The sequence below is a fragment of the Dendrobates tinctorius genome, unplaced genomic scaffold (genome assembly GCF_039654945.1).
Source record: "Dendrobates tinctorius isolate UK_male_01 unplaced genomic scaffold, ASM3965494v1 ptg000016l, whole genome shotgun sequence".
Classification (NCBI taxonomy): domain Eukaryota; kingdom Metazoa; phylum Chordata; class Amphibia; order Anura; family Dendrobatidae; genus Dendrobates; species Dendrobates tinctorius.
This window is the reverse complement of record NW_027361684.1, coordinates 23,307,677-23,379,765: the sequence shown is the minus strand read 5'-3', so window position 1 is coordinate 23,379,765 and position 72,089 is coordinate 23,307,677. Positions and strand designations below refer to the sequence as shown.

The window sequence follows — 72,089 nt, the reverse complement described above, 5'->3', positions numbered from 1 at the left end:
ATTGCACGTGATTGCACAAAGGTTAGAAAGGGTACCGTATCCCCGGATATCATGTATGGATAGCGTACACATTCAAAATATATGTCTATACAGCAGGAGGCAGGCTCAGACGGTGTTAGGCCCAGTATGGATTGCACGTGATTGCACAAAGGTTAGAAAGGGTACCGTATCCCCAGATAACATGTATGGATAGCGTACACATTCAAAATATATGTCTATACATCAGGAGGCAGGCTCAGACGGTGTTAGGCCCAGTATGGATTGCACGTGATTGCACAAAGGTTAGAAAGGGTACCGTATCCCCGGATAACATGTATGGATAGCGTACACATTCAAAATATATGTCTATACATCAGGAGGCAGGCTCAGACGGTGTCAGGCACAGTATGGCTTTGACGGCCCAGATTACACAGCGGAGGAGCAGGGAGAGGTAAAGATTGCAATTGCTGGGGCCCTGCCCAAGCAAGGGGGGCCCACTCGTGGGCATCGGTACTGGCACTGGGCCCCTCATAGTACAGCGGTGTGTCTGACGGCGGGTGTGCACCACCACCGTCAGAGACACTTGATTGCACTATGAGGGACCCTGTGCCAGTGCCCGCGCCCAAGAGTTGGCCTACCCACCTGTCCAGAGCAACGGCACTCGCACGGTGTCGTGCGCTAGGTGGTGACCCCGGCCATGGGGGGGAGGCAACACAGTTAGGGAGTTTTAGAAAGTGTCATATGTTGATGTTGGACATTCAGCTGATGCAAAAGGCGAAATAGGTGAAGTCCCAGGAAGAGGTGGACCAAAGCAAGCCATTTTTCTGTCACCCTATGTGTCATCAGGGGAAGGTGGGACAAAATCCTTGGAAACCCATGCATGGTTCATTTTAATGAAGGTTAAATCATCCACATTTTGGGTTGACAGACGGGTCCTTTTTTCTGTCAGGATTGATCCAGCTGCACTGAAGACTCTTTCCGATAGCACACTTGCAGCTGGGCAAGCGAGCTCCTGTAAGGCATATTGGGCCAATTCAGGCCAGGTGTCCAGTTTAGCGGCCCAATAGTCAAATGGGAATGACCTGTGTGGGAGAACATCGATATGGGAGGAAAAGTAGTTTGTAACCATAGTTGACAACTGCTGTCTCCTGTCACTTTCCATCGATGCAGTATTACCAGTTGTGTGAGCGGTATTTGAAAAATCAGTCCACAACATTGTCATGAAACCCCTGTCTCCAATGCCACTTCTGCTGTGTGCACCACGAACACCTCTGCCAAGCTGCAACCCGGCCTGTACGGCTCGTGTGAGAACCATCACCGCTGCTGTGTGCTGGGAATGCCTCAAGCAACCGATTTACCAGAGTTGCTTGTTTATTAGCCAATATTAGGTCAAGGTTCTCCTGTGGCATGATGTTTTGTAATTTGCCTTTATAGCGTGGATCCAGGATGCTGGCCAACCAGTAGTCGTCATCGTTCATCATTTTGGCAATGCGGGGGTCCCTTTTTAGGATCTGCAAGGCATAATCTGACATGTGTGCCAATGTTCCCGGTGTCAATGATGCACTGCGAGTGCTGGTTGGAGGAGCACTTTCTGGCAAATCCACATCCCTCCAGTCATGCACAAACCCTGTACCAGACCTTGCCACGCCAACATTTTCACTTGCCCCACGAGATGCATCCTCCTCCCCTAAGTAATCATCCCCATCATCATCCTCCTCCTCCTCTTCTTCCTCCACCTCGGCCAGGAGAGGTCCCTGAGCAGACAATGGCTGAATATCATCAAGGATTCCCTCCTCCTCTTCCTCCTCATCAACATTGGCTGCAGACGCCTGCTCCTTAAGGTGCGTCAAAGTTTGCATGAGCAGACGCATAAGTGGGATGCTCATGCTTAGGATGGCGTCGTCTGCGCTTACCAGCCGTGTGCATTCCTCAAAACACTGAAGGACTTTACAGAGGTCTTTCAGCTTCGACCACTGCACACCTGTCAACTCCATGTCTGCTCTCAAAGTGCCTGGCCATGTATCCTCCCACAAATGCATTATGGCCTGCCTCTGCTCGCACAGCCGCTCCACCATGTGCAGGGTGGAGTTCCACCTTGTTGCAATGTCGATAATGAGGCGGTGGTTGGGAAGGTGGAGCAATCGCTGCAGCTTCTGCATACGAACGGAGTGTACAGGCGACCGGCGGATGTGCGCGCACAGTCTTCGCACCTTCTGGAGCAGGGCTGTTAACTCCGGATAATTTTTGAGGAAGCACTGCACCACCAGGTTCAAGGTGTGAGCCAAGCAAGGTATGTGGCTGAGTTTTGAAAGGGCTATGGCTGCCACAAAATTACGGCCGTTATCACTAACTACCTTGCCTGCCTCAAGATGTACACTGCCCAGCCATGACTCAGTTTGTCGCTTCAAGTACTCGGCCAGCACCTCGGCGGTGTGTCTGTTGCCCAAACACATCATCTTCAACACAGCCTGCTGACGCTTTCCACTAGCTGCTCGATCGGGGGACACATTGTGTGCAACAGTGGCAGCTGCAGATGGAGTGCTCGTACGACTGCGCTCTGTGGATGAGCGTTCGCTTCTGGAGGAGGAGGAGGAGGAGGGTCGAACGCCTACAGCCAACTGTTTCCTATACCGTGGGCTAGGCAGCACTGTCCCACCACCGCTGTCCCCTGTGGACCCTGCATCCACCACATTAACCCAGTGTGCAGTGATGGACACGTAACGGCCCTGGCCATGCCGACTGGACCATGCATCAGTTGTGAGGTGCACCTTTCCGCTCACTGACTGCTTGAGTGCATGGACAATGCGGTCTTTCACATGATGGTGGAGGGCTGGGATGGCTTTGCGAGAGAAGAAGTGGCAACTGGGTAGGTCATAGCGTGGTACTGCATAGGCCATGAGTTCGCGGAAAGCTGTGCTTTCCACCAACCGAAAGGGCATCATCTCAAACGAGAATAGTTTGGCAATGTGGGCGTTCAAACCCAGTGTACGCGGATGAGAGACTGAGTACTTTCTTGACCTACTCATAGTGTCTGGGAGGGTGAGCTGGACTTGAGAGCTGCATATGGTGGAAGTAGCGGTGGACTGGGCGGACTGAGAGAGGGATGATGATGGTGATGGAGTTGTTGTTCTTTCTGATGGCCTAGAATCAGTCTTTCGTTGATATAACAGTGGGATTCCCTGACTGCTGTGGCCTTGCAACGACACCTCAACATTTGCTGCTGTGCTAACCGGTGGGCTTACAGTGGGGGAAACAATGTAGCATTGCTGACTACTTTCATTGTGATCAGTTGCACATGTGGCACTTGAGGTTTGGTGTTGTGTCCACGCTTACAAGTGCATGCTGGTTAAATGTCTAAGCATGCAACTGGTATTCAAATTTTTCAGATTTTTCCCTCGGCTAAAGGTCTTTGCGCACTTCTTACAGATAACCTTGGCCTGATCATGAGGATTTTGTTCAAAAAAGTGCCACACTGCATTCTTCCTACTTTGGCAGACATTTTGCGGCCTAGCACGCTGTGATCTTTTGACCCTCTGGACAAGCTGTCCAGCAACTATTTTGATGTTTGGAACCTGTCTTTGGAGTGCTCCGGGCCTGCCAGATAACAGCTGTTGCGATGTCGATGTCTGCTGTGGATGCTCCTCATCTGAGCTATTGGAAGCAGCACCCTCTTCCCCCAATGGATGCCAATCTGGGTCAACAACTGGGTCATCCATCACCTCCTCTTCTATGTCATGTGCACCTTCCTCTGTGTCACCGTGTATGGTGGTATAGTGTGCGGGAAGGGGCACCTGAGTCTCATCAGGGTCAGAATCTGGCTCTGTTCACTGCGAGGACAATGTAGTGCTCTGAGTGAATGTACCAGCAGAATCATCCATCAGCGGCTGTGCATCAGTGCACTCCATGTCAGATTCATCTTGGCCTGGGTAATTCACCATTTCACTTGATAATCCAGGCATGGTATGTGAAAACAGCTCCATGGAGTAATCAGTACTATGGCCTGCGTCATCCTTCAATCTTGGTTGGGGTGAAGGACACAAGGAAAGGTGTGGTTCATGAACATGAGCCTCCAATGACGACTCAGTGCTTTTACTTTTTACAACTGAAGAAGAGGAGGCGATAGAGCTGGAGGCTGAGTCAGCAATGTAAGACAAAATTTTTCCTGATGCTCTGGCTTTAAAAGCGGTTTGCCAACTCCTAGAAAACTAAGCGTTCAAGGCCTTATGTAGCCAGACGATGACGCAGGCTCAACACCTCCTGCATTCGGTCCTATTTTGCTCTTGCCACTACCATCAGATCCACCACCAACACCATCATTACCGGCTGCCAACCCCCGCCCAATTCCATGGCCTCTTCCACCAGCCTTCCTCATTTTTGGTAGAAATGTAGACAAAATCCAACAAACTATATAGTAATGTAAAACAAGGTACAAGGTGTCTATAGGACAGGGGAGATTTTTAATTTCTGCACACACTTGTGGACACTGGACACTTATGGATTGTGTGAGGCCCACTGAGTATCTGAGCGCTCTGTCACAGGCTCGATGGCAGAGCTGTGACCAAAGTGACTAGAGGATAAGGGAGATTTTTAATTTCTGCACACACTTGTGGACACTGGACACTTATGGATTGTGTGAGGCCCACTAAGTATCTGAGCGCTCTGTCACAGGCTCGATGGCAGAGCTGTGACCAAAGTGTCTAGAGGATAAGGGAGATTTTTAATTTCTGCACACAATTGTGGACACTGGACACTTATGGATTGTGTGAGGCCCACTGAGTATCTGAGCGCTCTGTCACAGGCTCGATGGCAGAGCTGTGACCAAAGTGACTAGAGGATAAGGGAGATTTTTAATTTCTGCACGCACTGGTGGACACTGGACACTTTTGGATTGTGTGAGGCCCACTGAGTATCTGAGCGCTATGTCACAGGCTCGATGGCACAGCTGTGACAAAAGTGACGAGAGGATAAGGGAGATTTTGAATTTCTGCAGACACTTGTGGACACTGGACACTTTTGGATTGTGTGAGGCCCAATGAATATCTGAGCGCTATGTGACAGGCTCGATGGCACAGCTGTGACCAAAGTGACTAGAGGATAAGGGAGATTTTGAATTTCTGCAGACACTTGTGGACACTGGACACTTTTGGATTGTGTGAGGCCCAATGAATATCTGAGCGCTATGTGACAGGTTCGATGGCACAGCTGTGACCAAAGTGACTAGAGGATAAAGGAGATTTTGAATTTCTGCACACACTTGTGGACACTGGACACTTTTGGATTGTGTGAGGCCCAATGAATATCTGAGCGCTATGTTACAGGCTCGATGGCACAGCTGTGACCAAAGTGACTAGAGGATAAGGGAGATTTTGAATTTCTGCAGACACTTGTGGACACTGGACACTTTTGGATTGTGTGAGGCCCAATGAATATCTGAGCGCTATGTGACAGGTTCGATGGCACAGCTGTGACCAAAGTGACTAGAGGATAAAGGAGATTTTGAATTTCTGCACACACTTGTGGACACTGGACACTTTTGGATTGTGTGAGGCCCAATGAATAACTGAGCGCTATGTGACAGGCTCGATGGCACAGCTGTGACCAAAGTGACTAGAGGATAAGGGAGATTTTGAATTTCTGCAGACACTTGTGGACACTGGACACTTTTGGATTGTGTGATGCCCAATGAATATCTGAGCGCTATGTGACAGGCTCGATGGCACAGCTGTGACCAAAGTGACGAGAGGATAAGGGAGATTTTGAATTTCTGCAGACATTTGTGGACACTGGACACTTTTGGATTGTGTGAGGCCCACTGATATCTGAGCGCTATGTGACAGGCTCGATGGCACAGCTGTGACCAAAGTGACTAGAGGATAAGGGAGATTTTGAATTTCTGCAGACACTTGTGGACACTGGACACTTTTGGATTGTGTGAGGCCCAATGAATATCTGAGCGCTATGTGACAGGCTCGATGGCACAGCTGTGACCAAAGTGACTAGAGGATAAAGGAGATTTTGAATTTCTGCACACACTTGTGGACACTGAACACTTTTGGATTGTGTGAGGCCCAATGAATATCTGAGCGCTATGTGACAGGCTCGATGGCACAGCTGTGACCAAAGTGACTAGAGGATAAGGGAGATTTTTAATTTCTGCAGACACTTGTGGACACTGGACACTTTTGGATTGTGTGAGGCCCAATGAATATCTGAGCGCTATGTGACAGGCTCGATGGCACAGCTGTGACCAAAGTGACTAGAGGATAAGGGAGATTTTGAATTTCTGCAGACACTTGTGGACACTGGACACTTTTGGATTGTGTGAGGCCCAATGAATATCTGAGTGCTATGTGACAGGCTCGATGGCACAGCTGTGACCAAAGTGACTAGAGGATAAGGGAGATTTTGAATTTCTGCAGACACTTGTGGATACTGGACACTTTAGGATTGTGTGAGGCCCAATGAATATCTGAGCGCTATGTGACAGGCTCGATGGCACAGCTGTGATGAAAGTGACAAGAGGATAAGGGAGATTTTGAATTTCTGCAGACACTTGTGGACACTGGACACTTTTGGATTGTGTGAGGCCCAATGAATATCTGAGCGCTATGTGACAGGCTCGATGGCACAGCTGTGACCAAAGTGACTAGAGGATAAAGGAGATTTTGAATTTCTGCACACACTTGTGGACACTGGACACTTTTGGATTGTGTGAGGCCCAATGAATATCTGAGCGCTATGTGACAGGCTCGATGGCACAGCTGTGACCAAAGTGACTAGAGGATAAGGGAGATTTTGAATTTCTGCAGACACTTGTGGACACTGGACACTTTTGGATTGTGTGAGGCCCACTGATATCTGAGTGCTATGTCACAGGCTCGATGGCACAGCTGTGACAAAAGTGACGAGAGGATAAGGGAGATTTTGAATTTCTGCAGACACTTGTGGACACTGGACACTTTTGGATTGTGTGAGGCCCAATGAATATCTGAGCGCTATGTGACAGGCTCGATGGCACAGCTGTGACCAAAGTGACTAGAGGATAAGGGAGATTTTGAATTTCTGCAGACACTTGTGGACACTGGACACTTTTGGATTGTGTGAGGCCCACTGATATCTGAGTGCTATGTCACAGGCTCGATGGCACAGCTGTGACAAAAGTGACGAGAGGATAAGGGAGATTTTGAATTTCTGCAGACACTTGTGGACACTGGACACTTTTGGATTGTGTGAGGCCCAATGAATATCTGAGCGCTATGTGACAGGCTCGATGGCACAGCTGTGACCAAAGTGACTAGAGGATAAGGGAGATTTTGAATTTCTGCAGACAGTTGTGGACACTGGACACTTTTGGATTGTGTGAGGCCCACTGATATCTGAGCGCTATGTGACAGGCTCGATGGCACAGCTGTGACCAAAGTGACTAGAGGATAAGGGAGATTTTGAATTTCTGCAGACACTTGTGGACACTAGACACTTTTGGATTGTGTGAGGCCCAATGAATATCTGAGCGCTATGTGACAGGCTCGATGGCACAGCTGTGACCAAAGTGACTAGAGGATAAAGGAGATTTTGAATTTCTGCACACACTTGTGGACACTGGACACTTTTGGATTGTGTGAGGCCCAATGAATATCTGAGCGCTATGTGACAGGCTCGATGGCACAGCTGTGACCAAAGTGACGAGAGGATAAGGGAGATTTTGAATTTCTGCAGACACTTGTGGACACTGGACACTTTTGGATTGTGTGAGGCCCACTGATATCTGAGCGCTATGTCACAGGCTCGATGGCACAGCTGTGACAAAAGAGACTAGAGGATAAGGGAGATTGGATTGCTTTTAAAAAAGCAGTTTGCAGAGCAGTGGGTAAACAGCAATGCCAGCCTGTCAGGAAGTCTTAAAAGGCAGCCCAACAACCAACACCACTGATACACCACAATATAGCCTCCCCTTGCACTGCACACACAGTGACTGGTGTGTTGTGCAGGCCAAATCACTAGCAGCAGAAGCAGTTTTTTTTTCTTCTCAGCAGGACAAAAAAAAAAAATTGGGATTGCTTTTAAAAAAGCAGTTTGCGGAGCAGTGGGTAAACAGCAATGCAGGAATGTCAGGAAGCCTTAGAAGGCAGCCCAACAACCAACACCACTGCTACACCACTATATAGCCTCCCCTTGCACTGCACACACAGTGACTGGTGTGTTGTACAGGCCAAATCGCTAGCAGCAGAAGCAGTTTTTTTTTCTTCTCAGCAGGACAAAAAAAAAAAATTGGGATTGCTTTTAAAAAAGCAGTTTGCGGAGCAGTGGGTAAACAGCAATGCAGGAATGTCAGGAAGCCTTAGAAGGCAGCCCAACAACCAACACCACTGATACACCACTATATAGCCTCCCCTTGCACTGCACAGTGACTGGTGTGTTGTACAGGCAAAATCGCTAGCAGCAGAAGCAGTTTTTGGTGTCTTCTTCCCTGCCTAACGCTCTCCCTACAAAATCAGCAGCAGCAGCAGCTCTCCCTATTCTGAGATCAGCATGAGTAACATGGCGGTCGGCGTGCACGCCCTTTTATACCCCCTGTGACGCCCCCCAAAGCAAGCCAATCACTTGCATGCCCTTCTGAAAGATGGTGGTGACCCGTGCCTATGTCATCACGTTGCCCACAGTGTCCGTGGATCCTGATTGGCTGAAAAAGAGCGCAAAACAAACTTTTGAAACGCGACTTTGGCGCGTAAGTCGCCGACCTGGTGGCCGACCTCATCCTAGGGTCGGGTTTCGTTTCATGAAACCCGACTTTGCCAAAAGTCGGTGACTTTTGAATTTTTTCGACCCGTTTCGCTCAACTCTAATCAACACTACAGGACTCTGAATCGTTAAACTGTGCTCACACGCCTGGACAAGAACGCTCTCCTTCCAATAACAACTGTCACAGAGCTGTGCAATGGCATCAGTGTTATGTTCCTGGCAGCGCCTGTCCTTTTCTAACACCTGATGATGTCACAAGGATAGCCCATCACAGTAATGCCTCTACAAAGATGGCTCTGGCATTACAGTGAAGCACAGGCAATCCACACATGCTTATTGGCTGTGTAACAGGTGCCAAATATTAGGGAAGGAGATTCAAGTTTGACATTTTTAAATATTAATTAATGGTTATTGATTCTTCTTAATTCTGTATGGAGCACATTGCCTCATGGAAGGCTTAGCTGACATTACATGTGTTATTTCTTTACATTCAGCTCAGGGTAGATCTTAGTGCATTATATAGAAAACACATGCTTTGTGGGACATATATAACCATGTGACTCAAAGGAAGGGGGCTCACACTTTACACAGACACAAGATGGACACCAGGTTGTACGTTGAACAGCTGATATCTGAGTTAACCACATGCTTCTCCATTCAGCCATGCTTTTGACACATCCAGATGCAAACTATCATTCAGGACATCAGGACTAATGGGAAACAAACTTTGGTGTGCACAAATGGACTATCTCTTTGTAACTATTTCACCTATTTTATGTTTTGCTGCAGTGATGCCTTTTGATGGACAATCCAATAAACCATTTCTTTAGAGTATTGCATCTGGTAAAGTGTCCTAAATAAATAAATGTGCAAAATAAGTATATTTTACAGAAATCAAGCACTGAATAATGCTTTCTGATTAACAAGCACATTCGAGCACCCAGATACTCGATTAATATCTGGGTATCACCGAGCACATTCGCTCATCTCTATAGGAGACATCTAGAATATATACATGTAGTTTAAAAATGATTCTGTAGGGATGAAAAAATGTACAGTAATTAAAATGTTTCCTTATATTATGTTAGTACACTATTAATGTAGATCACAGCCTAATGACAAACGTAGTGACATGACGTTAAATGCACAGGTTAATTTGTTACTTGTCATAGGCATCAAGTAGAGCAAAAAATGTGGAATGATGGCTTCTGTAATAACATGCAAATTGCCTCTTCAGAGAAAAAGAGGACTCGAACTCTATAGCGCCACCTGTTGGTAGTATCGATCCTACAAGTCACTATCAACCCTTTAACGAGTCTTGTAATATGACTTAGGATAAAAGCCAAATCAGAATCTCAATTTGAAGAAACGGTGTTTCGAGCTATTGGCTCTCGTCAGTGCAAAGTATGAGAACTGATTTGGCTAGGTGAGAGGCTCTGGACTGAGGTCTAAGGGGCAAGGTTTCTCATTGTGGAGAGTGACATGCCAGCTCTGGCTTGTCAAGGTAAGGAGGCTTATTCGCTGTGCAATGTTTAACAGGTGGCACTATAGAGTTCAAGTCCTCTTTTTTCTCTGAAGAGGCAATTTGAATATTATTTTCCCAGAGGAGCATTGCACGGCGAATAAGCCTCCTTACCTTGACAAGCCAGAGCTGGCATGTAACTCTCCACAAGGAGAAATCTTACCCCTTAGGCTTCTGTAATAGCATTTTTTTCCTTTAGAATGACATATTGATTCTGAGCACTAGAAATAATTAACTATTTAAGAATTAGTGCACAAGATCCACAGCTTTTGTGTCAATTTGTCTACACTATATTTCAAATGTAAATATTTTTAATTCTAAATGCACTATTCCTAGGTATTTTTAAGTTGTAGCTACTTTTATTCACATTAGGCAAAAGGTTCAATGTAGTGCCATTAACCTGTTAACATATTGGCAAATGGTAAGGCTTACTGAATCCCACCATAGCCATTTAAGTTCATGTTGAAGGCAGAGGATGTTCTGCAAGTTTAAGCTGGAGGGGCAATCACAAAAGCAGTGGCCCTCGAGTAGCGACGACTAGAGTTGAGCGATACCAGCCGATACTTGAAAATATCGGATCGGAATGGATCGGCCGATCTTAAAAAAAAGTATCGGTATCGCCGATTCCGATACCGGGAACCAATGCAAGTCAATGGGGCCAAAATATCGGAATTAAAAAAAAACCTTTCTTTCCTTGTAGGTTAATTCTACATGAAGAAAAACAACTAAGAATAATGTAGAATGTATTGTGGGAGGTGGAGGAGACATTAAAGCCATAGAGGTTTAGCCCAATCAAATGGAATAGCAGGAATTAAACTTTTTTTTTTAAAGATGTTAGGAGTTACAAAGATATTGACTATGTTAGCCTCATTTATATTTTGCCAGACATGTATGTCTTCTTCTTCTACTTCCTTTTTTTACATTCTTCTTCTTCTTCTTCTACTTCCTTTTTTTACATTCTTCTTCTTCTTCTTCTACTTCCTTTTTTTACATTCTTCTTCTTATTCCTTTTTTTACATTCTTCTTCTTCTACTTCCTTTTTTTACATTCTTCTTCTTCTTCTTCTTCTTCTTCTTCTTCCTTTTCTTACATTCTTCATATTCTTCTTATTCAACAATTATTATTCTACATATTCAGCTTCTTCATCTTCTTCCTATTCTTCTTCATCATATTCTTGTTTGTGTCAGGCATTCCTGTAGTTGTTATCTAGAAAAGTTAGAAGTTTACACCTTCCGTTCTGCCTGTCACAAAAGATTTACAACAGGATTTGTCCGCGTTCAGTTTGGCCTGCAGAAGCAGGCCTTTTCCAGGGGCACCACGAGGAGGAACGGACTCACCCCCATACACTGCTTAGTCTTCTTCTGCTTATAAATAAGATAATATCATTTGCTCAGAGTATTAGTCTTATGCTTAATGTTCTTCTGCTTTGTTTTTTTTATGCTTCTTTGTCTTCTCTCTCTTGTTGTTCTGCATCTTGGTGGTTGTCTTCCTGTTCTTTGTCCTCTTGAACCAGCTGACGGTACTGGCACCCGGAGGGGCAGCAGAAGGAACAAGAGCCAATGGCACTACCGAGGACCAGCTGACGGTGCTGGAACCCGGTTACTAAGCAGGAGGTACCTGTGCTACAAAGCACTACCAAGGACCAGCAGACGTTGCCGGAACTCGGATACCGAGATGGAGGCACCTAGGCCAAACGCTCTGACGAGAACCAGCTGACGGTGCTGGAACCCGGAGGGGTAGCATAAGCTGCAAGAGCAAATGGAAATAGCGAGGACCAGCTGACAGTGCTGGCACCCGGAGGGGCAGCAGAAGGAATAAGAGCCAATGGCACAACCGAGGACCAGCTGACGGTGCTGGAACCCGGTTACTAAGCAGGAGGTACCTGTGCTACAAAGCACTACCAAGGACCAGCAGACGTTGCCGGAACTCGGATACCGAGATGGAGGCACCTAGGCCAAAGGCTCTGACGAGAACCAGCTGACGGTGCTGGAACCCGGAGGGGTAGCATAAGCTGCAAGAGCAAATGGAAATAGCGAGGACCAGCTGACAGTGCTGGCACCCGGAGGGGCAGCAGAAGGAATAAGAGCCAATGGCACAACCGAGGACCAGCTGACGGTGCTGGAACCCGGTTACTAAGCAGGAGGTACCTGTGCTACAAAGCACTACCAAGGACCAGCAGACGTTGCTGGAACTCGGATACCGAGATGGAGGCACCTAGGCCAAAGGCTCTGATGAGAACCAGCTGACGGTGCTGGAACCCGGAGGGGTATCAGAAGTTACCCCTGAAAAGCAAAGTTGGCATGCCGCAAGCTGGCCGCAGTTACCGAATCACACAGTCCTACAGGGGGTGCTTGTCCTACTGGCACTATGGAACAAACCTTTCTTACCAGAACCCGCAGTCCACATAGGAAGCACCTAAACTGCTGGCACCCTAGCCTCGGCTAACCCAACCGCAACACGACATGGCAACTTGGGGTGGCAAACTGACATTGACACTTCCCGGAAACAGCAGGCAGGGCTGGAACCAAGCTGGGCAGGAGGGAGTACCCGTGCCAAAGTCAGTTATGAGCAGCAACTGGCGATGTTGGAGCCCAGGACAAGCACTTAGCAGGCTGAGGCCTGATGTGCTGTCAATTGGGAGGCAGCAGGACAGATTGCCATCAAAACAGCAGGGGAACAGCTGACGTTACTGAACCCCACAAACACAGGAGCTAGTGTTTTACTCTGTGAAGACGGCACTTCCGAGCAACAACTGGCTGTGTTGAAGCCCAGGGACAAGCACGGAGCAGGCTTAGGCTGCATTGAAGAAATTTTAAGATCGGTTGTAGACTACTAATTTGAACCAAGCTCCACTTAGGCCTGTGGATTCACTGATTTTCGTATTTCCCCTGTCCTCCAACCCCGCCAGTTACAGCTCCGAAGTGGCGTCTGCACAATCCACACTTGTTCCTGTGTTACAGGTGTTCAGTCCGGTCAGTTAATCCCCTGATGTGTGTCCGGCAATGTCGCCTGCTCTGTCCACATTCCGATAATGGGAATGTGGACAGAGCAGGCGACATTGCCGGACACACATCAGGGGATTAACTGATCGGACTGAACACCTGTAACACAGGAACAAGTGTGGATTGTGCAGACGCCACTTCGGAGCTGTAACTGGCAGGGTTGGAGGACAGGGGAAATACGAGAGACAGTGGAGCCACAGGCCTAATTGGAGCACGGTTAAAAATCAGTAGTGGTACGACTGTGTAGGCAGCAGGAGACTTTGCCATCCACACAGCAGGGGATCAGCTGACATTACTGAACCCCACTGAGACACGGGAGCAAGTATCTCTTTCCGTGTGGACGGCACTTCCGAACTACAACTGGCTGTGTTGAAGCCCAGGAAATAGGAGGGTGTAGGCAGAGGCCTACTGTATTTTGAATGAGTTTACAGCAGGAGAGACTGCCATCCACAAAGCAGGGGATCAGCTGACGTTACTGAACCCCACTGAGACACGGGAGCAAGTATCTCTTTCCGTGTGGACGGCACTTCCGAACTACAACTGGCTGTGTTGAAGCCCAGGAAATAGGAGGGTGTAGGCAGAGGCCTACTGTATTTTGAATGAGTTTACAGCAGGAGAGACTGCCATCCACACAGCAGGGGATCAGCTGACGTTACTGAACCCCACTGAGACACGGGAGCAAGTATCTCTTTCCGTGTGGACGGCACTTCCGAACTACAACTGGCTGTGTTGAAGCCCAGGAAATAGGAGGGTGTAGGCAGAGGCCTACTGAATTTTGAATGAGGTGACAGCAGGAGAGACTGCCATCCACACAGCAGGGGATCAGCTGACGTTACTGAACCCCACTGAGACACGGGAGCAAGTGTCTCTTTCCGTGTGGACGGCACTTCCGAACTACAACTGGCTGTGTTGAAGCCCAGGAAATAGGAGGGTGTAGGCAGAGGCCTACTGAATTTTGAATGAGGTGACAGCAGGAGAGACTGCCATCCACACAGCAGGGGATCAGCTGACGTTACTGAACCCCACTGAGACACGGGAGCAAGTGTCTCTTTCCGTGTGGACGGCACTTCCGAACTACAACTGGCTGTGTTGAAGCCCAGGAAATAGGAGGGTGTAGGCAGAGGCCTACTGTATTTTGAATGAGTTTACAGCAGGAGAGACTGCCATCCACACAGCAGGGGATCAGCTGACGTTACTGAACCCCACTGAGACACGGGAGCAAGTGTCTCTTTCCGTGTGGACGGCACTTCCGAACTACAACTGGCTGTGTTGAAGCCCAGGAAATAGGAGGGTGTAGGCAGAGGCCTACTGAATTTTGAATGAGGTGACAGCAGGAGAGACTGCCATCCACACAGCAGGGGATCAGCTGACGTTACTGAACCCCACTGAGACACGGGAGCAAGTATCTCTTTCCGTGTGGACGGCACTTCCGAACTACAACTGGCTGTGTTGAAGCCCAGGAAATAGGAGGGTGTAGGCAGAGGCCTACTGTATTTTGAATGAGTTTACAGCAGGAGAGACTGCCATCCACACAGCAGGGGATCAGCTGACGTTACTGAACCCCACTGAGACACGGGAGCAAGTGTCTCTTTCCGTGTGGACGGCACTTCCGAACTACAACTGGCTGTGTTGAAGCCCAGGAAATAGGAGGGTGTAGGCAGAGGCCTACTGAATTTTGAATGAGGTGACAGCAGGAGAGACTGCCATCCACACAGCAGGGGATCAGCTGACGTTACTGAACCCCACTGAGACACGGGAGCAAGTATCTCTTTCCGTGTGGACGGCACTTCCGAACTACAACTGGCTGTGTTGAAGCCCAGGAAATAGGAGGGTGTAGGCAGAGGCCTACTGTATTTTGAATGAGTTTACAGCAGGAGAGACTGCCATCCACACAGCAGGGGATCAGCTGACGTTACTGAACCCCACTGAGACACGGGAGCAAGTGTCTCTTTCCGTGTGGACGGCACTTCCGAACTACAACTGGCTGTGTTGAAGCCCAGGAAATAGGAGGGTGTAGGCAGAGGCCTACTGTATTTTGAATGAGTTTACAGCAGGAGAGACTGCCATCCACACAGCAGGGGATCAGCTGACGTTACTGAACCCCACTGAGACACGGGAGCAAGTATCTCTTTCCGTGTGGACGGCACTTCCGAACTACAACTGGCTGTGTTGAAGCCCAGGAAATAGGAGGGTGTAGGCAGAGGCCTACTGTATTTTGAATGAGTTTACAGCAGGAGAGACTGCCATCCACACAGCAGGGGATCAGCTGACGTTACTGAACCCCACTGAGACACGGGAGCAAGTATCTCTTTCCGTGTGGACGGCACTTCCGAACTACAACTGGCTGTGTTGAAGCCCAGGAAATAGGAGGGTGTAGGCAGAGGCCTACTGAATTTTGAATGAGGTGACAGCAGGAGAGACTGCCATCCACACAGCAGGGGATCAGCTGACGTTACTGAACCCCACTGAGACACGGGAGCAAGTATCTCTTTCCGTGTGGACGGCACTTCCGAACTACAACTGGCTGTGTTGAAGCCCAGGAAATAGGAGGGTGTAGGCAGAGGCCTACTGTATTTTGAATGAGTTTACAGCAGGAGAGACTGCCATCCACACAGCAGGGGATCAGCTGACGTTACTGAACCCCACTGAGACACGGGAGCAAGTGTCTCTTTCCGTGTGGACGGCACTTCCGAACTACAACTGGCTGTGTTGAAGCCCAGGAAATAGGAGGGTGTAGGCAGAGGCCTACTGTATTTTGAATGAGTTTACAGCAGGAGAGACTGCCATCCACACAGCAGGGGATCAGCTGACGTTACTGAACCCCACTGAGACACGGGAGCAAGTGTCTCTTTCCGTGTGGACGGCACTTGCGAACTACAACTGGCTGTGTTGAAGCCCAGGAAATAGGAGGGTGTAGGCAGAGGCCTACTGAATTTTGAATGAGGTGACAGCAGGAGAGACTGCCATCCACACAGCAGGGGATCAGCTGACGTTACTGAACCCCACTGAGACACGGGAGCAAGTATCTCTTTCCGTGTGGACGGCACTTCCGAACTACAACTGGCTGTGTTGAAGCCCAGGAAATAGGAGGGTGTAGGCAGAGGCCTACTGAATTTTGAATGAGGTGACAGCAGGAGAGACTGCCATCCACACAGCAGGGGATCAGCTGACGTTACTGAACCCCACTGAGACACGGGAGCAAGTGTCTCTTTCCGTGTGGACGGCACTTCCGAACTACAACTGGCTGTGTTGAAGCCCAGGAAATAGGAGGGTGTAGGCAGAGGCCTACTGTATTTTGAATGAGTTTACAGCAGGAGAGACTGCCATCCACACAGCAGGGGATCAGCTGACGTTACTGAACCCCACTGAGACACGGGAGCAAGTATCTCTTTCCGTGTGGACGGCACTTCCGAACTACAACTGGCTGTGTTGAAGCCCAGGAAATAGGAGGGTGTAGGCAGAGGCCTACTGTCTTTGTAATGCGGAGACAGCAGGAGAGACTGCCATCTCCACAGCAGGGGAACAGCTGGCAGTGCTGAACCCCACTAACACTTGAACGAATGTGTTTGGCTCTGTGGAGACGACACTTCTGAACACCAACTGACGCTGTTGGAGCCCAGGATTAGGCGAGGAGCAGGCTGGGGCCTACTGGATTTTGGCAGGTGAAGGCAGCAGGAGACTTGCCATCTCCACAGCAGGGGAACAGCTGGCAGTGCTGAACCCCACTAACACTTGAACGAATGTGTTTGGTTCTGTGGAGACGACACTTCTGAACACCAACTGACGCTGTTGGAGCCCAGGATTAGGCGAGGAGCAGGCTGGGGCCTACTGGATTTTGGCAGGTGAATGCAGCAGGAGACTTGCCATCTCCACAGCAGGGGAACAGCTGGCAGTGCTGAACCCCACTAACACTTGAACGAACGTGTTTGGCTCTGTGGAGACGACACTTCTGAACACCAACTGACGCTGTTGGAGCCCAGGATTAGGCGAGGAGCAGGCTGGGGCCTACTGGATTTTGGCAGGTGAAGGCAGCAGGAGACTTGCCATCTCCACAGCAGGGGAACAGCTGGCAGTGCTGAACCCCACTAACACTTGAACGAATGTGTTTGGTTCTGTGGAGACGACACTTCTGAACACCAACTGACGCTGTTGGAGCCCAGGATTAGGCGAGGAGCAGGCTGGGGCCTACTGGATTTTGGCAGGTGAATGCAGCAGGAGACTTGCCATCTCCACAGCAGGGGAACAGCTGGCAGTGCTGAACCCCACTAACACTTGAACGAATGTGTTTGGCTCTGTGGAGACGACACTTCTGAACACCAACTGACGCTGTTGGAGCCCAGGATTAGGCGAGGAGCAGGCTGGGGCCTACTGGATTTTGGCAGGTGAAGGCAGCAGGAGACTTGCCATCTCCACAGCAGGGGAACAGCTGGCAGTGCTGAACCCCACTAACACTTGAACGAATGTGTTTGGCTCTGTGGAGACGACACTTCTGAACACCAACTGACGCTGTTGGAGCCCAGGATTAGGCGAGGAGCAGGCTGGGGCCTACTGGATTTTGGCAGGTGAAGGCAGCAGGAGACTTGCCATCTCCACAGCAGGGGAACAGCTGGCAGTGCTGAACCCCACTAACACTTGAACGAATGTGTTTGGCTCTGTGGAGACGACACTTCTGAACACCAACTGACGCTGTTGGAGCCCAGGATTAGGCGAGGAGCAGGCTGGGGCCTACTGGATTTTGGCAGGTGAAGGCAGCAGGAGACTTGCCATCTCCACAGCAGGGGAACAGCTGGCAGTGCTGAACCCCACTAACACTTGAACGAATGTGTTTGGTTCTGTGGAGACGACACTTCTGAACACCAACTGACGCTGTTGGAGCCCAGGATTAGGCGAGGTGCAGGCTGGGGCCTACTGGATTTGGGCAGGTGAAGGCAGCAGGAGACTTGCCATCTCCACAGCAGGGGAACAGCTGGCAGTGCTGAACCCCACTAACACTTGAACGAATGTGTTTGGCTCTGTGGAGACGACACTTCTGAACACCAACTGACGCTGTTGGTGCCCAGGATTACGCATGCCGCATGCAGAGGCCAATGGGCAGCGGTTTTTATGGAGGTTGTGGACTACTACTGATTCTAACCATGCTCCACTTAGGCCTCTGGCTCCACTGTCTCTACTATTTACCCTGGCCTCCAACCCCGCCAGCTACATCTCTGAAGTGGCGTCAGCACAATCTACACTTGTTCCTGTGTTACTGGTGCTCAGTCCCATCAGTTGATCCCCTGATGTTTGTCCGGCAAGTTCGCCAGCTCTGTCCTCATTCCCACTACTGGTTATGGGAATGTGGACAGAGCAGGAGACCTTGCCGGACACACATCAGGGGATAAACTGATGGGACTGAGCCACAGGAACACAGGAACAAGTGTAGATTGTGCTGACGCCACTTCAGAGATGTAGATGGCGGGGTTGGAGGTCAGGGGAAATAGTAGAGACAGTGGAGCCAGAGACCTAAGTTGGGCACGGTTAAAAATCAGTAGTGGTTTGAATGTTGATGGAGCTGGTGACTCTGCCGTCCACACAGCAGGGGATCAGCTGGCATTACTGAACCCCAGTAACACAGGAGCTAGTGTGTTTCTCTGTGCAGACGACACATCTGAGCGACAACTGGCTGTGTTGAAGCACAGGGATTATAGTTCAGGTGGTAGAAAAATGAACACACCAGCAGACCTGGATACAGTTGCCAACCACTAATTTAGTCTGTAAGAGGAATGGCAAAGTCTTTGGAGATCCAGGCCTTGTTCATTTTCAGAAAAGTCAGCCGGTCAACATTATCGGAAGATAGTCGCGTGCGACGGTCTGTTAGTACACCACCTGCGGCACTAAAGACACGTTCCGATAATACACTGGCAGCAGGGCAAGCCAGCACCTCCAATGCATACTGGCTAAGCTCTGGCCATGTATCCAGCTTAGAGACCCAAAACTTGAAGGGGGAAGAGCCATCTGGGAGTACAGCGACAGGGCAAGACATGTAGTCTGACACCATCTGACGGAAGCGTTGCCTCCTGCTGACTCGAGGCGTCGCTGATGGTGTAGACAATTGTGGTGGACACACAAAACTTTGCCACATTTGGGCCATAGTGGTCTTGCCTTGTGCTGCGGCACTGCCTCTGCTCCCTCTTTGTGCAGAGTTTCCTCCACTGCCTCGACGCACAGAGCTGCTTTGTAAAGCACTTGCAACAATGCTGTCGGGTGGAATGGAAAACATTATGGACTGCACCAGTGACTCTTCGTACTCCCGCATTTTACGCTCCCGGTTCAACGTTGGTATGAGCCTTTGTACGCTGTCCCGGTAGCGAGGATCTAGGAGGGTGTACACCCAATAATCAGCCGAGACGAGAATGTGGGCGATGCGGCGGTCGTTTCTCAGGCACTGCAGCATGAAATCAACCATGTGCTGCAGACTCCCAACTGCCAAAGAACCGCTGTCCCCTGTTTGAGGCGTGACCTCGACCTGCTCTGCATCACCCCACCCTCGCTGTACATACTGAGTAGAGGTTTGTGTACCTCCCTCCTCTGGAGAGATGTCTTCCTCCTCCATCGACTCCTCCTCATCCTCCTCACAAAGTGTCCCCTGCCTAGGCCTTTGTGAGGAAACACGTAGCGCAGACTGTCCAGAAGCAGATGGCATTTGGGACTCCTCATCCTCCACCTCTTCTGAAACCTCATCCCTTAGTGCTTGCAGTGTTTGTTGAAGCAGGCAGATAAGGGGGACAGTCATGCTGACTAGTGCATCATCTGCACTCGCCATCCGCGTGGATTCATCGAAGGCACGCAAAACGAGGCAGATGTCCTTCATAGAGGCCCACTCAATGGTGCTGAAGTGTGAACGGCGCACAGTGCGACTTGTTTGCGCCTGATGCAGCTGGTACTCCATGACTGCTGCCTGCTGCTCACACAACCGCTCCAACATATGTAACGTTGAATTCCACCGGGTGTGTAGGTCACATATGATGCGATGTTCTGGAAGGCCAAATCGTCGCTGCAGAGCAGCGAGGCGCGATCTTGCCGTGCTGGAACGTCGCAAGTGAGCGCACTCTATGCGTACCTTGTGCAACAGTGCATCAAGATCCGGATAGTCCCTCAGAAAGCTCTGCACGACCAAGTTAAGAACATGTGCCAGACATGGGATGTGTGTGAGGTTGCCTAGGCCAAGAGCTGCCACCAGATTTCGGCCATTGTCACACACTACCAAGCCCGGCTGGAGATTCGCTGGCCCAAACCACACATCGCTCTCCAGCTTGATAGCATTCCAGAGCTCCTGCGCTGTGTGGCTTCGATTCCCCAAAGAAATTAATTTGAGTACAGCCTGTTGACGTTTGGCCACGGCTGTGCTCATATCGGTCGTAACAGGCTCCTGCTCTGCTGTTTCTGAGGAACTTGAGTAGGAGGAGGAGTCTATGTGTACAGACTGGAGTCCTGCAATCCGTGGCGTTGGAAGAACACGTACAGCGCCACTCTCCAGATCCGTACCCGGCTCCACAACATTGACCCAGTGGGCAGTGAGGGAAAGGTATCGTCCCTGTCCATGGTTACTGGTCCACGCATCGGTGGTCAGGTGGACCTTGCTACTAACGGCGTTTAGTAGCGCATGTTTTATTTTGCCCTCAACATGTTTCTGCAGGGCAGGGACGGCTCGCCTGCTGAAATAAAAGCGGCTGGGCACGTTGTATTGGGGGACTGCCAATGCCATTAAGTCCCGGAAGGTGTCAGTGTCCACCAGCCTGAATGACAGCATTTCAACTGCCAGAAGTTTGGCAATGCCAGCATTCAGAGACTGTGCTCGGGGATGGTTTGCCGAGTAAGGGCGCCTTTTATCCCATGCCTGTGCTACCGATGGCTGTGATGGATGGGAACGTGCTGTTATGGGTGGAATCTGACAGGGTCTCCGGACAACAGTGGCAGAGGTTCTTCCTTGGCGATCCTGTGAGGAAGCCGAACCAGCAGTGTGTGAGCTGGAGGAAGAGGGCCCAACACGAACTGAAGAGGTGGTAGGTGGTGCTGTACGTTGGCCTACGTCTTGAGGGTGTCTATGCAACTCCAACTCGTGCTTGGTGCGCACATGTTTCCACATATTTGTGGTATTGAGGTTGCTGACATTTCTCCCTCTTTTGACTCTCTGATGACACAGCTTGCATTTGACAAAGCAAATGTCATCTGCAACTGTGTCAAAAAAGGACCACGCACTGCAACTCTTGTGAGCGCCCGGTTTGCCTTTGGAAGGAGGAATGCTCCTAACGGGTGCCGAAGTGGAGGGTACAGGCAACCAAGTCTTCCCCCTCCCTCTGCCTCCTGTTTTGGCCGGTAGGGGAATCTCTTCCTCCGAGCTGCTCCCACCACCTTCCTGTTGCTCACGCCATGATGGGTCAAGGACCTCATCATCTTCCCTCCCCTCTTCAAACAGCTGCTTCTCCGGGGTTGTCTCGCCAGCACCGTACGCACCAGAAAGTGGCAACTGAGTCTCGTCATCATCTGATGCGTACTGAGGTGTGCTGACCATAGGCACTGGCCCACTCGCCTCTTCAGATTCAGAGGGACAAAGAAGTTGCGCATCACTGCATACTCCCTCTTCTTCACATTCAGGAATGCTGCTTGGCTGGCCCCCTCTTTCCAAGCCAACAGATTCCGAGAACAGAAGTAGAGATTGTGATGGCTCCTGTCCATGTCTCTCTGACTGCCTGGGCACTTTGGCAGGTGGTGAAGAGACAGATGGTTGCTCTTCGGTGCTCTGACCCTGAGAGGATGCGGAAGTAATTGAAGTCGATGCGTTAGCTGCCATCCATCCGACAACGGCTTCAATTTGTTCCTCCCGCAGCAGTGGGGTACGTTGAGGTCCTACAAAGCTGCGCATAAAGGACTGTTGCCTGCTAAAACTGGGGGATGCTGAACCACTGGTGCCCGCAGCAGGCCCAGAATCCCCACGTCCTCTACCTGTAGAATCCCCACGTCCTCTCCCTGCAGAATCCCCACGTCCTCTCCCTGCTGAAACTCCACGCCCACGCCCACGCCCCCGCGCCTTACTCCCTGCCTTCTTCATCTTGCAAGACTGCTTAAGATAGGCAAAAAAGGACAAAGGGGGGCCTTAGTGTGCTTATTCCTGAACAGCTGGTTACAGGTACAAGAAACACTAATTTTATGAAGTGTGTGTGTGTGGACTAGACTTTAATAGGAGCTGATGTGGCCTACACAAGTTCAAAATGTAGTGTTTGGTGAACTTTTTATGTGGTTTCTTTGTTTGAAACAAACTCAAAGTATGAGAACAAAGAATTGAAACTGATAGTATCACCAACTTTTTGGAGCTATTACAATGCAGGCAGGTAACCTACAATGCAAAAGATGAGGCTCCAAAAAAATTGGGTAATACTAATCTGGCTGCGCCGGCAGGGCACAAGCCAGAAAAAAAGGCTCCTCTATCTACTCCTATATAGTGTTTGCAACCAACCAATGTTGATGGATACGGATGGATGCACACTAATAGGAGAAGAAAAAATGAGCTGCACTCAGAGACAAATATGTGTGAGGCAGTGACGCACGTTGAGCGTCCTACAACCAGACGTAGCTGCAGGACACTCTACTCAGCGTGAGCTGCACTCACACATAGTCAGAGACCTCTCAGACAGCCGTCAACAGTGCAGCTAAGTGGGCACTGGCACTGACAGGCTGCAGAAAGGCTCCGCTGTGTACTCCTATATAGTGTTTGCAACCACCGTAGATGGAGACGGATGGATGCACACTAATAGAAGAAAAAATGAGCTGCACTCAAATAAAAATATGTGTGAGGCAGTGACGCACGCTGAGCGTCCTACAGCCAGACGTAGCTGCAGGACACACTACTCAGCGTGAGCTGCACTCACACACAGTCAGAGACCTCTCAGACAGCCGTGAACAGTGCAGCAAAGTGGACACTAGCACTGAAAGGCTGCAGAAAGGCTCCGCTGTCTACTACTAGTGTTTGCAACCAACGTATATGGATACGGATGGAAGCACACTAGATTGAAATTATTTAAAAAATGCAGCTCAAAAAATAAAAGATGTATGAGGCAGCAGTGATCACACTGGGTGGCCTACAGCCTGACGTGGCTGCAGGACCCACTCCACAGCGTGAGCTGCACTCACACAGCCCTTGCAGACAGCTGTGAAAACAGCGCTGCTAGGGAAAAGCAAGCTACAGTGGTGGTTTATGTAGCCTGGATAAAGCACAATATTGTTTTTAGAATCGCTATTTCTAACTGTCCCTCACAGTCTTCTACAGCAGCCTGTCCCTAACTGAATTCACAGCAGAGTGACCAGAAATGGCGGCTGCGGTGGCTTTTATAGTGCATCATGACATCATTTCGGCAGCCAATCACAGCCATGCCAATAGTTAACATGCCTACATGCCTAACAGGATGTGCCCACACTTCGGAGGATTCCCATTGGCTTAATCAAAGCAAGCAGGCTCATAGCATGATGGGAACTTCCTATTCCGATTCCGATCCCGGAATCCGATATGAAAAAAGTATCGGAATTAAGTATCGGAATTCCGATACCGCTGATATCGGCCGATACCCGATACTTGCGGTATCGGAATGCTCAACACTAGCGACGACCCAACTTTAGCCTGCTTATTTCTGGCCTATGAATTGAAGCAGAAGAGGTAACAGGCTATAAAAATAACAGTGACTAGTTCATAGACATAGGAAGAAAAAGGAGCTTACCAAAATGATATGAAAACAGAACAAAACTTACTGTCTACATAGATACACTAACAGAACTACACTAACAACATAGATGCAGAAACTGAATTAACTGATTACACAGATACAAGAATGAAACCAACATAAAATTAAAGCAAAACTGAGTTTGCTACATAGACATAGGAACAAAAGCAAAGTTACTACACAGATACGAGAACAGAAACTTGCTTGCTTCATCAATATGGGAAGAGAACCATGATTATGACATAGATACAATACCAAAACTAAACTTCCTGCATAGATAAAGGAACAAAACCAGGTGCTTCACAGATGTGTATAATGTTGAACCATGAAAATAAAAAAATCACATTTTTCCCACAAAAATGTTTTAGCCCGAATATTTTTTATTTTCACAAGGTTAGCAGGAGAAAATGGACCCCAAAATCTGTTGTTCAATTTCTCCTGAGTATGCAATTACCCCATATGTGGGCTAAAACTTCTGTTTGCTATAATGACAGGGCTTGAAAAGGAAGGAGTGATGTTTTGGAAGGGAAACTTTGATGAAATGATCTGCGGGTGTCAGGTCGCATTTGGAGAGTCTCTGATGTGCTTATACAGTGGAAACCCCCAGCAACTAACCACATTCCAACACAACATTTTACAATGTTCAGCTGTGAAAATAAAAAAAAAATTATTTTATCCACAAAAATGTTGTTTTATCCCCAAATTTTTAATTTTTGAAAGTATAGCATCAGAAAATGGACCTGAAAATTTGTTTCACAATTTCTCTTGAGTGCACCAATACCCAACATGTGGTCAAAAAGTACTTTTGAGGCACATTGCAAAGCTCAGAACAAAAGCAGTGTCATATTCAAACTCAGATTGTGCTGAAATGGTCTGAGGGTGCCATATTATTTTTACTATTATTGTTATGCATTTATATAGCGCCATTTATTCCATGGCGCTTTACATGTGAAAAGGGGAAATATAGACAAGTATAATAAACATGTGTAAGACAAGGGACACACAAGTACATAAGGAGAGGGGACCCTGCCCGCGAGGGCTCACAGTCTACAGTGATGGGTGAGGATACAGTAGGAGAGGGTAGAGCAGGTCGTGCGGTGGTTCAGTAGACCGAGGATCATTACAGGCTGTACGCTTGTCGGAACAGGTGAGTCTTCAGGTTCTTCTTGAAGGTTTCCGTCGATGGTGAGAGTCTGATGTGTTGCAGCAGAGTTCCAGAGTATGGGGGAAGCACGGGAGAAGCCTTGTATGCGGTTGTGGGAAGAAGAGCTAAGGGGGAGTAGAGAAGGAGATCTTGAGATGATCAAAGGTTGCGTGCAGGTACGTAACTAAAGACCATGTCGCAGATGTATGGAGGAGACAGGTTGTGGATGGCTTTGTATGTCATTGTTAGGGTTTTGAATTGGAGCCTCTGGGCAATCGGAAGCCAGTGAAGGGCCTGGCATAGGGGGGAAGCTGGGGAATAGCGGGGAGACAGGTGGATTAGTCAGGCAGCAGAGTGTAGGATGGACTGGAGCGGTGCCAGAGTGCTAGAGGGGAGGCCAGAGAGTAGGAGGTTGCAGTAGTCAAGGCGGGAGATGATAAGAGCATGCACTAGTCTTTTTGTGGTTTCGTGGTTGATGAATGAGAGGATCCAGGAAATATTTTTGAGTTTGAGGCGGCAGGAGGAGGCGAGGGCTTGGATTTGTGGTTTGAAAGAGAGCGCAGAGTCGACGATCACCCCAAGGCACCGAGCATGCGGGACTGGGGAAAGAGAGCAGCCATTGACATTGATGGGTAGGTCTGTGGAGGGGTAGAGTGAGATGGGGGAAAGATGATGAATTCTGTTTTGTCCATGTTCAGTTTGAGAAAGCGAGCAGAGACGAAGGCTGAGATAGCAGACAGACATTGTGGGATTTCAGTCAGTAAGGAAGCAAGGTCAGGTCCAGATAGGTAGATCTGCTTGTCATCGGCATAGAGGTGATACTGCAAACTGTGGGATTCTATGAGCTGTCCCAAGCCAAAGCTGTAGATGGAGAATAGTAGGGTTCCAGGACAGAGCCATGAGGAACACCGACAGACAGTGGGCGAGGTGAGGAGGTGGTGTGTGAGAGGTAGACACTAAATGTTCGGTCTGTTAGGTATGACGAGATCCTGGATAGGGCCAAGTCTGTGATGCCAAGAGATGAGAAAGTCTGTAGCAGGAGGGAATGGTCTACGGTGTCGAAGGCAGAGAACAGGTCCAGGAGAAGAAGGACAGAGTAGGGTCGCTTGCTCTTGGCGGTTAGTAAGTCGTTAGTGACTTTAGTTAGGGCAGTTTCAGTTGAGTGGTGCGGTCGGAAGCCAGATTGTAACCGGTCAAAGAGGGAACAGGAGGAGAGGTGGGAGGACAGTTTAAGATATACATGCTGTTCCAGTAGTTTTGAGGCGTACGGGAGAAGAGATATCGGGCGATAGTTAGACACAGAGGATGTGTCAAGGGAGGGCTTTTTGAGGATGGGTGTGATTGAGGCATGTTTGAAGGATGAGGGAAAGATACTCAAAAGGAATATAATGAGAATCAATGGGAAATCCAAGCATTTTTCTGTCGGTTCCTACAAAGGTGAGAAGCAGAGAAAATGTTGAAATGGATGGAAAAAGTGTTGAATGGAAGGAGAACAGGTTGGAGAAGAGTCCTTGGAAGCTTCTCTGACTCCCAGATCTCTGCTAAGAACAATGGTGTCACACGTTTACTCCACTTTAAGGACTAGCAAAAAAACATTCAAAATTGACAAGAAATTCTTTACATGAAAAAAATTGTTAAGGCTGGTTTCACATTTGCGTTTTTTAGCGCTGGAAAAAAACGCATACGTGCGCATGCGATTTTTCCCCTATATTTAACATGGGTGCGCATACATGCGCGCTTGTAAGCGCATGTATGCGATTTTCATGCGCTGCGTTTTTTTGGGGTGTGCGTTGGTATTTTCCAGACGCTGCATGTTGCATTTTTTGGCCCTGGAAAAAAGCGCATGCGCACGTATGCGCACGTTTTGCGCTAAAAATGGCCATTATAGCCTATGGATGCGCATACGTGCGCACTGGCATGCGCAGGTATGCGATTTTTTAGCGCTGCGTTTTTTGGGTGGTGTCCACTTTTTATCCTAGTTAGAATCTTCTAAAGTCAAAAAAAAAAAGTCTATATAAAGGAGGTGCCTGCCAAAACTCTGCCACTACTACACTGAGAGATTGAAGAGCAGACAGTCAACCAAGAACCCATTATATCAGCGAAGAATGTGAGTATATTACATTATATGCCTGTCCTTTTAAATTATGTATGTACTAATGATTTTTATTATTTTTACATGCAGTATGTCTTCAGAATCCGAGTATTCCCCATCGCGGCAGGAATTGGCGCAAGCAGACCGTGAGGTGATTATTTTCGTGCATCTGGTAAGTATATCTGCTGCTTCTCCAAATCTCTTACGTTTTTTTCAACTTTCAGACATCGTCATCATCATCTGCGGACGGCACTAGTGAGGGCGAAGAGCAGGAGCAGCGAAGCCAAGTCCCGGTGGTGATACGGAATGTAAGTATCAAATGATTTGTAATGTTCTTTATTTTTTATCTTCTATTTTTACTCATTTTTTTGTTTCTTTTTTTGTAACTTTTTATTCAATTTAAATTTGATTATTCTAATGAATGTGTTTTGTCTAGGTTCCACAACGGGATGAAGACGTCTACCTGGATAATGAGCAGCTCATCAGCCTGGTCCAGGAGCGTTCGCCGTTGTGGGACAGCCGTGACCGGCTGTACAAGGACAATGTGGTGACCCGGCGGCTATGGAATGAGGTGGCCGCAGCGTTGATGGATGGCTGGGACAGCGCCACAGCATCCTCCAAAAAGGCGTTTAGTGAGTATTTCCCTGCTCTGTATTGTGCCGCAGTGACTGTTGTCCTTGACGGCACTGTTGGGTTTCGTGCTAGGCGTATTCTAGCAGGAAACCCAACAGTGTCATCGGTGTCTACAGTGACTGCTTTGAGTATTGTATTGCTACATTGTGCCGCAGTGACTGTTGTCCTTGACGGCACTGTTGGGTTTCGTGCTAGGCGTATTCTAGCAGGAAACCCAACAGTGTCATCGGTGTCTACAGTGACTGCTTTGAGTATTGTATTGCTACATTGTGCCGCAGTGACTGTTGTCCTTGACGGCACTGTTGGGTTTCGTGCTAGGCGTATTCTAGCAGGAAACCCAACAGTGTCATCGGGGTCTACAGTGACTGCTTTGAGTATTGTATTGCTAGATTGTGCCGCAGTGACTGTTGTCCTTGACGGCACTGTTGGGTTTCGTGCTAGGCGTATTCTAGCAGGAAACCCAACAGTGTCATCGGGGTCTACAGTGACTGCTTTGAGTATTGTATTGCTAGATTGTGCCGCAGTGACTGTTGTCCTTGACGGCACTGTTGGGTTTCGTGCTAGGCATATTCTAGCAGGAAACCCAACAGTGTCATCGGTGTCTACAGTGACTGCTTTGAGTATTGTATTGCTACATTGTGCCGCAGTGACTGTTGTCCTTGACGGCACTGTTGGGTTTCGTGCTTGGCGTATTCTAGCAGGAAACCCAACAGTGTCATCGGGGTCTACAGTGACTGCTTTGAGTATTGTATTGCTACATTGTGCCGCAGTGACTGTTGTCCTTGACGGCACTGTTTTTTTTTATCAACAGTGGACAAAGTCCGAACACGTTGGCGTTCGATCAAGGACCGCTTCAACAGTGATGTTCGTGCTGAGGGCCAGGTTTGCAGTGGATCTGCGTCAAGGACCAGAACTAGATACCGTCACTATCACGCGTTGCAGTTCCTAAGACCGGTCCTTGCCACAAGATCGTAAGTATTATACATTTTGGGTTTTTATTTTTATTAATCTGTGTTTTTCTAATCCACAGCTGATGCTTCTTGTAAAGGCATGGTAGTAATGATTTTCCTTTCTTCCACAGCACCTGGAGCAGCACCCTGCAACCTGGCCCTGGAGCGGTCCTTCCTCGGACGTCCTCTGACCCGTCCCAGCCATCCGACAGCCAGGAAGCACCTTGCAGGTCAGCCACACACACAGCTGGTGACCAGGAAGCTGGGCCATCAGGTGTTCCCCTGTCCCAGGTCTCTGCCACTGGTTATGCGGGCACTACCCGCCAGCGGCAGAGGGCCTTGGACAGGAATGTCTTGCCCGAGTTTATGCATTTGAGCGAGACATTTAATTCCAGCCTCAAGTCACTGTCCGACAGAGTTGAAAGCGGTTTTGCACTAATGGAACGTGGTTTTAACCACTTTGAACACCGCTTCAATTCTGTAGAACAGCGCCTTGACCGTCTGGAGGCCGACCTCAACAGACCAGCACACCATTTTTTTAGTAAGATTGAAAAGGGCATGGCGGAACACCTTAGTCCTGATCAACAGCTGAATGTGCTGCAGGCCTGCAACAATGCTTTCTTGCAGGCTATGCAGCATAATCGGTACGGTCAGCAGTCAGTGGTGTCCTTTCCACCTGTGCCACCATTGACTCGCTTCACCTCACTACCGACTTGTGCTGCATACCACTGCACGGACACCTCTCTTCAAAGCCAGGACACCCACCGTTACACCACCACAAGTCTGAGTGCAGCTGGTCACTTCACCGACACCACCATGGCAAGCGCTGCTCCTGTCTGGAGCACCACCGCCAATCCCATGCATGCGTGGAGCTCAGCCACCACTAGGCAAACATGGAACAGCCCTGCCGCTACAACAACATGTAGTAGCCCTGCCACCACCACTCTGCAAACCTGGGCCATCACTGCCGCCACCAGTCCTCCTGCAAGGACGAGCACTGACAACGAAGAGCAGCATCAGCCACCTCAGCAGCAGCAGCCAACTCAGCAGCAGCCGCCACCTCAGCAGCAGCCGCCACCTCAGCAGCAGCAGCCACCTCAGCATCAGCCGCCACCTCAGCAGCAGCAGCAACCACCTCAGCAGCAGCCACCTCAGCAGCAGCCGCCACCTCAGCAGCAGCCGCCACCTCAGCAGCAGCCGCCACCTCAGCAGCAGCCGCCACCTCAGCAGCAGCCGCCATCTCTGCAGCAGCAGCCGCCACCTCAGCAGCAGCAGCCATACCAGCAGACGGGGGACCTACATTCCATATTTGCCCCTACTTCAAGGCGAAATCAATCAAGGCGGGCATTGGGCCAAAGTCGGTCCAGGCACACAAGCCTACGGCGACATGCCATTACAACTAATGTAAATGAACAGATTTCCTCTCCTACAAGTGTTCCAAGTTTAATTCCCTTAACTGGACTACCTTCCCCCACAAGTTTTGTTGCCCCTTCCCCTCAAACACCGTCTTCAACTGCAAGTGTTGCATATTCCCTGCACACCCCCAAATTGAAACCATCTGCCCCCAAACGCCGTAAAAAATAATTTTTATTTTTTTTTTTGTGATAAAAAATAAATTTACATTTGTGGTTCACCATTAATAAGTTTCATTAATGTTGTTTGCGCCGCTCACACACACTGATGGGTAAATACATGTTAAAAACCAACCCAAGGGCTAGTATAGTCATATGTGAAATAACATGGACTAGTATAGTCATTCCAAGGCCTAGTGTAATAACTCTAGTTTTACCAAATAGAATCTGGTTTCATGAAAAACAAACTGTTGAAACTATAAGTTTCTTTCTAGTTTCACCAGTTTGTTTTTTGTGAAACAAGATGCTAGTTGTTAAAAATCGAGTTATTACAGTAGGCCTTGGTATGACTATACTAGGCCGTGGTATTTCACATATTACTATACTACTAGCCCCAAGGCCTACTATACTCATATTTGAAATACCACGGCCTAGTATAGTCATTCCAAGGCCTAGTGTAATAACTCTAGTTTTACAAATAGAATCTGGTTTCATGAAAAACAAACTGTTGAAACTTGTCTAAAAAATAAGTTTCTTTATAGTTTCACCAGTTTGTTTTTTGTGAAACAAGATGCTAGTTGTTAAAAATGCTAGTTGTTAAAAATTGAGTTATTACAGTAGGCCTTGGTATGACTATACTAGGCCGTGGTATTTCACATATTGCTATACTACTAGCCCCAAGGCCTAGTATACTCATATTTGAAATACCACGGCCTAGTATAGTCATTCCAAGGCCTAGTGTAATAACTCTAGTTTTACCAAATAGAATCTGGTTTCATGAAAAACAAATTGTTGAAACTTGTCTAAAAAATAAGTTTCTTTCTAGTTTCACCAGTTTGTTTTTTGTGAAACAAGATGCTAGTTGTTAAAAATCGAGTTATTACAGTAGGCCTTGGTATGACTATACTAGGCCGTGGTATTTCACATATTACTATACTACTAGCCCCAAGGCCTAGTATACTCATATTTGAAATACCACGGCCTAGTATAGTCATTCCAAGGCCTAGTGTAATAACTCTAGTTTTACCAAATAGAATCTGGTTTCATGAAAAACAAATTGTTGAAACTTGTCTAAAAAATAAGTTTCTTTCTAGTTTCACCAGTTTGTTTTTTGTGAAACAAGATGCTAGTTGTTAAAAATCGAGTTATTACAGTAGGCCTTGGTATGACTATACTAGGCCGTGGTATTTCACATATTACTATACTACTAGCCCCAAGGCCTACTATACTCATATTTGAAATACCACGGCCTAGTATAGTCATTCCAAGGCCTAGTGTAATAACTTGTAATGGAGCAGATTACATGAGCAGATTACATTCATCCACTCAATGCTGACTTGTATTCCCCATGGACTTTCATTGGGGTTGGGTTTTGAGGGTTGTGTTTTGAGAAAATCACATACTTTGTTTTAAACTAGTTGCACAATTTTCTCTTAAATGGTTTCCTGATTCATGGCCTGCAGCTTTGCTCATTACAATATATTTCACGCAGACTAGCAATGCTGCATTTTAACTCGTATGTGTATTTACCTGCCCAGGTGTGTGAACATAACAAAATTCAGTTATACATGGGAAGTTTTTTAATTAATTGGAGTTTAAAAAATATAGTGCACTCAGTAATGGTATCAAATAAGGATTTTTATTACCATAAACAACAACATTACACCATTTCATCTTGCCAGTGCACCCGTCCTACATCAGAAATAAAGTAGGCCGCAAATTTGTCCCTCATTTGGCCAACTTCAACGGATGACCTGAGAGTGTGCTGAGTGAATTCAGGCAATGGGTTAGGAGCATCATCGTCCAGTTCAAAGGTCGGGTGCTCTTTAGCCATCACAAAGTTATGTAGAACCACACAGGCCTTCACCACCTCATCGACTGTTTCAAGTTTAAGATTAATGGCCGTGCCCAGAATTCGCCATCTGGAAACAAGAATCCCAAAAGCACACTCGACAGTTCTTCTGGCCCTGGTCAGCCTGTAATTAAAAATTTTTTTGGTGTGGTCCAAGTCCCGGCTGGAGTAGGGTTTCAGTAAGTTTCCGCACATTTGAAAAGCCTCATCGCCAACCATTACAAAGGGCAGTGGCGGAGCTTCGGTGTGAGGAAGAGGCCGTGGCATAGGGAAATTAAATTGGTTGCCATACAACCTCCGGCCCATGTCTGAGTTTTTAAAAGCCTGCGAGTCATTACCACGGCCAAATGCTCCAATGTCCACTGCTACAAACATACATCCGGCATCCGCAATCGCAATGAGTACTATTGAAAAGTACTTTTTGTAATTATAGTACTCAGATCCCGTTCTTTGGGGTTTGATGATCCGTATGTGTTTCCCATCAACAGCTCCCAAACAGTTGGGAAAATTGCATACTGTCCAGAATTTGTCAGCAATTTCCATCCACTTTTCAGCGGTGGGCAGGGGCATAAATTCTGGGCAAAGAACATTCCAGAGAGCCCGGCAGGTGTCAGCAACAATTCCAGACAAGGTAGAGATTCCAATACGGTACTGGAAGTGTAGTGAGGATAGGGTTTCTCCAGTCGCCAGGAATCTGTGAACAGACAAAGAAGTAAAATTAATATTTATGTATATTATTTTTAAAAACTATAAAAAAAAATATTTGTACATTCACGAAAACTAATTACCCAAGGTTTTGAATACTAAATTTACAAAAAAAAACATCAGACCACACCCCTTTGTTTTTAAAACATACCGTAATGTCACCAGTAGCCGTTCCTCAGGAGGAATCGCACGACGGAGCTGTGTGTCCTGTCTCCGGATGGATTGTTGTACACGAGCAAGCAAATCCATGAAACTTTCGTGGGACATCCGGATATAATCAGTAAATTTCTCCGGGTTTGCACGTAGCTCGCTGTAGAGGGTGTGGTATGCCCCACGGCTCTCCCGGAGTTCAACAATCGGATGTATCCACATACGCCGCCGTCTTCGCTGCCTCTCTCTCTTCCTTTGTTCATGGCAAGCAACTGCATACGCCTGAGCCATCGCGATGTCCAAATCCAAGTTGAAGTGAAAACTCTTCCAGCGCAGATCCATGGTCACGAGAAGAATCAAGCAAATGTGAAGAATACTGTAGACAGGGTCTATATATATTAACATACCACACCCACAATGAAGTCCCATTGGTCTTGTGTGTTGTTGAATGGTTGTTTTTTCTTTTTTGTGGGGTTTTTCAAAAATCTGTAAAAAAACGCAAACGCACAAAAAACGCATACAAACGCGCAAAAACGCTGCGTTTTTTTCCTGCATGCGCATTAAAATGCTGGAAAAAAACGCAGCGTTTGTATGCATTTGTATGCGTTTTTTTAATGCGTTTTTTTGCGGGAAAAACGCGCTGCAAAAAAAAGCAAGTGTGAAACTAGCCTAAGAAACATTTTTTCCATACCATGACTTTTTTAAAATACAAAATTTAAAGGGGATTAAAAAAATAATAATAATGAAACTAAACCAAGACGGAAATTTTAAGTAAAAAATTGGAAATTTCGTTGTAGTTTTTGAACCAAAAATGTGATCTAAGAGGAATTTGGATACACTGTTTATTAGACATCAGGACCACCATAAAGGCATTACTGCCCTGACTGGCGCATGGGGCCCGGTGGGCAGAGGGGGCCCGCTTTGGGCCCGGTCTCCTCTGCTCACTGTGCCCCTACCGGCAGGTAAAACGGGCCCTTAGCGCGGCGCTGCTGGTAGCAGCTAAATGCTATTGACATGCGGGCCTGGCGGCCCGCATGTCAATAGTTAACAGCTGCCAGCCAATCGGAGGCTGGCAGCTGACATCAGCTGCAGCATGCACCTCGCCGGCGTCTAACGTCAGTGTCAGTCGCCGGCTAGAGCGCGCTGCAGGGTGGAGGGATGGAGCTTCGCCCGCTGCTGGAGGGCGGCCAGGTAAGGAGAACTTGGTTTTTTTTACAGCGGCGATCCAGGGGGCCCAGGGGCAGAATGCTGAACTGGGGCAGAATGCTGAACATGGGGCAGAATGCTGAACATGGAGCAGAATGCTGGACTGGGGCAGAATGCTGAACATGGGGCAGAATGCTGAACATGGGGCAGAATGCTGAACATGGGGCAGAATGCTGGACTGGGGCTGAATGCTGAACATGGGGCAGAATGTTGAACATGGGGCAGAATGCTGGACATGGGGCAGAATGCTGGACTGGGGCAGAATGCTGGACTGGGGAAGAATGCTGGACTGGGGAAGAATGCTGGACTGGGGCAGAAGGCTGAACATGGGGCAGAATGCTGGACATGGGACAGAATGCTGGACTGGGGCAGAATGCTGAACATGGGGCAGAATGCTGGACCTGGGACAGAATGCTGGACTGGGGCAGAATGCTGGACTGGGGCAGAATGCTGGACTGGGGCAGAATGCTAGACATGGGGCAGAATGCTGGATATGGGGCAGAATGCTGGATATGGGGCAGAATGCTGGACATGGGGAAGAATGCTAGACATGGGGCAGAATGCTGAACTGGGGCAGAATGCTGAACATGGGGCAGAATGCTGAACATGGGGCAGAATGCTGTACATGGGGCAGAATGCTGAACATGGGGCAGAATGCTGGACATGGAGCAGAATGCTGGACATGGAGCAGAATGCTGGACTGGGGCAGAATGCTGAACATGGGGGCAGAATGCTGAACATGGGGGCAGAATGCTGGACATGGGGCAGAATGCTGGGCTGGGACAGAATGCTGGACATGGGGCAGAATGCTGGACATGGGGAAGAATGCTGGACATGGGGCAGAATGCTGGACTGGAGCAGAATGCTGGACTGGGGCAGAATGCTGAACATGGGGCAGAATGCTGGATATGGGGCAGAATGCTGGATATGGGGCAGAATGCTGGATATGGGGCAGAATGCTGGACATGGGGGCAGAATGCTGGAGACTGGAGCAGAATGCTGGAGACTGGGGCAGAATGCTGGACATGGGGGCAGATTGCTGGAGACTGTGGGCAGAATGCTGGAGACTAGGGAAGAATGGAGATACGAGGTATGATGAGAGACAGATCACACAGGATCATGGGGCAGGATGGATATGATGGAGATCATATGGGGGAAGAATGGATAGAGACGTCACTGGTGAGTTAGTGTGTTACCTGTACACTGACACTATACATTGTATACTATATACAGAAGTCCTGTGTATAATGTCATCAGTGAGCACTGTGTTACCTGTACATTATATACAGAGCTTCTGTGTATAATGTCATTGATCAATACATTACCTGTACACAGACACTGCATACTAAATACAGATCTCCTGTGTATAATGCCACTTATGGTGATAGTATTATGTTTTTTTATTGATGATCAGTATTGTAGTATTCAGTCACCATGTGGTGGTAATATGTGGTCTGGGCATGATGCGGTGGTATTTGTCCCGTGTGTGCTATTATTTGTCACTTTGTGGTGGTATTATATGGCCTGGTCATGGTGCGGTTGTATTTGTTCCTTGTATGTGATATTATTCGGTCACTATGGTAGTAATATGTTGTCTGGTCATGGTGCGGTGGTATTTGTTCCTTGTCTGTGGTATTATAGGTCACTATGTGGTGGTAATATGTGGTCTGGACATGGTGTAGCGGTATTTGTTCCTTGTATGTGATATTATTGGTCATTTTAAAAATGAAAAAATAAATAAAAATATACCTAAAGTGTATTGCATATTTTAACAAATATTTAATAGGTTACAGTAGAGTAGAGCCCGGCCAAAAGTGTCTACCCTGTTATGGTGGCGGCTTAAAAAAATCTTTTGTCCAAAGCAAAAGCTGCCGGCTAAATGTGTGATCTGGTGATGGGAGAACTGTTAATATGTGATAAGTGAGAAGTGGAGTTTTTCCAAGAGAGAGCGGTGGGACTGTAGACAATTTGAGGGGTGGAGCCTGGGCGTAGTCTCAAGGGGGCCCCGAAATTCCTAGTGGCAGCCCTATTAGACATAAATGAGGGCCTCATACACGTATTGTTCAAATTGTCATGCAGTGGTAATCCTAGACTTATAAACTCATAAACACCATGCACTAAGTTCAAAGTCTTACAAAAATTAAAAACAGGGTCATCCATATACCCTTAAAGGCACCAACTGTAGTGGATCATTCAAATAATATGAGCAAAGTATAGTTGTCGTACTTCTACACTCATAAAAGTTCTGAACAGCGCAAATCCTGCCAAAAATTAAAAGCAGGCAACAACTATCGTATCTCATTCAAATATTGTGAACATAGTATAATTAGTGTACTCCTACACTCCTTAAAGTTATGCAGAGTGCAAAGCCTTCTAAAAATTACAAGCATGGTCACCTATGCGCCCTTGAAGACAACAACTGGATGGTGTCAATAAATATTAAGAAAGAGTACACCTGTAGCAGGACAATTTTGTTTTTTATTTGAAACCAACAAAATTTTACACAAAGAAGGTTCTACAGTATATATGAAAATAGTCAATTTTTAGACCAAAAATATTTTGTTACCAAGAAGTTTTTAATAATTTTAACCCACCGTAATTTTATACAAAGCACTTGAACTGTATGTAGGGATCATTGAATCTATAAAAAAATTTTGTAGCTTTTTTTAGAATTTGGTATACCACTGAAATGTTCCAAGAACCGCATTACAGTGTATGGATGAATTATTGAGTCAATCAAAAATTTTGTAAGGTTTTTTTGTGAATTTAATATATGAGTGAAAAGTAACAAGAGTGCATGAATGAATTACTGAACCCATAAAAAGTTTTGAAAGGTTTTTTGTGAGTTTAATATACCAGCAAAATGAAGCAGAAAGCATGTAATACTGTATGGATCAGTCATTGAATCAATAAAAATTTTTTTTTTTTCAGTTTTATTTAACACTAAAATATATCAGAAATCACATAAAACTGTATGGTTGAGTAATTGAATCTAGACAAATTTCTCACTGCTTTTTTGTAGTGTTATTTATACCACTTGTAATACTGTATGGATGAGCAATAAAATGCAGGAAAAAAATGACAACTTGTTTTGAGGGTTAGATACCACCAAAATTTACCCAAGAAGATGTAATACTCTATGGATAAGCAATACAATTCCAAAAAATTTTTGAGCAATTTTTTTGAAGGTTATACACTACCAAAGTCTACACAAGAACACAAAATACTCTATGAATGAGCAATATAATACCCCCAAAAATAACATTTTTTTCGAGCATTTGATACCACTGAAATGTACACAAGAACACGTAATTGAATCCAGAAAAATGTTTCAAGGCTTTTGTGGAGGGGTGTAAACCACCAAAATGTATCCCAGAGCACATACTAGTATATGGAAGAGTAATTGAAGCCATAAATATTTTCAACACTGTCTGAATCCTGTTCATTTAGACACTGTTCATATGTTCAGGTTTAAATACATTAGATAGGGACTGCACCATTAAGGGTTACCTTGACGAGATGGAGTGGCTTGGTATACATTTTTTGCAAAAAAACTAATCGTCTAAATACCCTGTATTTGTTGTCATCTTTTTGCCAGCACTTGCTGATTACTGTCATATTTTTCACTGCAGGGTATTTTTGCACATTTGTCATTCTGTGTTTTCTTTTTGTGTTTCAGTCAGTGGGAGGTGTGAACACTGTCCGACTGACTTGTTCACATTTGTGCATGTCACATGTGTTTTCAATCCATTTTTTTCCTTGCTTATGCATGGTTTGAGAGACCCCACCCCTCTCTTGTGTGACATGCACATAAAGAGCCATCTTACACCACGTGCCCACACTAAGAAGCACCTGTCTGAATCCTGTTCATTTAGACACTATTCATATGTTAAGGTTTTAATACATTACATAGGAACTGCTCCAATAAGGGTTACCTTGACGAGGTGGAGTGGCTTGGTATACTTTTTTTGCAAAGAAACTAATCGTCTAAATACCCTGTATTTGTTGTCATCTTTTTGCCAGCACTTGCTGATTACTGTCATATTTTTCACTGCAGGGTATTTTTGCACATTTATCATTCTATGTTTTCTTTTTGTGTTTCAGTCAGTGGGTGGTGTGAACACTGTCCGACCGACTTGTTCCCATTTGTGCATGTCACATATGTTTTTAATCCATTTTTTCATCCACATAGGATAGACAAGATGAATGTTGTGTGGGTATTAGCCTTTGATGTGCTAGTCAACAGCTCCTATTCCTCATCCTGCACCTCAACCTTCACCTCATGAATGAAACCCAATTCCCACTGAGCACATTAGATGAGGATGGGAAGTATCTCCCTGTCTCATGTCTTCCTTCATCTTCATCTGATTTGCATGCAAAGCTTCATGTGAGCAGCAACTGTTTAAGTATGCATAGAAAGAGGATTGTTGCGCTGAATATCGCATCATCGACAATCATCTTTGTGGAGTCCTCAAAGTCTTGAAGAACTGCACAAATGTCAGACATTCATGCCCTCTCTTCAGTTGTTATGTGCGGAGGCTGACCAGAATGCTTTGCTAGCATGTGCAGTGTGGAGTTCCAGCGTGTGGGCACGTCGCACACCAGTTGGTGAGCTGGCACTTTCATGCGCTGCTGCAGCAGTGCCAGAGCAGCAACAGCTCTAAATTATACAGTCAAGAAGTAACTGGAAAAAGTTGCAAGGTCAGTCAGGGCCAGATGGAAATGATGGAAAAAGTGAATGGACCAAGCAAAGAAACATCACCGATGACTCACTATCTATAACTGTACTATAATTTTTTATATTGTCTGCAGGACTAGTATCTACCACCATACAGTTATTTGCAGAACTGGTCTTGGTATTTGTATATTTGTAACAGCACTGACCTTTCATGAGGTTCCCACTATAATTAGGGAGCACTTCTGTGGTAGTAAACTTGGTTACCTAAGTTAGGAAGAATACAATTTTTTTGTAAAATTCAAAGAAAATTCAATTCCACTATGACATGTGTGTACGTATGGCCACCTATTGGCTGTAATGTGAAATACAGTCTGTCAATGGCGTTTGCTAGCATGTTGCAAATATGGATTGAATTTGTTTTCTGTAGAGTAGTCTTTAAAAAGAACTTTTCTTCATAAAATGGTGTATACCTGCAGCCATATCCGTAATCCGCACGTACAATGGAGACCAAAAGTTTTGCATTTTTTTAAAAAGTGTGATTACTTCTGTCTGGTTGTTGTGATGTCATCTTCCTGGTGATGAATTGAAAGTGCATGAAGTTGTCATCATGCAAAACCATCATGCTGGGAAGAAATTAAATTTAGTCCTCCTCTCAGCTTCAAGATTTCAGTCATAGAGATGTGGCCATCGTGTCTTCAGTCACCGCTCAGTGCATAATCAGTAAGGCTACTTTCACACATCAGTTTTTTGCCGTCAGGCATGATCCGGCTTCTTTTAGAAAAAACGGATCCGACATAAATTTTGGAGAACTGTAGAAACGGATCCGTTTTTTTGCTGGATCCGTCTCTGTTCCTGGCGGCTGGCCAATTGGATCTGAGCATGCGCAGACTTAAAAAAACCGGATCCGGTTGCTGGATCCGTCTTTTTCTGTATCCGGCGCATTCCGGCGCCCATAGACTTTCATTGTAGCAAAAAGCTGGAAGCGCCGGATCCGGCGCTTCCGGCTTTTTCGCCGGAGACAAAAAACGTTACAGTAGACGTTTTTTCAAGATGCCGGAATGAGACAAGTTGCCGGATCCGGCAAAAAACGGATGAAACGCAATGCCATCCGGCACGATCCGGCGCTAATGCAAGTCAATGGGGAAAAACCGGATCCGGCATTGCATTTTGCCGGATCCGTTTTTTCCAAAAAAAGCCGGATCGCGCCTGAAGGCAAAAAACTGATGTGTGAAAGAGGCCTAACAGCTGAAATAACACCAAACTGACTGAGAACAGATAGAATTAGAGTTGACTGTCAGTCAGTGCCAGGATCATGGTTACAGCTGCCACTCAGTATGTACTTAGCAGTGACCTAAACCACACCGGCCCATCACTATGGCTGAAAGACTGAGGCTGCTGAGAAGAATGAAGTTCATTTCCTCCTGGCAGTTGGGTTCTCAGGGCGGGCACCGGGCAGCTTAAGAATGCTAATAACCTGCAGGTTTACCCCATATCTGCAGAGTAAGGCTGAGTTCACACGTGGCGTTTTTTTCGCGTTTCCGCGGCAGTTTTAACCGCGCGATTTTGCAGCGAAAACGCGAAAAATAAGCATCCCATGCATTCCTATGGGATTCCGCAATGTTGTGCTAATGCTGCGGTTTTTACCGCGGCGGAATTGCTTCGCGGTAAAAACCGCAGCATGCTCATTATTTTGCGGAATCACGGCGATCCCGCACCCATAGGAATGCATTGTTCCGCTTATTTCCCGCATGTGGCTGTGCACACCATGCGGAAAGTAAGCAGAACAATTGCGGATGGTACCCACGGTCCGGAGGAGAGGAGACTGTCCTCCGGGCTTTGGGTACCATATCCCTGTAAAAAATAGAATTTAAAATAAAAAATATTGATATTCTTACCCTCCGACGTCCCACACAGCCTTCCCGCCTCTCTCCACGCTCCCGTTCCCAGTAGTCCTTTGCGAAAATGCCCACGATGGCGTCCGATCTCGCGGGATCGCGAAGTCTCGCGGTAATTCGCGCGACGTCATCGCGAATTACCACGAGATGCTAGTTTTTCCGCGGGAAAATCGCGGGAATTTAAAATGCGATTTTCCCGCGGACTGGAATTCCGGAATTCTTGCGGTAATTTCCGCGAGAGTTCCGGTACGTGTGCACTTAGCCTAAAAGCATTTTTTTCATGACAGGTTCCCGTTAAAGGGGTTGTTAAATTTATTTAAAGTGTTAGGGGCATGATTTCTTACACTAATTAATAGTTATGTATTGCAGGTTCTTCTACTCTTGTTAGCGCCACCTTCTTCACAGACTCTACAGTTCTCCTGTTCTCAAAATGTCACTAGATTGTGATGCACGTATCGGACCATGAACAACCTATTTTTCAATTGGAAGAGGCTGACAGGCAGACTGGTCACATGCTCTTCTATTAACTGATGTTTTTACAACAAGAGCATTATGAAGAAGTAGGACCTGTAATACTGATATATTAACAAGTTGCACAAAATCAGGTCCTCAACAGATCTGTTAAAATAAAGGTAAAGTGACCAATCCCTTTATCGTGTATTAATACATTAATACAATATGTCAGTCTATAATCTACCTTTCTTACAATCCCTTCCCTTATTTATGTCATGTAACTGGCATATTTTTTTAGAAGGTTCCACTAACTGTACAATATACACATGAGGCATTCACAAACAGAACAGATGCAAAGTCTTATTGGATTGAGAAGTGATACCTAAAATACAATATATTCTACATAACGAGAAATAAAAACACACAATGAAAGTGTAAGGCCATGTGCACACGATGCAGATTTGCAGCGTTTCCGCAGCGGATTTTACCGCGCAGAAACGTTGCATATCCGCATTGTGATGTACAGTACCTTTAAAATGAATGCAAAAAAAAAAACGCTGTGCAGACGCTGCGGATTTTTCCGCGCGGTTTTCCTGCGGTACAAAATCCGCAGCATGTTGCTTCTTTTGTGCGGTTTTCTATCTCCCCTGTTACCAAATCCGCAGGGGGAAGACCGCAATGGAAAACCGCACAAAATCCGCATGAAAACCTTGTGAAAAATGGAAGAAATCCGCAGGAAAAATGCAGGTCATTTGACCTGCGGTTTTCTTCCATTCTGCACGGAAAAATCCGCAGGGCTCAAAACTCCGTCTGCACTCAGCCTCTCAGTGAAGAGTTTATCAGCAAACTTCCCATGTTCTGCATTTTTCGATTGAAAATTTATGAAATGGTGATCCGCAATGTTCCAGAGATGATATTGATGATTCAGTTTTGTCTCAATATTCTCTTTGCTGAATGTGAAAAAAGCTGGTGGTGTTAACGGAGCGTCAGGCTTGCTCTGCTTTGCACCTCCAGGCAGAATATGAACAACTTGTTGAATCTGCCTGTTCAAGCTTTATATTAAATGGAACATGTTATTTTCAAATTGCAAGCAGTTTTTTCCAGCCGGTGTAAGTTGTCATGTTGTCAGCTTGACGGTATCAGAAGCAATTGCGATGAAAGCTGCACAAGGGTTAAAAATTGTAATTTATGTTATTAAAAACAGCCTATTTGCAGACATATTGCATATAAGGTGCTGTTACATGTCATATTTTGAATTCTATATGGAAAAAGTAAAAAACAAATTGTAGCTTGTAACCAAAATACAACAATTTTTGAGTTGAGGGTCACAGAGCTCCCCCCATTGACATTCATTGGATGCAATGTACATGATGAGCAACAAATATCACTATACAGGCCTAACCTAAAGGGGGTGTCTATGAGCAATTGATTTTTGATAAAAGTAAACTAAAAATCAAGCTGATCATGGGATTTATCAATTCTGGGATCTGTAAGGAATCTCTGCTGTAAGTGTTCATTTCCACTGAAGCTTTATTGCAGTTGAAATATAGCCTAAGGGCTCATGCAGATGTCCATAGTAGAGATGGGTGGACACCTTGATGTTCAAGTCCAGCCGAACAGTTACAAAAAGTTCTGGTTCGGGAACCAGAGCAGAACCCAGACCCGAACCAGGACTCCATTCACTTGAATGGAGGGCCCGAACTCTTAGGATTGGCGGATTGCACTAAATAAAACATAAATAAAGTGCGATCGCAATCCGAGGTCCACCATGCAGAGATATAAACTGCTGCTAGTGTGAACGATGACGGAACCAAACAGCGAGAGATTCTTTAGTCACACTGTGTTAAACGTCACACAGAGTGATAGGAGCACCGAGTACCAAGCTCAGTTACTGCACTGAGAGGTACTCTACTAAGAGTGCTAAGTGCTAGACCCTGTTCACTTGAATAAACGGCTGTGTGGCACTCAAATGGGAGGGGTGCACAAATAGGATACCACTCCAGAAATATAGAAAGAAGAATTTGACACTCCCAGTTGAGATGCAAAAAAACAATATAATTTTATTGACGTAGATGTGTCCACAATTTTGACATTTCGGCCAATATTAGGCCTTCATCAGAATTACACTACATAAAAGATCGAAACAAAAGAAAAAAATTCTTTCAATCTATATATATAAAACTGAATGTGTGTGTGTGTGTGTGTATCACCAACCAATCACGAAGCATCTTTCATTTCACCAGAGCTGTTTAAAAGAAGCTGAGCTGTTATTGGTAGCTATGAGCAAGTTTTCCCACTCCAGAAAACACCTCAGCAGACACTGACTGGGTGGAAGAAATCTAGCATCCACTGGAATATAAGCTCCCAGCCATTGTCTGCCCCCCATAAAGAAGCAGAGAGCACATGACAGAAATGAATCCCCCCCTCCCGTGCCCATATACCCATCACACATCCACCATCCATAGGCACATCTTCCCTCTTAAAGAGATCTCGGTATGGAAGTTAGGGCAAATCCCTCAGCGCTCTGACTCTGACCCCAGGCTTCTCATAAAGGGATGATTGGTATGGAAGTTAGAGCAATTCCACTAAGCACTCTGGTTCTGACCCCAGGCCCCTCTTAAAGGGATCCCCGGTATGGAAGTTAGGACCGTTCCACTCAGTGCTCTGGTTCTGACCCCAGGTCCCCCTTAAAGGGATCCCCAGTACGGAAGTGAGGCCAAATCCACTCTGCACTTTGGTACTGACCCCAGGTCTCTCTTAAAGGGATCTCCAGTAAGGAAGTTAGGGCAAATTCCTCAGCGCTCTGATTCTGATCCCAGGCTTCTATTAAAGGGATCATTGGTATGGAAGTTAGGGCAAATCCATCCAGCACTTTGGTTCTAACTTCAGGCCTCTCTTAATGGGATCCCGGTATGGAAGTTAGGGCAATTCCACTCAGCGTTCTGGTTCTGACCCCAGGCTCTCTTAAAGGGATCCCCGGTATGGAAGTCAGGGCAATTGCCTTCAAATGCTCTGGTACTGACCCCAGGCTCTCTTAAAGGGATCTCCTGTATGGAAGTTAGGGCAAATCCCTCAACGCTCTGAATCTGACCCCAGGATTCTATTAAAAGGATCATTGGTATGCAAGACAGGGCAAATCCACTCAGCTCTCTGGTTCTGATCCCAGGGTCTCTAAAAGGAATCCCCAGTATGAAAGTTAGGGAAATTCCACTCAGCGCTCTGTTTCTGACCCCAGTCTCTCTTAAATGGATCATTGTTATGAAAGTTAGGGCAATACCACACTGCACTCTGATTCTGATCCCAGGCCCTTCTTATAGGGATGACTGGTATGGAAGTGAGGGCAAACCCACTCTGCACTTTGGTACTGATCACAGGCCTCTCTTAAAGGGATCTCCGGTATGGAAGTTAGGGTAAATCCCTCAGTGCTCTGATTCTCAACACAGGCTTCTATTAAAGGGATCATTAGTATGGAAATCAGGGCCATTCCTCTCAGCACTCTGGTTCTGACCCCAGGCTGACGGGATGATGTGGGATATTAGGGGGAGTAGTTTGGTGGTTTTGGCTGACGGGATGATGTGGGATATTAGGGCTAGTAATCCGGTGGCACTGGCTGACTTGGATGATGTGGGATGTTAGGGATAGTAGTCCGGCGGCTGTGATGGGACGATGTGGAATATTAGTGGTAGTTGTCTGGTGGCTATGGCTGATGGGATGATGTGGGATATTAGGGGTAGTAGTCCGGTGGCTTTGTCGGGATGATGTGGGATCTTAGTAGTCCGGTGGCTCTGGCTGATGGGACGATGTGAGATATTATGGGTAGTAGTCTGGTAGCTCTGGCTGACGGGATGATGTGGGATATTATAGTGAATGTGGCTATGTGGAGTGGGCGGGGCTATACACTCAGCTATAGATAGATAGATAGATAGATAGATAGATAGATAGATAGATATAATCATTATAATTTGCTATAACTAACTGTAGTTAGTTACTATGCCCGGGCTGTGCCGGGCTCTTCAGCTAGTGTACAATAGAAATGTAGCAAGGGAATTATACCATATTATATACTAGTTACAAAAATATACATTAATATGAGAGATCCAGTGATTATGCTCTACCAGGTATGTGATCAATATAAAGAAAAGTAAATAGGACATTATGTGAATAACTAGAGCAGAATTATCTCAAAAAGAGAACCAACATATATACAAGAAATATTATCTTCACATTATTAATAAGGAAAAAGATCACCAGTAGCAAATACATTAAAGCCAATGCTTGAATATATGAGGGTCAGGAACGCCTTAACTGCAATAAAGAGAGGAACAGAAAGAAAAATGACAAACATGTAGTCTCTTCATAAATGCAGTGGCATCATGGGGAATAAGTATAACAAGCAGTCATTTAGGTACAGCAGATTCACCACAAAATACTCACCCAAATGGTACTAGAGAAAGGAAAAGATGTGCTGGAGATATGCACTACTGTGCTAAAAGAGATGCACTTCTCAGGGATCAGTAGTCCCATCAGCTGACACCAGTGACCAGAGGTAAACTTTATACCTCCAATCACAGCTGAGTGCTCAGATTGTCTTTCGACAGCATGGGAACCACGGCTGTGCTGCCGTGCAGATGACGGCGCTACAAGCGCCAGATGTTCGGGAAGCTGAACCCAAACAGTAACACGGACGATTCCCTGGTGAAGTCCGTGTTCGGTGTCCGTGTCCGAACAGTAGGTGTTCAGTATGGACGCCGAACTTTACTGTTCGGGTTCGCCCATCTAAAGTACATAGCTCTTAGTCTGATCATGGACCACAAAGAAAGGACTGGCCACGAGTCTCCCATCTTGAGCTTGATAGCCTCATAAAAATATTTGAAGCCATCATGCTCTGATGTGGAGACCTGAGGCTAGTACATGCATTGTGGTCCTTTTCAGACCATGATCTATGGACATTTGCATTAGATCATAGACTGTTCTCATTAAAATCGATTTTTTTTTTTACCATATTTAGGATGAACATACCACTAGTCCAGCCAGTTCAGCTACACATGGGGAAAAGGGACAGCCAAGACACTGGTAGAAACAGCATTTCCCTAAACTGATGATCTATCCTCCATAGTATCCAGTGCACTTTCTTACACAGAATGCTTCTGTACTCTCCTTTGAGGCAGGACTTTGGGGGAGGGCTTCACTCCACAGCATCCAAAAACACTTACTGGATATAGCCATATATTTACTTAACCAACAAATAAAGTAGCACTCTGTAGTGCTATAGCATGCAAACATGAAATATATGATATATGAATTGCAATACTGCTGTGGAAAATAGGAAAATTGAGAATACTTAGCACATAAATTGGCAAATTCATGTGTACCCAGCAGCCACAAAACAAATATCACCTTATTGTGGCTGCTGGGTACAGAAGAATTGGCCAATTTATGCAATAAATATTCTCAATTTTTCCTATTTTCTATAGCAGTAATGCAATTCATATATCATATATTTCATGCTTTAGCGCTACAGAGGAATACTACTTTATTTGTTGGTTGCATATGCAGGTGGCTGCTCTTAGTAAGCTCCTGTACACACCTGGTTTCTGTGTGGAAATGACAGACAGTCCATTTAAGTCTCATCTTCTTTTATACCCTCTCACCTCTGGCATTCAAAGTGTGGACCTGTTTTATGGATGGCAGAAATTCTAGCAATTAGGCTAGGGTCATACGGGCGTCAATTCTCTCATGTGAGATAATTGGACTGATTATACAAATGATTCTTGGCTCAAGTTCTGCAGCGTACGTGAGCCGAGTGTCAGTGCTCTGTGTTCTGATCATCTCGCATGCAGGGGAGATGGCGAAAGTAATTTCTCCATCTCCTCCATTGCCCGCATCAACAGTAATTAGACTGAACTCGGGTGACAAAAGAGTGCAGGCCAATGTTTCTTACGCACCCATAGACATGTATAGGTGCGTGCAATCCAATTCTAAGATACACTCGCAGCATGCTGTGATTTTTTTCTCATGCCAGATCGGCATAAGAAAATAATGGCAGATCTGCACTCCCCCATAATATATCATTGGTCAGAGTGCTATCTGATAAACCACATAGCTCTCACCGTGTTATAGGCCAGTGTGAGAGAGACACATCATAGAAAATAGCCTCACCAAACCTTGTCCAATGACTAATGCACTTGCAGGATACTGCAGGCTCCCAAAGATAAAGGCTGGAGCAGCACAGGTGCCCACCACTAATGAGAACAGCCACCCTATCACTATAGCAGTGATGATGAAGATGTTAGCTGCCTAGTGGAAAAAAGCACACCGGTGGAGCTTGCTTAGGACATATGTCACACAGGAAAGTGCGATGCACAGTGTCTGGATGACAGCCTATTTAAAAATGCCTATAATGGAAAGCGGGCTGTTTAGCACTATATAGGCACCACACAGCCATCAAAAAGGAGCCCAGCTGCATCCTGCAAAAAATGATAAAAAGTGCAATAAAAAGATACAAAAAAAATGCATATAATAAATGCATTCAATGAGGTATTGGTTACTATTTTGGCCCAAACAGATAAGCTCGCAATCCAACGTCAAGGATCCCCATTTTTTTGCATGTACCTAGCTAAACATCAATTCAAGGTTCACAGGTACTCAAAAAAAAATGGGGATCCTTGACATTGGATTGCAGCTAACACCTTCATCATCACTGCTATAGTGCATTTTTTTGTATCTTTTTATTCCACTTTTTAACATTTTTTTGCAGGATGCAGCTGGGCTCCTTTTTGATGGCTGTGTTTTCAACAGCTGATATGCGCAGCCGCAGGTGGAATCGGGATCCACCCACGGTTATTATCCCGTTAAATGCAACTGTCAAACTCTGACAGCGGTATTTAACTCGCTTTTCCGGCCATCGAGACGGAAATCCTACCATCGGTGACCACATCACGTGATCGTGGGTTACCAATAAGTTGGCATGACAACCAGAGGTCTCCTGGGGAACTCTATGGTTGTCACTTCCGGATTGCTATGAGTGCCTCCCGGTGGTCGGCGCTCATAGCAAGTCAGCAATTCTGCTTCTTGCAGGCGATCTGATCATCGCCTGTAGGTAGCAGAGCTGATTGGGTTATGGCAGTTTCTAGTCTCCCATGGAAACTATTGAAGCATGCCAAAAGTAAAAAAAAAAAGTTTTTAAAAGTATAAAAGAAATAAAAATATATAAAAGTTCAAATCACCCCCCTTTCACCCTATTCAAAATAAAACAATAAAAAAACCTCAAACTTACACATATTTGGTATCGGCACATTCAAAATTGCCCGATCTATCAATAAAAAAAGGATTAACCTGAATGCTAAACCGCGTAGTAAAAAGGGAAAATGCCTTTTTATGGTCGCCGCGACATTGGATTAAAATGCAATAACGGGCGATTAAAAGATAATATCTGCACCAAAGTACTAATAATTAAAAGCGTCAGTTCGGCACATAAAAAATAAACCATCACCCAACCCGAGATCACGAGAAATGGAGATTCAACAGATATCGGAAAATGGCGCAATTTTTTTCCTAACAGAGTTTGGAATTTTTTTCCACTGCTTAGATAAAAAAAGATCCTAGACATGTTTGGTGTCTATGAACTCGTAATGACCTCGAGAATGATAATGGCAGGTCAGTTTTAGCACTTAGTGAACATGGTGAAAAAAAAAAAAAAACCTTGGGATTGCACTTTTTTTGTAATTTCACCGCACTTGGAATTATTTTACTGTTTTTCAGTACACAATATGTTAAAACCAATGGTGTCGTTCGAAAGTACAACTCGTCTCACAAAAAACAATCCCTCACATGGCCATATTGACCGAAAAATTTAAAAATTTTGTCTCTGGGAAGAAGGGGAGCAAAAAACGAAAGTGCAAAAAACAAAAAAAATCTCCTGTTATGAAGGGGTTACTATATGTACTGTACCTGTTCTATGTGTTTTGATATGTTCTGTGACTCTTCTACTTGCTCCATATTGTTCCCCAACTTTGTGAGCTACACTGTTCTCTACTTGTAATATAGTCATATGTTAAAGTTTGGGCACCCCTATTAATGTTAACCTTTTTTCTTTATAACAATTTTTGTTTTTTCAACAGCTATTTCAGTTTCATATATCTAATAACTGATGGACTCAGTTATATTTCTGGATTCAAATGAGGTTTATTGTACTAACAGAAAATGTGCAATCTGCATTTTAACAAAATTTGACCGGTGCAAAAGTATGGGCACCTCAACATAAAAGTGACATTAATATTTCGTAGATCCTCCTTTTGCAAAAATAACAGCCTCTAGTCGCTTCCTGTAGCTATTAATGAGTTCCTGGATGAAGGTATTTGTGACCATTCCTGTTTACAAAACAATTCCAGTTCAGTTAAGTTTGATGGTCGCCGAGCATGGACAGCCCGCTTCAAATCATCCCACAGATGTTCAATGATATTCACGTCTGGGGACTGGGATGGCCATTCCAGAACATTGTAATTGTTCCTCTGCATGAATGCCTGAGTAGATTTGGAGCGTTTTTTTGGATCATTGTCTTGCTGAAATATCCATCCCCTGCGTAACTTCAACTTCGTCACTGATTCTTGCACATTATCATCAAGAATCTGCTGATACTGAGTTGAATCCATGCGACCCTCAACTTTAACAAGATTCCCGGTGCCAGCATTGGCCACACAGCCCCAAAGCATGATGGAACCTCCACCAAATTTTACTGTGGGTAGCAAGTGTTTTTCTTGGAATGCTGTGTATTTTAGCCTCCATGCATAATGCCTTTTTGTATGACCAAACAACTCAATCTTTGTTTCATCAGTCCACAGGACCTTCTTCCAAAACGTAACTGGCTTGTCCAAATGTGCTTTTGCATACCTCGGGTGACTCTGTTTGTGGCGTGCTTGCAGAAACGGCTTCTTTCGCATCACTCTCCCATACAGCTTCTCCTTGTGCAAAGTGCGCTGTATTGTTGACCGATGCACAGTGACACCATCTGCAGCAAGATGATGCTGCAGGTCTTTGGAGGTGGTCTGTGGATTGTCCTTGACTGTTCTCACCATTCTTCTTCTCTGCCTTTCTGATATTTTTCTTGGCCTGCCACTTCTGGGCTTAACAAGAACTGTACCTGCGATCTTCCATTTCCTTACTATGTTCCTCACAGTGGAAACTGACAGGTTAAATCTCTGAGACAACTTTTTTGTATCCTTCCCCTGAAAAGCTATGTTGAATAATCTTTGTTTTCAGATCATTTGAGAGTTGTTTTGAGGAGCCCATGATGCCACTCTTCATAGGAGAATCAAATAGGAGAACTACTTGCAAGTGGCCACCCTAGAACGCATACCTGGGGCCTCGCAGGCCCGCCCTGTTAATTGTTTTCTATTTTCTGCAAGATTACTTTAGTTAGAATTTTGAAACTCTAGGTATTCCTCAGGTATATACAGTAGTTGTTTGTCATTTCCAGTTGTTCATTTATTTTTATGTTACAGGCATTTCGGTATAACAACTCTTTTTTGTAAATACCCCATATTCACATACCTGGAGCCTTTTAGGCCAGTACTAGGTTTACATGTGATCCTAAGTCTTTTTGTCTTCACTGTTGCTGCGGAAGACTTTGACTCAGTCTTTATGACTCTGCTGTTGCTATGAAGAGTGTGAATTCTGCCTGACTACATGGTCATGTGATCTTGGGAAGGAGGCTCCCTCACAACGTCATGCGTCTCTGACATCATCATAGGTCCTGAACACTGTTCATTGTGTGCTACTTGCTGAAGAGACTTTGGAGGAAGGAGCCAGCTTTCTTGTTTCTTGAAAAAGAAACTTTCTGAGTTCCAAAAATCCAAAAGCTTCTACTGCACCTAAAAGAAAGTGGTGACCTGCTGAAGGTGAGAGGAGGGGTCTGCACTTTACCCTTAGCACACACACTAACAAAGAGTGTACAACCCTGATTGTAATCTTTTTTCATTTTAGTTTACTGACTTCTAAGGTTACAATGGCACAGTCTACATCCAGGGGTTTGACTGACCAAGAAATTGAAGCAATCATTTTTGATAGTGATGAATACAGTGAACTTTCTTTGTCTGATGAAGGGTACTGTTGTGAGTTCATTTTCCCCTTCATCACTGAGGTCCGAGGAATTCCCTCTTCTGGTAAGGAGAGGTAGTGAGTCTGATTATCAGACACCTGAGATTAATGATGATGACTGGCTGAGTGGAGTCACAGACTGGATATAAGGCTGCATACGCCCATTCCTCCCTGCGGGTGATTTCTCTGTGGTATCCTTGGAGTCCAGTCTGAATTCCTGCTCTGCTAAAGCTAAGTTTTCCTCCTGGCTTTTTGCATTTGTGCCTTGCTTTGTTTTTTCTGGATTTCAGCCATTCCCTGCTGGGGTGAGCTGAACTCCTTAGCTCTGTCTTCTGAAAATACCAGAGTGCTGATTTAGTTTTGAAGCTTAGTTGCTTCAGGGTCTTTTTCCATTTCAGCTTGCTGGCCTATGTTTTTGATAGGGTTTTTTGCCGATTGCAGACAGCAGCTTTCCTTTCCTTTCCTGTTTAGATTAGATTGGGCCCCAACGGTTGCTCAGCCTATCTTTCTATCTGTGTCAGTGTTTTTTCATCTTGCTTCACCGTCATTATATGTTGGGGGCTGCCTTTTACTTTGGGGTCTGCTCTGGGGCAGTTTAGATTTCCCTTTCTATCTTTAGGCTATATAGTCCTCCAGCTGTGTTCGAGGGGTCTAGGGCACCGTAGGTACCCCCCATGGCTACTGCTAGTTGTGTTGATAGGTTCAGGGGTCTGCAATCGGATAGTTGCCAGCTCCTCTGGTTTTCTGGACGTAGCTTCTATTTTTGTGTCTGCCTCCTACGGTCACTCAATCATAACAGAATCACACGCCTGACCGCAGATCCTAGGGTACTCAATAGCAGGAAAGAATTGCAAAAAAAAAAAAAAAAAAAGGTGTGTATATTTTTTCCTCTATATCTCTGAGGCCGTAGGGGGAATTTTTTTTTTCTCTCAATGGAGATAAAGCAATTGTCTGATCGTGTGGAGCAGCTCACTGCGGAAGTGCGGGGAATTTCCGCCTACCTTGCTCATTCACATGCTGCTGAACCAAAGATTCCTACACCTGATGTATTTTGTGGTGATCGATCTAAATTTTTGAATTTCAAAAATAATTGTAAATTATTTTTTGCCTTGAAGCCTAACTCGTCAGGGAGCTCCGCACAGCAGGTTAAAATTATCATCTCTTTGCTGCGTGGCGATCCCCAGGATTGGGCGTTTTCTTTGCAACCAGATGATCCTATTCTGACTAATGTGAACGCATTTTTTCAAGCCTTGGGGTTGTTGTATGACGAACCTAATGCCATTGATCAGGCTGAAAAGACCCTGCTGGCATTGAATCAGGGTCGAGATTCAGCAGAATTGTACTGTCAAAAATTCCGAAAGTGGGCGGTACTTACTACTTGGAATGATAATGCCTTGGCTGCTCTCTTTCGGAAGAGTTTGTCAGAAGCCGTAAAAGATACTATGGTGGGATTTCCTGTTCCCTCTGGTCTTGACGATTCTATGTCATTAGCCATTCAGGTTGATCGGCGTTTGCGCGAGCGCAAAACTGCACGAGAGGTGTTGCCACCTGTTGAACAAATGACTGAACCTATGCAATGTGATAGAGTTTTCTCCAGAGAGCAGCGTCAGGAGTTCAGAAGGCGTAATAAGTTGTGCTTTTTCTGTGGAGATGCCTCGCATATTATTTCTGTCTGTCCTAAACGAGAGAAACGCTTTGCACACATGTTTTCTGTTGGTGGTGTTCAACCTAAGTTTCTTCTGGCTATTACTCTGATCTGCTCCCTGTCCACATTTTCCGCCAAGGCATTTGTGGATTCGGGAGCAGCTCTAAACCTAATGGACTTGGATTTTGCTTAACGTTGTGGATTTCCTATGACACCTCTGCGGACGCCTATCCCTTTGAGGGGGATTGATGCTACTCCTTTGGCTAAAGATAAACCTCAGTTTTGGACCCAGGTGGTGATGCGGGTCGCCCCAGACCATCAAGAAAATTGCAGATTTTTGGTGTTGCATAATCTGCATTATACCATTGTTCTGGGGTTTCCCTGGTTACAAATCCATAATCCAGTTCTGGATTGGAAATCTTTGTCTGTGGTGAGTTGGGGTTGTCGGTGTGCCCTTAGTGATGCTCCTTTTTTCTCCACCTCTCCCCAGTCACATGATGTTCCTGACTATTTGGCTGACTTTTATGATGTATTTAGTGAGAATGAGTCTGCGTCTTTGCCTCCTCATAGGAGTTATGACTGTGCTATTGAGCTGAACCCGGGGTGTAAATTCCCCAAGGGTCGGCTTTTCAACTTATCTGTACCCGAGCACGAGGCTATGCGATCCTATATTAAGGAGGCATTGGAGAAGGGTCATATTAGACCATCCTCTTCACCCTTAGGTGCTGGGTTTTTTTTTGTAGCCAAAAAGGATGGATCATTAAGACCTTGTATTGATTATCGTGCCCTCAACAAGATTACTGTTAAATATCAGTATCCGTTACCCCTGATTTCGGATCTATTCTCTAGAGTTAAAGGTGCTTGCTGGTTTACCAAGCTTGACCTCAGGGGGGCGTATAATCTTATTCGCATTAAGCATGGGGATGAATGGAAGACAGCGTTTAATACTCCGGAGGGACATTTTGAGTACCTGGTGATGCCTTTTGGGCTCACTAATGCCCCTTCTGTCTTCCAGTGCTTCATGAACGATATTTTCCGAGATTTTGTGGATACATTTTTGATTATCTATCTGGATGATATTTTGATCTTCTCCAAGGATTGGGATTCTCATGTGGAACATGTTCGGACTGTGTTCCGGATCTTGAGGGAGAATTCCCTGTATGTCAAGGGATCTAAATGCCTTTTTGGGGTACAGAGGATTTCATTTTTGGGATTTATTTTGTCTCCGTCAACTATTGAAATGGATCCAGTCAAGGTACAGGCCATTTATGATTGGGTTCAGCCCACTTCTTTGAAGGCCCTCCAGAAGTTTTTGGGTTTTGCTAATTTTTATCGGAAATTTATAGCAAAATTTTCTAGTATTGCCAAGCCATTGACTGATTTGACTAAGATGGGTGCTGATGTGTTAAATTGGTCTCCGGAGGCTGTTTCTTCCTTTCAGGAGTTGAAGCGAAGATTCACCTCCGCCCCAGTTTTGCGGCAACCTGATGTCTCACTTCCGTTCCAGGTAGAGGTGGATGCTTCTGAGATTGGTGCAGGAGCTGTTTTGTCCCAAAAGGATCCTGTAACATCTAAAATGAATCCCTGCGCTTTCTTTTCCCGAAAGTTCTCTACTTCTGAACGTAACTACGACGTGGGGAATCGGGAACTGTTGGCCATGAAATGGGCATTTGAGGAGTGGAGACATTGGTTGGAGGGAGCTAAGCATCAAGTCGTGGTCCTCACCGACCACAAGAATTTGATTTATCTAGAGTCGGCTAAGCGCTTGAACCCTAGACAGGCTAGGTGGGCCTTGTTTTTTACACGTTTTGATTTTGTGGTTTCTTTTCTTCCTGGAACTAAGAATGTCAAGGCAGACGCACTCTCTAGGAGTTTCTTTGCTGATTCTCCTGTGGTGACCAAACCTGCTACCATCTTAGGCGAAGGGGTAGTTCTTTCTGCCATCTCGCCCGATTTGAGACGTGCTCTGGAAGAATTCCAGAGAGACAAGCCTGAGCGTTGTCCCAGTGGAAAGTTGTATGTTCCTGACCAGTGGAAGAAGAGAGTGATGTCTGAAGTTCATTGCTCTGCTTTGGCTGGTCATCCAGGTATTTTTGGTACTAGACATCTTGTGAGTCGGTCTTTTTGGTGGCCCTCCTTGTCTCGTGATGTCAGGAATTTTGTGCAGTCCTGTGGGACGTGCTCCCGGTCTAAATCATGCTCCCACTCTAGTGGGTTGTTGATGCCTTTGCCTGTCCCCAAGAGGCCATGGACCCATATTTCAATGGATTTCATCTCCGATATGCCTGTCTCTCAAAGGATGACTGTTATTTGGGTGATTTGTGATAGGTTCTCTAAGATGGTTCATCTTGTACCACTCCCTAAGTTACCGTCTTCCTCTGAGTTGGTGCCCCTGTTTTTGCAACAGGTGGTTCGCTTGCACGGGATTCCTGAGAACATTGTATCTGACAGAGGAGTTCAGTTTGTGTCTAGATTTTGGAGAACTTTCTGTTCCAAGCTGGGAATTCAGTTGTCCTTCTCCTCTGCCTTTCACCCTCAGACCAATGGGCAGACAGAGAGAACAAACCAGACCTTGGAGTTATATTTGAGATGTTTTATTTCCGCTGATCAGGATGATTGGGTTTCATTTTTACCCTTGGCCGAATTTGCTTTAAATAACAGAGCTAGTTCTGCCACTTTGATGTCACCTTTTTTTTGTAACTTTGGGTTTCATCCTCGATTTTCTTCAGGGCAGGTGGAGCCGTCTGCCTGCCCAGGGGTTGACACTGTGGTGGAGAGTATGCACCAGATCTGGGACCAAGTGGTGGATAAGTTATCTCTCTCCCAGGAAAAGGCCCAGCGGTTTTCCAACCGACATAGGACCATTGGTCCCCAGTTTAAGGTTGGTGATTTGGTGTGGTTATCATCAAAAAATATTGCTATGAAGGTGGCTTCTCCTAAGTTTAAGCCTAGATTTATTGGACCTTACAAGATTTTGGAGATTATTAATCCGGTCTCTTTTCGTTTGGCTCATCCTGTCACATTTAAAATCCATAATGTGTTTCATAAGTCCTTGTTGAAGAGATTTGTTGAACCTGTTGTTCCGGGAGTGGCACCTCCAGACCCTGTATTGGTTGAAGGTAACATTGAATATGAGGTAGAGAAAGTACTGGATTCTTGTCTGGCTAGACAGAGACTCCAGTATTTGGTTAAGTGGAAGGGTTATGGTCAGGAGGATAATTCCTGGGTCTCTGCCTCTGATGTTCATGCTAAAAGACTGGTGTGTGCCTTTCATCAGGCACACCCTGATCGCCCTGGTGGCGTGGTTGAGGGTTCGGTGACCCCTCCTCAAGGGGGAGGTACTGTTGTGAGTTCATTTTCCCCTTCATCACTGAGGCCCGAGGAATTCCCTCTTCTGGTAAGGAGAGGTAGTGAGTCTGATTATCAGACACCTGAGATTAATGATGATGACTGGCTGAGTGGAGTCACAGACTGGATATAAGGCTGCATACGCCCATTCCTCCCTGCGGGTGATTTCTCTGTGGTATCCTTGGAGTCCAGTCTGAATTCCTGCTCTGCTAAAGCTAAGTTTTCCTCCTGGCTTTTTGCATTTGTGCCTTGCTTTGTTTTTTCTGGATTTCAGCCATTCCCTGCTGGGGTGAGCTGAACTCCTTAGCTCTGTCTTCTGAAAATACCAGAGTGCTGATTTAGTTTTGAAGCTTAGTTGCTTCAGGGTCTTTTTCCATTTCAGCTTGCTGGCCTATGTTTTTAATAGGGTTTTTTGCCGATTGCAGACAGCAGCTTTCCTTTCCTTTCCTGTTTAGATTAGATTGGGCCCCAACGTTTGCTCAGCCTATCTTTCTATCTGTGTCAGTGTTTTTTCATCTTGCTTCACCGTCATTATATGTTGGGGGCTGCCTTTTACTTTGGGGTCTGCTCTGGGGCAGTTTAGATTTCCCTTTCTATCTTTAGGCTATATAGTCCTCCAGCTGTGTTCGAGGGGTCTAGGGCACCGTAGGTACCCCCCACGGCTACTGCTAGTTGTGTTGATAGGTTCAGGGGTCTGCAATCGGATAGTTGCCAGCTCCTCTGGTTTTCTGGACGTAGCTTCTATTTTTGTGTCTGCCTCCTACGGTCACTCAATCATAACAGGGTACATGCCACCAGCTAATGTCTCTACTTCATCGTCCAGTGATTCTTCAGATGATGAAGAAGTAATGGATCCAGCAGAACATACAAAAAGAACATCCAAAACTAATGTTTTTTGGAACAGTACTGCTGAGGTTCTTGGACGAACCCCATCACATAATATTGTAAGAGTTGCTCAAGGAACTGTAGGAATTCCACAATTCTTGTCCAAAAGAGATATGTTCTGTAAATTTTTTTCAGATGATATTGTAGATGAGGTAGTTTTGTGTACTAACTTAGAAGGAAAACGTATCGCTTCAGGAAGAAAAAAAACATGGAAAAATATAACAAAAGAGGAACTCTATGCTTATATTGGCCTTACTCTTCTGGCAGGGAGTACAAAATCATACGATGTTCCTATCAGAGAACTCTTTATGAACCCTTTTTCAGATCCACATTACAAAGCTACAATGTCAGTCAATAGATTTGAGGATATTCGGAGAAGCCTTCGTTTTGATGACAAGAGAACTCGTCCTGTCAGGTTGGAAACAGATAAATTAGCCCCTATTAGCTACATCTGGAATCTTTTTTATCAAGAACTGTACTAAGCATTACCATTCTAGTGACAATGTGACAGTGGATGAGCAACTTCTTGCATTTAGGGGACGTTGCAATTTCATTCAGTATATGCCCAGCAAACCTGCTAAATATGGTATTAAAATTTTCTGGATGTCTGATTCTACAAGCTATTATGGAATGAATGGTCTGATTTACTGTGGCAAAGATGTTGACGCTCAAGTCCAGAAAGACCTATGTTCTGACGTAGTAAAAACACTTGCAAAACCATTTTTCTATTCTGGAAAAAATATAACAATGGACAACTACTTCACCAATCTTGAACTGGGCAATTTTTTGCTTCAGAAACAACTTACACTTGTTGGTACAATGAAGCAAAACCGCAGAGAAATTCCTCCAATCATGAAGCACAATCAACATCGACAACTTTATGATAGTGTATTTGGTTTCTGCGATCAAGCGACAATGGTGTCTTATAAAGCTAAGAAAGAAAAATCTGTGATATTACTGAGTACAATGCACCGTGATGGAAGTATAGACACCAATAACGAAACAGAAACCCGAAATCATCTTGCATTATAATAAAACCAAAGGAGGAGTGGACAAGATGGACGAAATGATTGGAGAGTATACGTGCAAGATGCAGACAAAACATTGGCCTGTAGTTCTTTTTTATAATATGCTAGATGTGTCAGCCCTCAATACCTATATTGTTTATAGTGAGACTCATCCAGAATACCATGCCAACAGAAAGGACAAGAGACGTCTATACTTTACAGAACTTTGCTATGAACTTTTAATGCCTAACATGATGGAGAGAAGCAGAACAAAATGTTTACAAAGGCAAACAACAGAAGCTATGATCCGATGTGGTATACATTTTCAGGAACATCCAGAGCCAAGAGATAAAAAAAGAAAGCGATGTAATATTTGTCCAGCAAAGAAGGACAGGAAATCCAAGCGTGTCTGTACTACTTGTGGACAAAATGTCTGCAAGGAGCATTCTTCCGAACAGATAACATGTGAATATTGTTGCGGTCATTAGTAAAGTAGAAAAGGAACCTTTGAAAAGAGATATTCCTGCAGCATGTTTACTGCAAATTTAATATAAAAAACTTTTAGACAAAAAAACATTATAAGGCTGGTTTCACATTTGCGTTAAAACAACGCTGCGCCCTGCGTCGTTAAGCCCCGCCCCGAGCCGGCTCCCTGCCCGCCCCATCCGGGATCACCGCCTACTTTTGCATTTGCACGCATGCGATCGGCGCACCCTATCTTTAGCATAGGGTGCGCAGATCATGCGCTGCCAGTGTGAAAGTAGCGTGCTGCGCACTTTTGACGGTGCGCCGTGCGCGCCGAAATGCAGCATGTTGCATTTCGGCGCGCACGGCGCACCAACAAAAGTGCGCAGCACGCTACTTTCACACTGGCAGCGCATGATCTGCGCACCCTATGCTAAAGATAGGGTGCGCCGATCGCATGCGTGCAAATGCGAAAGTAGGCGGTGATCCCGGATGGGGCGGGCAGGGAGCCGGCTCGGGGCGGGGCTTAACGACGCAGGGCGCAGCGTTGTTTTAACGCAAATGTGAAACCAGCCTTATAAAGAGTTATATCAAATGCGTATATTGGGCGTTTTAAGCCCGTTCAGTTATTCTTTTGTTTTTTTTGCACATAGTAATGTTTTGAATTATTCACATCTTAGGCTGTGTTCCCACTGGCGCTGGGGTCTGCCAGGAGGTGATCCGTAATGGATCTGATCTCTTGGTTACTCCAGTTAAGGCTGCTGGAATGCCGGGATTCCGCCAGCCTTAGCTGGGGTCACCAGGAGGTCAGATCCATTACAGATCTCCTCCTGGCAGACACCAGCGCTAGTGGGAATGCATCCTTACTTTGCAATTTTCAAATAAACTTTGAATATTATTTTTGTTTGAGTTATTCCATGTTATTTGCACATGGGCCTAAAAGGCCCCAGGTATGTGAAAGTGTAGATTTTTATGGTCATGCGTTCTAGGGTTAAGTACCTTTTCTCATGATTTGATACACCTGGCTATGAAGTTCAAAGCTCAATGAGGTTACAAAACCAATTTAGTGCTTCAGGAAGTCAGTAAAAAGTAGTTAGGAGTGTTCAAATCAAGAAAATGATAAGGGTGCCCATACTTTTGCACCAGTCAAATTTTGTTTAAATGCAGACTGCACATTTTCTGTTAGTACAATAAACCTCATTTGAATCCAGAAATATAACTGAGTCCATCAGTTATTAGATATATGAAACTGAAATAGCTGTTGCAAAAACCAAAATTGTTATAAAGAAAAAAGGTTAACATTAATAGGGGTGCCCAAACTTTAACATATGACTGTAAATGTGATACTGTAATCCACCATGTATTATCTACATGTATTGTCATATCCCATGGCTATGTTACATGTTCCCCAACTTATAGTTCTTTAGTTCTATCTATCTGTATTATTTTTCCAATAATGCTGTTTACCTGTACTAAATGTACTTTAAAGGGAATCTGTCAGCATGTTTTTGCCATTTAATCTGAGTGCAGCATAATGTAGAAGCAGAGAGCCTAATTCCAGTGATGTTTTACATACTCAGCAGCTTGCTGTGGTTTCAATACAATTAGTATTTTATCAGTAGGAGATAATCATTAAAGGACTAGGTGTCGCATGCAAGGCAGTACAGCTAATTTGTGTTACCCCAGCAAGCGACCAATCAGGGACGTGGGCGAAATCATAGAGTTTATCATTCTAAGCTCTGTTACATCTACAGCAGAGAAAACAGGAATTCTATAAAAACTGCATCAAATAGTCCAGTAAGTGACACATCGCTGGAATCAGGGTCTCAACGCCTACATAGTGCTTCTCTCAGATTCCATAGTATAACTCTGTTGACAGATTCCCTTTGACTTAATCTTTCTGTATTTCATGCACTAAAATGCTGTCTACCTGTATTATACTGTGCATTAATCTATTTGTACTATATGAACTGTACTTTATTTTTACTGCATGTGCTATTCTGTTGCTGATCTGTAACGTATCAACATTTTGTTTGACTGGATCAAATTTTATTTTGCAAATATATAGGCCAGGTAGTGGGCGACAATTAGAGATGAGCGAATTTGTTCGGATTCGGTTTTGAATATAATCGGATTCGAATATTGTTTTTAGCAATATTCGTCGAGCAATGCTGAACTTCATTAGAGTCAATGGGAGTAGAAATTACCGAGCATGTTTGGATCCGAACATAAAACATATATTTGGCATGAATAGTATTTGAATATGGCAACAAATATGTAAAAATCAGATTCGGGGACAAAATCCAAATAAATTCGCTCATCTCTACTTATAATCCATTCTTTAGACTGTGCTCACATCGGAGTTCGGACATTCCGTTTTTACTGATCCATTTTTAGGAACAGACAACTAGAATTAATGTAAAAAAATGGATCCATTGCATAAGTGAAGTCAACAGAAACAGAAGAATCCCACCATTGATTCTTACGGTGTCCACTTGGGATCCACTATATGTACAGTTTTAAAATGAAAAAGGTCTGCACAATGCACGTGGTCTTCTAGTCTAAAAGCTGACGCATAATGGATCCCAGACCGACACCATAATAATGAATGCATTAATCAAGCAACGGATCTGTTTTGGTCATGAATTAGGTTTCGTCATTCTTGCAAGCAAAACAGAGAGCAAACGGGATGTCCAAGCAAGTGTGAACAAAGCCTACTTCTAGCATGGCATCTCACATTATGTCCTGTAAATACGGCAAGATACAAGATCCATTTTCTTTGAAGACATTAAAATAGACATATGCACTTCAGATTTTTATTCCACTATAAGTGAAGCCACTTGAAATAAGTAAAGCTGAATTTTTCTCTTTAGATTGCCGCTTTATGTTGTCCCCTGAAGGACGATAGGCAATGTATTGAATATTATTGTATAAAAACAGAAATATTCGAGTGGGGATCCTCTAAGTGCAGCTGAGGAAACCAAGGACTGTTGATTACGATTATAATAGAATGAATTTGGGCTTCGGCAGAACTAAGTCACTGTGGCATTTTCATACCAAGGTCAGTGAAGCATAAAGGAAATGCAATTGAGCTGTTATAAAACCTTACTTGTCTGTAATTGCTCATTACTGGAATATCTGCAATATAAATGGTAACCTTCAAATAAAAAACAAAAGCCTTCAATATTAACACAATGTTCTATAATTGAACAACACGGGGACAGGTCCAGTAACTTCTCAATTATTGTAAAATCTGAAGTGATTTAGAATTAAATGGAAAGTTTGGGATGTATCCACTTTTGGAAATCACTATTAATTTACATAGTGCTCTCAATATTGTTAGATGGATTATACAAGATTAAAATGTCTGTACGCCAAAGGAATATCAGAAAAAGTCAATGCTCAAAAGTCAATTGTATAATTATATCTTGGCAGATGATTTCTGCCTCCCTGTAAAACTTAAAGCAATGAGGAAACAGAAGGAAACGCATGTTTGTATACAACATGAAATTGGGAGGTGCTGGACCTGCATAGTCAGTCTGACTGTGAACAAGGAAAGACTAGAAGCAATGGGATGAAACTGAATGGGAGGAGACACAGATTAGATATTAGAAAAAACTTTTTGACAGTTAGAGTGATCAATGAGTGGAACAAGCTGCCACGAGAAGTGGTGAGTTCTCCTTCAATGGAAGTCTTCAAACAGAGGCTGGACAGACATTTGACTGGGATGATTTAGCGAATCCTGCTTTGAGCAGGGGGTTGGACCAGATGGCCCAGGAGGTCCCTTCCAACTCTACGATTCTATGATTCTATGATTAACAGAAATGTATGTAACAAATCTGCCACAGAGAACGTACCCAAAGGGTATCACAAACAGGAGAAATATCAAAGCATAATCAGTAGTAGAGATGTATGTCCCTGTGAATTTTACCAATTCGCAAATCGATTCATGATTATCTCAAAAGAAAATGAATGTCCGGCGCCATTTCAAACAGTACTGAAGATTTCAGTAACCAGAGAGGTCTCATGAAGTCAGGTCTGGCTGTGCAAGTTTTCCCATATTGCCTTGCAGCATTCACATCACCTAATCTAGCACAGCCAATCAGAGGTAACTATCATAGCCACTATAAAAGCAAAGGGCTGGCTTTACAGCACCATTTTAGAAATTTATAGGCTAGAGATAGGAGGACAGATCACAAATTTCATGACACATAGGGATAGAAATACACCTATCTGATTGTGAAATACTATTGCAGTGCTGAAGCACATTGATACTGGAAGTGGAAACCTCAGTCTGTGAATAATAATCCAAATATTCAAGTGAAATAGGGAGGTGCTGGACCTGCATAGTCAGTCTGACTGTAAATTATTTGATCTGTGATTTACTGCACTAACAGCTCCTTCATAACAAAATGTTTTAGTTATTTTTCACATATTGCAAACAAGCAAGGCAGCTTAATACCCCTCTATCCTAATTTTGCTACCAAAGAAAAATTCTGAAACTAAGACTTTTGTGTCGTAGAAAGTGCATTTTCTGATTTGTGGGATGGACAAGCCATCATTCTATTTTATTTTAAAGGCAAAAGAAAAATATCCACATTCCAAAAATGTAAATGCAAATTTCTACCTCATAAAGTGTGCTTGGTGTAAAAAAATAAAAATAAAATAAAAAATCACATCTTCTTTACACTACCGTGTTGTAATATAATATTCTTGTCCAATATTAGATCCATACATGCCACCTGAAGACAACGGCGCCTTGCAGATGCTTACTTTTGAGACGTCCCGTCGTTTTTGGTAAATGCCTGAGTAACTTAATCTTTTATTTTAAATCCTTGAAAAAAAGATACATTTTAATTAATGAATACCTGTTTTAATACTCCACTATAGCAACTACTATACACCCTATGAACATACTGCATGCTGTTGCTGCAAATTTCTATCTGGGTGTGAACTTACGCAAACTTGGTCATGGAGGGTGATAATTTGACAAGCATATGTGCCACAACACTACTGCTGGGTGCTGTCACAACTCCCTTCTGTGCGTGGACCTACACATCAACATAGCTTTTATGCTAACATTTTTGTTTAGGGTAAAAAATTTAAAGCAAAAATATCACTAAAAAATCTTAAAGAAAGTTAATGCTTTGTAGAACTTTTCAACAAGTACTGTTTACCATAGGATACATGCACAACAAGTGTGAACAAAGTCTTCTTCTCACATAGAAGCTAACAAGTAAAAATCCTGTAAATATAGAAAGATGCATTTAAGATACAAGATCCATTTACCAAAGCATACTGTATGTGTGCAACAATGCTGACTGTAGCTGTTTGTTCCTTTCCTTACATGTACCTAATCAATGTAGCATTCTTAGTTACGTTTTTTATCGAGGTGTGATAACAGAATTAAAAAAATGGACAAGATTACACACATGTTTTACTTTTTACTTTACTTTTTATTTTTTAATATTCCATTTTTTTACACGCAAGTTTTAGTTTTGAGCGACACCATTGATTTTACTTTATAGTGGACTGGAAAATAGGAAAAAAAAATCTAAGTGCATTGAAATTGCAAAAAAAAGTGCAATTCCAGAATTGTTTTGGGGGGGTTTTATTTTACCATGTTCATAAAATGCTAAAACTGACCTGCCTTTATGATTCCATGGCTGGAGTCACACACAACGAATAAAAAATCGGTCCGATTTTAACGGTCCGAAATCGCACAAATGTTTCTTGACCAGTGATCCATTTTTGATGCGATTTTTCTTCATTCATCCGATTTTAATCGCATGTAACCATCCGTTTTACATCCGTCTGGCGATTTTTTTTTTCTGACCATTCCAAAATTGACAAATAACGGCTTTTAGGCATGAAACTCATTTAAAAAATCATCCCACCCTATATTTATTGGATCTCCAACAGGTGTGAGGCTGCTACCTTTGAAATACAGTCACTGCTTGGATTTTGTAAGCGCTGCTTTGTGCTAAACATGCCAGACAGGCTCATTTTTAACACCACTGAGCGTGTTCTTTTCTATTGGGTTATATCCTGACGTTTTGGGGAGCAATACCTTGTGATTGTGGATCCGAGGAGGCGTAGAGAAATGTGGGTCCATCCACTTTTGCTCTGAAGGATATCTAAAGGCCATTTCCACCGTCTCTATACATCTCTGCGTAGCCATCCGGAGAAGTTCTATCAATATTGTCGGATGAGCCTTGCTACCTTTGATATTTTGCCGGAGATTGTGCGCCCTGGGATCACGTTTCAGGACACGAGGATCCGCAAAGCTATTTCTGCAGAGGAGTGTCTACTCCTCACCTTACGGTATGTCTCAAACCAATATGCTGATGATGTGTGAAGCAGCATATTTATTTAACAGACCTTGAACCTTATTTCTTATTGCCCTATTTTCTTCAATTATTTCCACCACATTTCCCCAAAGCATTTATATGCTTGTGGCTTACGGAACCAAGCCATGGCATGTAATTTAAGGTTCATCATGCCTACTTTAGAATTCCTCGACTTTAAGTGTGTTTGAAACTGTATCTGTAGTTTGTTGGGCTGTGTACTCATGTTTTTTTTTTTTAATTTATTTTAGCTTCCTTTCAACTGGCCTTTCATATGCTGGTCTGCATTTAGAATTTTTAATTGGGAAATCAACAATCTCTGGCATAGTACGGTCTACATGCTCCCAAATCTGGACCAGACTCCATCATGTGGTAATGTCGGAGCCCAAAATGCCTGACTGGTTGCGTATCTCCCGTGGATTTGAGGACATGTGCCAGTTTCCACAATGTGTTGGAGCCCTAGATGGGAAGCACATCCGTGTGCGTAAGCCGCCGAACTCAGGGTCCCAATTCTATAATAATATTTTTCTGTAGTATTGTTGGCTTTGGTTGACACTCTCTACAGGTTTATAATTGTAGATATTGGGGCCTATGGAAGAACTGGAGACTCCAGAGTCTTCAATTCTTCCATTATGGGTCGGCGGCTGCGTAACAATGAGCTTGACCTACCACCAGCACGTCAGCTTCCCAACTCAAATCTGGAACCGGTGCCTTATGTTTTTGTAGCAGATGAGGTGTTTCAATTGAGCAGACATGTCAAGAGGCCATATCCACGATGAACCCTTGACCACCGGCGTAGAATATTTACCTTTCGCCTATCACGTGCTCGGCGACTGGTGGAGTGTGCCTTTGGTATTCTTACGGCCAAATGGAGGGTCCTACAGTCCGCAATTCAGCTGAGTGAAGCTAATGTCAATGAAGTTATTAAAGCCTGTGTTGTCCTACATAACTTCACAAGAATTCATGACTGCCCCTCACCTGATGATGCTGAAGTGGAGTCTGCTAATGTGCCTAGGCCACATGTAAACCCACCCCGTCGTCCAATTTCCGGACTCAAAGTACGTGATGTGTTTACAACTTATTTTCTAACACCTCAGGGTGCTACTCCCTGGCAAGATAATGCCTTATCTATGTAGTGCTTTGGTTGTGTTCTCATAAAGATTGTTTGCTTGGCCTTTTGTTTTTTTTTTGTAAACAGTACTTTTTACTATATCTAGCTAACACATTACAGAACATGAACGAACATGAACATACACACATTGTGAATGTTAACAAGTTTATTACTTGTTTTATTTTTTGTTATTGCCATACCAAATAACCATAGTAATGGCATATGGCCTGATGTTATCAGCACTTTAGTATTTAACAATCCAAACCAAAAATGAAACATCATGTATAAAACACAAAACATTAGATCAGGTGAAAAACGAAAACCTACAAGTCATGGTAGGTTGGGGGTGGTGAAGGTGGGGGGCCTGTTCGGACATTTGGCCTTGGTTGCTGAGCCACATCTCTGTCCCCCTGTGCGCTGGCAGCTGGCTGTGCCATCTGTTGCTTCCTGCCATGATCAATTTGTGGGTTTGGGCAGGGGTAATTTTGATATTGGTGTGGGTAGTCTTGGTAGGGCTGCCCTAATTGCCCATATCCCCCAATATGTCCATGTCTAACATACCCATGTTGTGGCCACCCACCAACATTGGGTTCATTAAAGTGGCCATATTGTGCATGTGCGCCCTGGCCCATATATTGGACCTGTGGAGCCACATTGGGGATGTGTGCAGGCTGAGGTGGAGGTGTTGGCATCCCGTGGAGGAGGAGGAGGAGGAGGAAGAACACGTTCCAAGGATGGTTGACTTGTCACATCAAGTCCAACCAGCCTATCAATTTGATCTCATCTGACAGCTGCCACCTTTCAAGAAACTGAAACACACTGCAGGGATTATTGGGTGATGTGCTGGCATCCAAAACAATTTGGAGAGCCCCTCTTGTACGCAGCCTGTACCCACGGGGAATTGCCCTAAAATACTGTGCCAGACTGCGCCCATAAGCCTCCTCCCCATCATCATGAGCAGCTGTGGACAAGAAGTCCAATACACCTTGGTCCACCTGCATTCTTGTTCCCAAAGGTGCTCCTTCTCTCCTGCACCTGCCTCATCGTGGTAGGGCCGAAGGCTGAGGAGAGGTATCAAGTGGCATGGTGGGGCTGCTACTGTTGCCCCGGTCATCATGCTGTGCTGCCTGGCTAACAGATTCTGGTGGTGGTGATCTTGGTGGTGGTGGTGTGGCTCTTGGAAGTCCTGCAGATGGGCCGGACCCTGCAGCAACATCCGACTCAGGATCAATCACCACCTCAGAGTCGGAACCCGTCTCCCTCTCTGTGAGGTTTGACTCGGTGCTACAATGGAAAATAACATAAATTAAATTTTGCATAGAGAATATCCAAAGTACTACATTAAACCATGCACTTACGGTCTCAGATCCATCACAGGAGCAAGGAAATGTAGGCAGTCGAAGTACACGTATTTTCTCTTGGTGGTTCCGGCCGCTCCACTATGGGACCTCAGCTGTCTCTCCCTCCTATATGTGTCCCTGCAGCTGCGCCAACGCCTTGTCACATCAGTCACTACAATGTTAACAAAAACACAGGATTTTGTAACAACACACATATGGCTATGGAATCAAGGGTTTACCTATGCTTAGGCACACATTTTAGAAATGATATGATTTATATTCCTGTTGGCTCCACACCAATCAAAAAAATAAGGAAAAGGTTGAGGCCTACTACAAAGGACCTTCTAACCAACAGAATTGCTAACAAAATTTAGAAAAACCTGTGGCAATAATGGGAACATCTATGATGTTTGGAGTAAAAAAAGAAAAGTTATATAGTGGCTAAGATACGGGCATAAAAACAAGGAGAGCACTGCATTTGGTGGCAGAACAATTAGCTAAATATTTCAAATTTTAGTAAGGCAAATTCGTCATGGTGCCACCAGTCAGGGAGTGGTAATTTATATGTTGTCAATATGCACACAATAAAAATGGCGGAGTCATTATGTCCAGATATCTGAGCAATGACGACACATATTGGGACTTACATTGAGCAGATTAGATTTGGGGATTTGATTATGTGTACACATTATTTCACTTACTAATTTGCTCCCGCTCCTCCCGAGGTCTTGCCGCATATCCAATGAACATCTGTGCACAGATTCTTCTCCACGCTGTCTCCCTGCGTGTGCAGTCAGCATAGTGGGGATCTCTCTGGTCCCATAGTTCTGGCCTCTCCTGGACCAGAACTATCAGCATTTCCACATTGACTGGCGTGGACATGATGAAGGACTCCGTGGAGGTGTTCTTCCTGGTTTTTTTTTTATGCTGCAAGAGAAATTTGCATCCCAAAGCTTCCTGGCCATGCCTCCTGCTATTTCCTGTTGACCAGGAGAAGTCGTGCGATTTAATCGCATGTCACACGTGTGGTGCCTTTTCAATGCGATTTTTAATCGCATCCATAAACTTGCATTGGCGAATCTGATCCGAAAATCGGTGACAATCGCAGCATGCTGCGATTGTCTCGGCCCGAGGAACGGATACGATAAAAAAACGCATGATGGGAGCTGCCCCATAGAATAACATTGGGACAAATACAATGCGATTTTTTATTGCATTGCATTAGTCCGATTTAATCGCTAGTGTGACTCCGGCCTATAGGTCATTATGAGTTTATTGATACCAAGCATATATATATATATATACATATATATATATATATATATATTTTTTTTTTTTTTATTTAAGTGGCAAAAAAAAATCCAGAGTTTGTAAAATGAAAAAATGCCATTTTTCAAAATCCGTAGCATCTTCATTTTTCGGTATCTAGTGCTGGGTAAAGGCTTTTTTTTGGGTGGTGAGCTGATGTTTTTATTGATAACATTTTGGAATATTTATGATGTTTTCATTGCCTGTTGTTAGATTTTATTGCAATGTTTTGGTGACCAAAAAAACATAATTCTTGCGTTTTGATTTTTTTCTCATTACGTGGTTTACCGATCGGATTAATCCTTTTTATATTTTGATAGATTGGGTCTTTCTGAAAACGGCAATACCAAATATGTGTTTTTTTATTGTTTTATTTTAAATGGTGCAAAAGGGGAGATGTGCATTTTTATATATATTTTTTAATATTTTTAAAACCTTTTTTTTGCATGCTTCAATAGTCTTTTTAGGAGACTTGAAGCTACGATCATCTGACTACTTGTGCTACCCATAGCAGGGCTTCTTCCTCCTGTGACCTTGCTACACTACCGCCATTTGCCCTCGGAAAGTTACTTTCAAAACAGAGCTCACTGACACAAAAAGAGGACTTAGAAAGCCCCCCAAAAATTGTAAAAATCACAGAAAAAAGGCAAAGATGCTTATCTGCCCTGGCCTCCAAACAAATGCACTATTAGGGTGTAGTGGACCCGATTAAAGATGGCAGCAACACAGGTGCAGCAATACCAGTGAAACAATCGCTCTCAACCTACCAATCCATGGAGGGGGTGATTGTTTGGTATATTAGTGCACAAAAGATAATCTGTATGCGACATTATTCACATACAGGTGATGCAGAGCATCTGGCTTACAACCTATTAGTGATGCCCATACTTTTAGATAAGGCGGCTGCCCAGTGCTAAGCAAAATGTATCCTGTGTGAACAGAGGACACAGTTTACAGAGCCATCTGGGCCCAACTGCACTCTGAAAAATAGATGAATAAAGTGCAAAATAACATATCACTATATGTGAGGTATTAGTTGATATTAAGGCCAAAATATGGAACCTCGCAACCCACATCAAGGGTCCCCACGTTTGCAAGTCCTATCACTAAACAGCAAAACAGAGCTCACGGACACAAAAAAAGGACTTAGAAATCCTCCCCAAATTTTTAAAAGGCAGAGATGTTTTGATGTTTAGTGACAGGACTCACAAACGTGTGAACCCTTGACATGGATTGCGAGCTTCCATATTTTTGCCTTAATATCAACTAATACCTCACATATATGTTTTTTTTTTACACTTTATCTATTTTTCAGGGTGCAGTTGGGCCCAGTTGGCTCTGTAAACTGTGTCCTCTGTTCACACAGGATGCAATTTGGTTAGCACTGGTCAGTCCGCCTGATCTAAAAGTATGGGCATCACTAATAGGCTGTAAGCCAGATTGCTCTGCATCACCTGTATGCGAATAATGCCACATGCAGATTGTTATCTTTTCTGCACTAATATACCAATCACCCCCTCCATGGATTGGTAGGTTGAGAGTGATTGTTTCATCAGTATTGCTGCACCTGTGTTGCTGCCAACTTAATTGGGTCCACTGCACCCTGATAGTGCATTTGTTTGGAGGCCTGGGCAGGTAAGCATCTCCCCCTTTTTTCTGTGATTTTTAAGTTACTTTCGAACTGTAAGATGCACCTGTGACCCCTGACATGTCTGATCCTGATGACAGGTTAAAAATTATTTTTTTCCCTATTTTCCTCCTCTATATTTAGAGTGTGTCTTATGTTCTGGTGTGTTTTATAGTCTGAACAATGCAGTAATAAAAAAAAGACATGTGATGATAGGTGAAAACAGTATGTAAAAAATCCAAAGATGATAGAGGGCATACTGTAGCTAATGATGTATAAACAGTAAAAAAAGCACAATAACATAACAATCAAGAATAGTACACCTTGGTATCAGTGACTTAAAGAAATGTCTTCCTATAAGTAACTGTTAATAACAGGAACATTAAATCAATGCAGCGATACAGTGATAGAAAGGTACTTGATGGCAGAGTATCAGACATGTTTAGGAGCAACGTCTGAAAAACTGCAATTTCGGGGTTTAAATTTTTTTCTATTTACAGTGTGTACTTATCAGATTAATTTATTCTCTTTTTATAGATTTGACTTTACGAACACAGCAAAACTAAACATATGTATTTTTTTGTTTCTTAATTTTTAACGGGGGAAAGGTGGGATTATTTAAACATTTTTTTATTTTTTTTAAACATTTCTTTTTACTTTCTACCATGTTTGTTAGTCCCCTAAGGGAAATTGAACCTGCCATTGTCTAACACTTGTGCTATATACAGCAATGCAACAGAATTGCTGTATATAGCAAAAATAACAGTCTCCCATGAGCAACATCCATGGGCTGGTTTTCACAAGAGTAAAATGATTACAGACACAAAACAAGAGTTTTCACTAGACATTTCTCTGTCATTGCACCACATCAATGTCCCATGATCACAGGAGTGCCGATAAGAGGATAGAATGGCAGAGGGGAGTGGTGTTAATGCTGCTGTGACAGATTGACAGCAACATTTAACAGGTTAAGAGCAAAGCTCCACCCATGGCTGTAAGTGGCAAATGATGGCTGAATACAACAGCCATTTTCTGCTTGGAAAGATGTGGGCTTGCACTTCAGGGGGATGACTCATAATGGAATATGTACTGATTCCTGTTGTGACATTTGCATTTGGAAGCTGTTGTTGTGAACCCACAACATGCGGTCAAAGGAGCTCTAAATGGAAAAGAAACAGACCATAATTTGACTGAAAAACAGAAAAAGCTATAAGAGACATAGCAGAAATGTTATGAGTGGCTAAATCAATAGTTTGATACATTTTGCAAAAAAAGAGAGCAGTGGTGAGCCTGGGAACAATGGTGGCTGATCGTAGAATCCGTTCTATAGTGAAGAAAAGCCTATTCACAGCATCCACTCAAGTAAAGTACACTCTCCAAGAAGTAGGTGTATTAGTATTGAAGTCTACCATAAAGAGAAGACTTCATGAGATAAAATACACATGGATCAACAAAAGGTGCAAAAGATTAATAAGCTTTAAAAAAAAATAGAAAGACTAGATTAGACTTTGCAAGCAAATATATAAAGAAGCCAGCCCAGTTCTGAAAAAGCATGGACAGATGAAACTAAAATCAACCTGTATCAGAAA

General features: G+C 44.7%; 1 long non-coding RNA gene across 1 annotated transcript; it reads right to left on the bottom strand.

Moving 5' to 3' along the window:
* Positions 1-41,402: 41,402 nt before the first annotated feature.
* On the bottom strand, positions 41,403-47,565 carry LOC141078058 (uncharacterized). The gene is made up of 2 exons (XR_012227645.1): positions 47,433-47,565; positions 41,403-42,483 (listed from the first exon to the last, which is right to left on the bottom strand). It is a non-coding gene; the product is annotated as an uncharacterized lncRNA (long non-coding RNA).
* Between the last annotated feature and the right edge of the window lie 24,524 nt (positions 47,566-72,089).